The following is a 72089-nucleotide window of genomic DNA, read 5'->3' as shown; positions in this document are numbered from 1 at the left end:
CTTTGGAAATTCCGTAGCTTTGAAAGAGGTAGAGGCTATAGTGCCCCAAAATGGCCCCATCAAGATTTGCAGTGATAATTGTCCATAGACATATAGAGGATTTGTAATTTTCAGAAATATTTATATTTTTGCCGTGCGGTGCACGTGTTGCTATTATGACGTCATCAAACTTGCTATGTTGAATTAGTGGCGATTATAGACCTCTATAATATACACTGTGGTTTCCCCATACAAAATGTTAAATTCATTGTCTAAATTATACATGTACTTTATTGTGAACCTTTTTTCATAAAAAAGACGCTAATGTCTGATAATTTAATTCATGCACAGGTTGCATTGACGGCAAATATTTTTATAAAAACATTGCTTTAGGACCCTCTACGCACTGCAAATTATCCGTTTTTATGCAATTTAGATGGTCTAGCTGCCCTTAGATCTAAAGATTAATTGAAATGTACAGTGTATTAATAACTCAAATTGTAATCAACGCAACATTAACATTCTTTTTAGGCTTAGATATTGCAGTAAATTAATTTCATTTGCATTAATTTTCCATATTTAAGTTAACTATTGCAACAGTTATTTCTGTTTATCAATACTTTAATGTTTTCCTGCAAGTATAACTATACATACTTATTTTGAAACAAAAAAAATCTTTATCAAAATAAATTTTCTGAACGTTCAAAAAGTATTTTTTAGTGCATAGAAATTCCTTAAGAGTTGATACCAAGTATTCTGCATATACGCTTAAACGGAAAACACTTTCAGACAAGTTTCAAAATCAAGTAATTGTCATTCTTCAACACGGTCGTCATCTTCATCACTGCCATCACTATCGTCAATCTTCTCTGGTTCCGGAATATCTTTAGCGTCCTGCAAATACTCTGTCCAGTCATTTATGTGGCAGAATATATAATACACTGGTACCATAATTGTACAACTGCAGGAAGTACAACAATTCAAGGAAAGTTAATTTATTTCAGCAAGTTGTTATTGTAAATCTGAACAAACTGACAATATTTAAGGAGTTCAATACAACGACAGTTTAATTTTTATCATTTCCCTCAAACAAACTTATTGATATCTATTTGAAAATAAGCACTGATATAAATCTGAATATTGAATAAAATTTAAACTGTTTTGAAAAGTTAAAAACAGAACTGAAAGGATGGGCATATATCTGTAGGAAGATTTAAATACCGATTGTAGCTTTGTGCCTAAATATTGGTGTGACGTTTAATATGCAGTATTGGAATTAAATGAATTTTATTCATAAAGAGTTTTAGTGATAAAAAATTTATTTTGAAAGAAGATATTTCCGCATTCAATGTTTTCAATATCGTGTGTGGGGACATAAAAATAACAATTGTTTTGTATGTGAGCAGTAAACAAGTAAATATTTTTAAATGAGTCCTGTGGTTTATGTAACGTAAAAATATTTTAAAATGGGGGGGGGGGGCATAATTTATACATTTTTTCAGTGTCTCATATACCGTTGAGACAGGTTGCCAATATTTAATAAGCAATTGTAATTTTGTTCTTTTATTTGGCATGTGGGATTTTAATAAACAATACCGTACTTACTAGTACATAAATATATTATCAGACCTAGCCTTGAAGTGAAAATAGCATGCAAAATAATATTAAAAGGTTTGATAATTTAATTCAAATTTGTATTTGTACATCAGGTGATTCTAATTGATTAAAAAAAATCAAATTTACATCTCTTAAACGTGAAATCAAAATCTAAATTTGTGGATACGATCATAGGACAGTCACCTCACAATAAAGACCATACTTTGATGTCTTATTACTGAAGGAGATGGTCATTAGTTGTAAATTATTTTTTAATAGCATCTAAATTTGTCTCAAATCCTTTTTTCAATCTGAAAGAACGCTTAGTCTAGCAAAAATCTACTATAGTGAACTACAGATTATATAATATAATCATAATAATTTATTTATTTATAATTATCGAGGCCTCTGTTGTTCCCGCATGTACTACGTTTCCCCTCAAAACAATAATATCTGATATATATCTATTTTTATGCAGTTTTTGTTATGATACACACATCGATCTATTGTCGATCTGGCTTCCTTATCTGACCAACTCAACATCTCTCTCTCTCTCTCTCTCTCTCTCTCTCTCTCTCTCTACCGATTCCGTAAACTTCGACATTTGAAATTCACTGTTATTAAAAAAAAATAATGAGCTACATGAAATTGTACAAGAATTTATTATAGTTTTGCCCATATTATATATTTCCAGACTGAATATCACAGTGTTGCAGTACAGCCAAATGACTAAAGATTTCAACAAGAATCACTTATCTCAAAGTTTTTTTTTTTTCATTTAAAAAAAATAGAATATTTTAGTTTTGATAGTCATAAATAGAAGCATATCAAGATAAAATTGCAAAAAGGATATGTTCGATATTGTTTAAATATATATGTACATGAGATCTTTATCTTTGTGTGCACTTAAACATACAATCTATTAGATTATCTGATATTGTAATCGATCAGATCAAATATCTCGACTGCAACTAACATGAACTATGCATTATTAATTATCAGAGTATTGACTTCAATATAAAAATAATGTGGATATTTATGAATGGGAAATCTATTTCGGTAAATTGACGACATTGTGAATAAAACTACAACATCATTTTTTTGACTGGCTATTCGCAGTCTGCTTTTCTTTAACAATTGTATGTAAGGATAAATAAAGATCAAATAATGTGCAATTGTCATTTATTGAAAAATAAACCATGACCAAAACTAACTAAATTTACAAATTACATAAACTTACGTAACAACTTATTGGCTGGGCTCAAGGGAGCCGACTGGGGTTTTAGTGTGAGAAAACTACTTTAGAGAAACTCTTTAATTTTATACCATATGTATCATATGTACCTTACATTGACTTCAGTATACATGCCAAGTTTAGTGAAAATCTACCCTCTAGTTATTTTTAGGGACCATCTCAAAATACAGGTACATTTACTATAGGATTATATAGGAAAATACTATTTTTCCGCACTTCGGAGCAAATCATACAAATACTACTATAGACTTTTTGCTCAAATTATATTATTTGATGAGTAATACTATATTGTGCATTTTATGCAAGAAACACAAAATTCTACCGTCTGGTTTCGAGAGGGGGCATCTCAAAATGTCAAAATTCTTGATATTTTCCTGTTTTTATGGAGTACTACAAAACATGACAGATACCACAGATTTATATAAAAAATACTTGAAATGATTGTGAGATTCTCGATTTTCTATGTTTAAAATTTCAAGAGCATCTATTTTATACTTTTTATTTTATGACATAATTTATGACCCTTCTTAAAGAACTTCGGTTATTTATAACGTCAAAAACACATTATTACGACGTCTATCACCTATCATTTGAAAAATCGTTTAAAAAATCAGTTATTTAAGAACGTTATTAGATTTTTTAACATGAGATTTCCTATTTTTTTTTTTTAGATTTTTATAGATTATGTAGAAATAATTGCTTTAAAAGAGTAAATATGCTGTATTTTACTATGCTGCGCGAAGTATTGCGCAATGGAAACCCCAGTCGGTCCCCTTAAATCAGAAAAGGGCTTAAGGTAGTCCGATCCTCAGTTTCTGAAAATCAGCTTCTAAGTAATTGAAAATTCTCACAAAAATGTCTCTGATTTCACTTAGTAAAGTGAATTTACCCATGGAATTTCTTCAAAGTTCATCATTATAATTAATCATATTACATAGGAAAAATTATCAGATCTCAAATATATTTTCAGGAAATGCGAATAAAAACACCAGCTATGCATTTCCTAATTGAAAATTGATCAACAAATATAATTTAGGATAGAAAAATATAGGTATCCAGGCATTTGGAGAAAATTGCAACTTTTTTATGCTTGTACAGTATTTTAGTTCTTCTTTTTTACTTCAATTATCATATAATACATAATGTTAAAAGCTTGTGCTATCATTGCTAGACATCACATATCACATCTAATTTCATATCATGCTAATAAGCAGTTGTATCTAATGCTAGACTAAAGGAAATTCGATTTCTATAATAATGAATTCATTTTTTTTCTTTTATGGGGTACAAATGTCAACTTTTTACAAGACCGTTTCTAAGACTTCAAAGAACCTTGAATCATATTAAGATGCATAAAATGAAAATTGTTGCACGAAAAGATCTCAATTTCAAGCTTCATTTTGAGACTTTTTAAATAAAATAACAAATTTAAGAGTTATCCTTCCTGGCTGAGGATCGGATATCCTTAATTTCGACAAACTTTAGATATGTTTACCTTACTGCTTCGGATAATGTACAGCTACCCCATACGTAATTTTTTTTCGACACGGTAATGATTCTACAAAATCACAAATTAGCTGGTTTTAGTGGTTTTCTTGGATAACCATTTTATGTCTTAAATGCACTTTAAAAACGCTGTAATAAAATTCCGCAGAAAGTTTCTTACCGCATATATAGCGCAAATCTATCCCACGCGGGAAAATGTTTGTCTATAGTATTTATGTTTTCTTTCCGTTACATGCATGTATGCAAATTAATAATATTAATCTTAAAAAATGCATATATATATATATATATATATATATATATATATATATATATATATATATATATATATATGATTAAATTGTATTTGCTGAAAAAGCCATTGTATGGAACATAGAACTTGCGAACAATCTGATTAAAATCAGATCCTTTGATCAACTCACATAGATCGCTACACAAGGATGAAATATGTGGAGATAACGAACAGTATTCAAGCTCAAAAGTCCATTAAACTTTACAAAATAGGAGCAGAGCAAACACGGACCTCTAAGACATCAGAGATGGGATCAGGTGCCATGGAGGAGTGAGCATCCCCTCCGACCGGTCACTGAAGAAACCCTATTCAGGGTCATCTCCTGGTAAGAAAGTTCTCTCCACTCCCCCACGACAAAAATAATTTAAGAATATTGTTATAAAAAGTTGTGAGAGAAACCATGTGTATATTAACTTCAAGCTTACCAAAGAACGATGCATAAAGTATTTTCATTTTCTGTTTCCAAGTAGCAGGATCGGAGATCTCCTGGTTTATCATAAAGTTTAGTCGTTAGTTTGCTATCAACGTCATCAATGTCTTTCCCTAGTAAAACATCCGAATATGAAACAGATGAGTCCATTTCAAATATTTACACTGCATAATCCGATACAGTTATATAAAAATGTTAAATTAAATAGATTTTTCTGCTAGGAAATGGTAATGTTGACTTTTTTTTCAAATGGATAACTGTAAGAAAATTAGGTTAAAAGCATTTTGCATTTCTGCATTGACTCTTTTTTTCTGCATATGAAGAGAAAACCCTATCACTAAAAATACTAAAATAATAATTATAAAACTAACTAATAAAAAGTACTAAAAATGCATCATTTGTTAAGAAATTCCAATATATTGGTTTACCAAATACATATATTTAGAAAAATACTCCCTTGCGTATCAGACGCATTAATGCTTCACAAATACCTACTATATGGGGAATAAAACTGCGATGAAAAAGAAAATATCGGAAATGATTTCTACGACTACAGATACTATGTGTTGTAATATCGATGGTTATTTCACAAAAGAGGTAAATATTTAATAATTTTCAATAGTTCATTTAAAAAAAAAGTTCATGAAACAAAGTTAAATAAAAACCAGCTTTGTTGTGGTTTCAATTTACAGCTGATAATTATAATCAAGTGCCTTATAGACTACTACATACACCATAGAATATTAATCTTTTTACATTTAAAATTTGATACGAATTGTGCTTTTCGTCAGTCACACTCTATTTACGTCTTACTGATTCAACTGTGGAATAAGATATCTCAATTCTATTTGCTGGTTCACATGTTGTTATCCAATCAGATTGGGCATTCCTCTCAATAAGTTTAATTTTATAATGCACTACTGTTGCTAAATACTTTACTTTGTCATCGATCTCCACCTCCCATCCACGTATATTTAAGTATACTACATATTTTATCATTCAGGACTGTTTATCCATTAGTATTTTGATGAATAATTCTTTTCATTAGATTAAAAGGCTGTGAATTTTATTCACTTTATGTTCTAATAAATAATGTATCAGAAATTTATTTTTATGAGAAAATTCAGGAGTAACAACTCCCTTTACTGTTACCAAATAAACCTCAATGGTCAAAAGATGTTTTCAGGATTGACAATCCTTTGAAATTTTGAATTTGAAACATACATATATATTCAACCAATTCTAAAGGTTCATTAAATCTCCGATCCTGCTAATTGGATACAGAAAAGAAATGGCAATACTTTATGCATCGTTGTTTGGTAAGCTTATAGTTAATATGCACATGGTTTCTCTCACAATCTTTTATAGCAATATTCTTAAAAGATTTTTGTCGTGGGGAAGTGGAGAGCACTTTCTCAAAAAAAATATGTTATGGTCTTTTTGGTTGAGAGACCTGAGACATTAAATAGATAGGTAGTTGTATCAGTTGTATCAGCTGTGAATGCATGCTAACGTTTTATTCAGTCTTTTTCCTCAGCATTAATTAAAACAATTTTATAAAACAAGTTTTACCGTTTTTAAGAGCCATTCTCTGTAATGACTTGAATTTTTATATAGGAGCTGTGGCACGCATAGTCTCAGAATTTCTCCAAACTCTCTTTGATAAAAGTCTTTGATACCGTAAATTCATATCAGGCAAAAATTGGTTGCTACGTGTCATGGTTACCATAGCAACATGTCGTAAAGTTTAAAAAATGGCATTTTTCAACATGTTCAGAGTCCCACAGTTAACGTTTGCAGAAAAACAAACAAGTGGCAATGACTGTTTCTGAAAGTTGAAGGCCTGATGTCTTAAATGCATGATAAACATGTTTGGTAAATCAACTATATCATACGTTACTATGGAAACAAAGTATTCAAAAGTAATAATTTTGTTCATTTAATTTTATAAAGTCATACACTTAAGAATAAAAAACAATTATAGGTTGAAATGTAGGCAAATACTAGACAAGAGATCCTTGTAACATATACCAGGGACAAAATATGATATTTCTTATAGGTTGGCAATGGTTGCCATGGTTTTAATACCACGAAGGGATTTTAAATTTACTCTCTTAGTGTTTTAATCTTATCCTATCTTTTTAAAAAGCATATTTCTATATAACTGATGATCAACTTTTAAAGGCCTTGGTGTGACCCTAATTTTCACATTTCAAAAAATTCAATTTCAATTCTTTAAATAGTGCGTTGCTATGGAAATAAGGCGAAAAAATATGCATCAAATTCTGAAAAATACTCTGTTTCCTTGGATACGTACCCTTGTATGTAGATTCCCAAAACTTTTATGATTAATATATGTGAACAACTAACCTGACTTTCAATTTTGACTACCATCCAATCTCTTACTGGATGCAAAAAGCTGGCACATAGGGTCTAATATTGACATAAAATTAACAAAATCGAACATTTTCTCTTCTTGGTAACCATAGCAACAGTGTTGTACTTTTCAACAACCTTTATCAATATATGATATTCAACTTTAGTTCTACGAGATAAGTAATGTTCAAGGTGAGTCAAATAATATGTTTCTTGATTAAAAGGTAAGTAAATTCCTAAGGCAGCAAAAAAATATCACTTTAAACAACTAGTACGTTGTTTCCATGGTTACACTGCAAAGTAACAATTAATCCCAATTTTTCTTATGTTGTCGGTGTTGCAAGGTCCTAAGGATGTATATGTGCCAGTTATGAATTTTATTGTTTTTCCTCAAGATAGTAGCATTAACCCAATCATAGCAACAGATTTTGCATGGTTACACTGTGTTACCATGGCAACCATGGAAGATTTTTTTTTTAGAATAATATTGGCAATACCTAATTACATAAGATAAATATTTTTCATTGTTTTTCTTAGGTTTTTGATTGAGTTTGATCATGTAACATCTATCGATTGTGAATATTGAGCATTTTGCAGCATTTTTCAGCATCTAAAATGTATTCCAAATGTACCCATGGTTACCACTTACTTAGAGATAAATTCTAAATAGTTTCTTTATAGCATAAGTGGCAACAAGGTGTCATGTTTTTGGGAGAATGGTGTGTTTGTTTTTCTTAGTCTTTATTAAGGCTTAATAAAGATTTAAAATAGCTGAAAATCTCAATTTTTTCAACTTTTCTGGCTGTTACCATGGCAACCAAGACACATAGCAACGAAATTCTATTTGATATATGTTTCCGGTGTCAAGTTGTAATAATCGGCAAAGTTTCATCAAAATCGGTAAGCATGCGTGGCAAAGAAGTTTAAGTGGTTACAGAGAATCGCTATTAAAACTTAAGTTACATTATTGCTATAATGATTGAAATTCATTCATTTTTTATAAAGATAAAAAGAAAAAAAGTTTTATTTCCTCAATCAACTGTAAAGAGCCTTAATTTTGATCTATTTACATATGCTTCAATGTCAATAGTGTTAATACTTGTTTAACATGTGTTAATGTTTAATGCAGCTTCTTTGGGGTAGATTTTGAATTCATTATATAAGAATAAAAAAAACAGAAGAATTAAAAAAACAATTAGAAAATAAAAGGCAAACCAGTTCATTCTAATGAATACAAGTCTTACAGGACTTCTTTGTCTGGTTTCTTCAAATGTTGTTGACGCTGCCCCAACGTTTTTTCAAAAATGGAAATCACCCTGTGAAGCATTTTCCACAACAGTAACAGTTTCTCCAATGTTCATCAAAAAGACAATTATACTGGATGCCTTGAAAGAAAAGACTTCGAATTTTGCCAAATATCTAGCCGACTTAAAATCCAAATATGTAGGATATTTTTAAATTTAGAGAAATAGATTAATAAAAAAAAAATGAAATATATTTTTGCTTACACATAAAGATTCTTATAAATTATTCTTATATATATGACAATCATGTAATTTAAAAAAATCTTCTTTTCTTCAAAGATACCACCTCAAAGTTCGCGTGTGACTGAATCATTGTTTATTGGCTCAGTTGATTCTAACAGTATTCCTGGTTTAAATCTACATGTATCTACAGAATGGAGTGCAGATACAAACGTGAGTAGAAATGTTTAGTAACACATTATGACTTTCCTTATGTGGATTTATTTCTCAGTGAATCTCTAATGTTTGCTAATTTGATATGCTGAGTAAGAATAGCCTACAGGGGTTGTTCCGAAATTCCGTAGACAAGTATAGTTTTGTAGGAACCGATGTCATGAATTAATGCAACTTTGTACATAGATACAACCAACAATATCTAATACATTATGGACAAACATTGAGCAATTACACGTATGAACCCTATTTAAACACAATATTACATTGTCTGGTGTAAGAAGGCGAAGCAGTGCCAAAAATTACAAATGAAAACCAGTAAGTGATAATTGAAATCTTAGGAAAAAATAGTTACTACACAGAATTTTGGAAATAAAAATAATTTTTTTTAATGTCAGATGCATTGTTTACTAATTTTACATATATTTTGTTGATATGCTTTGATTGATACAACTCTTATAACGGATCGGTTTAAAATCTGGCTTGTTGAAAAATGGCGACACAATCAAATGTTCTGAACTTGAATTCACTAGTACAGAAACGCAGAAGTGTAATTCACTCCTACAGAAAGGCAGATGTCCTAAATGTCTGGTATATGTAGAAATGTATTTCGGTCCTTAGTTCATTAAAAATGATAGATACGGTTTTTCTAAGTATGTGAAAAAGAAACCGGCCGAAAAATCAGGGAAGAAATCGTTGCACTTCCATTTAAGAAGAAAGATAAAACAAATTATCTTGAGATGTGGTTTTTAAAATACTTATTATTGAGTACATATAAATACATGTACTTTTCTCTGGTATATTTAAAGTTAAATTTATAATAACTAAGATATTTTACATTCTTTTTATTACCTTTATGATGAATGAAAGAAATTTGATTATGGTTATTACTGTATCCCCCATTCTACCCCCAAAATTAAACCAGTGTATCTTTAATGACGATGAAGATTGCTTTAGTGTCAGTATACGGTAACACTGCAATTCTAATTACTCGAATTGTTTCAAGAAATAGTATTAAAACAGCAATCTTTATCCACGAAAATTTTATAAAGATACGTTAATTTTTGTTAAAGGTATGAGGTAAGTCTACGGAATTGTGAGGCAACCCTATACTTCAGAAAGGTGATCTTTTTTTTTTTACATTTGATTGAAATACTATAAATAAGGTGAAAATATCATGCACAGTTGAGTTACAGAGTATGAAGTAAGAATATCATGTTTTTTATTTCTTTTTTTATTCATAAGACATATTTTGTTTGTAGATTACAAGTGTATTTCTAGAGGCCTACAAAAGTATCTCCCGTTTTGCAGTTTTTCTAGAACAGATTATGAAAGACGAAGAAAAATTTGAGTATGGAGAGTTTATTGAATGGATGAAACCTGTTGAAAGTATCATGTATGACACTCTTTGTAACTTGCAAATTGCAATTGAAAGCATTGAAGATTTAGCCATTTCACAATACGTAGAGCGTGACGTCATGAGCAATGAATGGCGAAAATTGAAAAATAGGTCAAGCAGGCTTATACGAGATTATGTCATTTTTTACAAGGCCGAAGAATATTTAAAACTTTTAAAGAAAAAGTACGAAGAATTGTCTCGTGGGAATCTTCTATAGTGAAGCTGCCTTTATGTTTTCTACTGTTATGAAATTCAAGGGCGGGGGGGGGGGGGATCACACATGTTTTAAACAAGTGTTCATATTTAAATGTTAATTTGAAAAACTATTTTTTAATATGTTCCTCTGTCAAATTTTATCGTAAAATTATTTTCTAAAAGATATAACCTTGTTATTATAACCTACTAACAATACAGAAATATATTGTCTCTATGCTTATTTTATTAAATGGTGTAATATTGAAGGGTTTCAAAAGTGTCTGAATTATAGATTGGTACAGATAAACATATATCATACTATAAAACAAGATTTACATGTATAATATATTTGTACGCATAATTGATATATAAGCATTTTGTTTGTTTTTCTAAGCAATAAAATATTACTAAAAATATTCGATGACTTTATATATTTACTTAGATTAAACGCGGATAGCACTTGTTGAATTTTCTTTCAGAAATGGCTCAGGCCCTAGATGATGGACACAAATTAAAATTTGCAACAGTTATCAGCAAGCTGGTATATCACAAATCCTGTCTGACCTATCTTTTTTCACTTTTATGGACATTCTTAAACTTGAATATGTCGACTGAAGGCTTGTTAAAATATCTTGTCTCAGGTTCATTTCTTGGGTTTTTAACGGTCAAATATAATGTTAAAATTGGGTCCATACCTTTGAATTTTAATTAGTATTGTTCATCTATTGTTGATGATTATAATTGCTAAAGGCATGTCTTGAATCTGCATTGATATGCTGAAGACTTGTACCAGTCATTTAGTTAATATAATCAAACTTGTCTCGGTACAAGCCTTCACCATAGTTAAAATACATCCCATATATTGTAATGTAACACATTGGAGTGGATAAGCTCCGGAACGATTTCGAAGGATACAAATGGAGTTGCACTGAAAGTAATTGAACAAATTAATCATAAAAAAACCTTTTAAAATTTGCATAGGCAATTTACCCCAAAACATAAAACATATAAAGACTAAGATTCAACTCATTTTTCTCAACGTTTTTTCCCGCTTCGAATTTAACTCCATGTTGACATTCGGAACTCTCTGGATTATTCGTACTATTCGTGTAGATTAGATTGATTGATTGATTGTATGTTGTTTTAGTCCCATACGAGAATTTTTCACTCAAATAGAGACGTCACCATATACCGGTGAAGGGCTTCAAATTTTGACCTTTACTCGGCACTCAGGGCCATTGAGCAGTGAGGGATCTTTATCGTGCCAACGCCTGCCGTGACACGGGGCCTCGGTTTTTAAGGTCTCACCTGAAGGACCCACAACTTTCACTTCAAAGTGCCGAGCTCATGGCGAAGGAACAGTTGCTACCAATTTTTTATCGACTTAGGTCAGTCGCGGCCGAGATTCGAACTCACGACTTTCCAATCACGCGTGTAGATTAGAATTATATCCCCTTGTTTATTTTGCTACAATGCCAACACACGGAACGAATTCTATCATTAAACCGGGTTGATAAGACAATATCAATTCAACGATAGAACGTTATGTCTACCAGTCATTATGGTTGAATCCTTGGCCTGCATAAAACAATTGGATTGTTGTCAATATCTTAAAGGAATGACTTGATTTTGACTCAAGTTAACATATTTTATATCAAGTTCATTCTCATGTAATGAAAAAATAGCTTTAAAATTGTGGAGCATTTTTAAATAGAACTTAAGATATTAATTGAAAGTATTTGGCTATGTCCAAGATCGTTAGGCTAACCTAGCTAGTATGATTAAGATATCTTGCTATTTTGAATGCAATGCTCACCTAGTCGAAAGATGTCAGATTTTAAATACAAATATCTTATTTTTAATTTCTTTTTCTAACAAAGTAAGGCGAAGTCTAAAGATATAATTCGATTAAATTAGCCTTAATTCCAAAACTTATGAGAAAATAAGAAGTGACAGGAGTCGAGCAGTGTGTTCACAAAAGCTAAATAGCACTAAGCAGCTTAGTTAGCCTCTGCGATCTTAAGCGCAAATCAGAACATTTCATTTATATTTTACGAGTTCTGTAAAACAGTTGTAACCCTGGAATTTTTCAAGCTATGTTTATCTTTAATTACTTACATCGATTATTTATCATGTCTGCTTTCATTAAGGCAGTTGCTACACTCTTGAACTACCCCAGAAGATTTAATTCAAGTTAGATATGTATGATCTATACAATATAATAAACCGAATAGTTCCCGTCAATTTTGTAGAGCTAGGCTTTTGAATAATCGACAAGGAATGTTGGGATGGCAAAACAATCTCATGATCGTTTACCTAATACATCAGTAATGAAAAAGAGAGGATTTATGTTTTACAAACCTCAGAGGTTTTCATAATTTTCATTTTATCGGATATTTTTATCTCAGAATTTGATAAATTATAAGAATCATTTTGGTTCTTCTTTGTTGACGTTCCAACTCATGTTAATGGCTAAAAATTACTGTGTAAGCAGAAATTTTATTGAGAGGGTTCAATTTTTCGCATTTTCAGCGAGGGTGTTGAGATGGTTAAAATTGAATATTGAACGCTAACAATTCTTTCCTTAATGGATGTTACCTTTAACTTTCTAAGCATTACAAAATCGTTGAAAATACTTCTCGCTAAAATTAAATCCGATTCGCTTTAGGATCGCTAAATTTGCATCTCGCTAAAAAAACCACTTATATGGTATTTGCCGTGCACAGTTGCAGTTGAAATAAGTTCAAATTATAAATTACCAAGAAAATATGAAGATAACGAAAAGGTGATCATGCTCAATAGTCCATTTAAAGTATACAATTCAGATCAGAGCCAACACAGACCTCTCAAAACAGAGATGGGATTAGGTGTCAAGGAGGGGTAAGCTTTCCCTGTCGAACAGTCACACCCGCCGTGTGTCCCTTGTCATGATCCGGTAAACAGAAAAATTCGTTAAAAGAATCAGTGTGAAAATAACTGCTTAATTTGTATAAAAGATGTCAATCAACATTCGACCTAACGACAGATTGTATATGTACATGTAAGTAAGATCATTGTATCGACCCTAGAACTTGCAAAATGTTGACTTTAAACGAGATTGTTGATATCCTATGGAAAAAAAACTTTTAATACAATTTATGCAATTGTACTATTGATCGAACAGCAAAAAGGGTATAAAATTTTGTGTCGTATCTAATTCAGTAAACTGACTCATAATGATTTATGTCTTTTTTATTATAATTCAATTGTTTGAAATGAATCGCAATTCCAGAGAAGTATAAATTCTCCTTGATACATTTGCACAAACAATTTGAATTGAAATCAAAGGGATCTATTAATATTTAAATTTACTACGAACAATTATACTTATAAGGAACAAATCGCTTTTATCAGGAACCAAATACAACACCATTAAATATGATTCGTTGATTAAATCTTGATAAGATGCCTGTAAAATAAAATCAATTAAAATCATTATGAATGAAACATGCTTTAAATAATTAGAAAAGGGCTCACTTTTTCAAACTTCATTTCATAGGTACATATTAGAATAACTAGACTTGATAATTAATCGAGAGAGAATAATCATTAAGTGGTTCTCGGTGATTTGTACTTTGGAAACTGTAGAAAATATATGATAATGAAATAGTTTAAGATAACGGTGCTCGATCTCAAAAAACCTACAAACAATACAAATCTGTGAACAAGGCATAAAACGGACCCCTGTTAATTCAAGAGATGGCATCAGGTGCCTAGGAAGAGTAAGCATCCCCTTCTGACCAGTCACATCCGCCATGACCCCCTTGTATTGATCAGGTAGAAGGGATGATCGAGGCAGGCTACTGACAGATATGTTGATGCTTCAGGGATTTCAACAACCTCGTTAAGAGTGAGCATTTCTAGTCAGTAAATTCTATGGTCGTTTAAATGACTTTGACAGCAAATATAACCTATCCTTGGATCGTATTTTTCCTGATATTTGGCTACCAATGGTTAGCCTGTTGTGATTATATTTTATTTGACTACGGAATGGTCCGTCTAGCTGATCAATACATAGGGCTAACGGTGGGTGTGACCGGTCAACAGGGGATGCTTACTCCTCCTTGGCACCTGATGCCACCTCTAGAATTTCCGGGGAACCGTGTAGTATGCCCTCTTCACAAACTTGTATTATTTATAGTTTTATTTTTCTTTAGATCGATCACTGTTCGTTATCTTCACCTTTTTCATTCCATACCTGTTGTGACAAACATTCACAGCACACTTCTTATTTGCATAAAACTAAATTTTGTTGCAAAAAGTTTAGAGGGAAATGAGGCCAACATAATGCTTCCCTGAATTTGTTTCAGTGAATGAAGCTTTCCAGAATTATCTTCAGAATTCAATCAATGGAAATTTTTCAGAACAATATTTATTGGTTTAATTTCTGTTAACTTGAATTACAATAAAACTATTTTTAAAAATGACTGAACTCCATATCAAATAATCTTAAATATTGTTATCTGATGAATTAATTGTCTCCTTATTTTACTTTTTTTTATGAATAAGGTGTTTTATTTATGAACCCCTATAAATTATGGTTTGTTTAATATTTGGGATATTGGATATGTTTTTATATCAAAGTACACTTATTTCTAAAGGCCATGTCGTTGGTCTTATTACATATCTAATTCACACAATTGTTTAAATATTACAAGCATGATCTATTTCGAAAAATATTTATTGTAAGCTTTTTGTTGAAATTTATGAATTGTGTAGAGCGTCTTTTCTATTCACAGAAAATCGATGCACTGGTGCAAAAGGTGAAGAAAACGAACAGTGATCGATCTAAAAAATATCTACAAATAATATTAATCTGTGAAAAAGGACATAAAACACAGACCCACGGAAATTTCGACGTGGAAACAGGTGTAAAGGAGAAGTGAGTATCCCCTGTCGACCGGATACACCCGTTGTGAGCCCTAAGAATTGATAAGGTAGACGGAATAATCAGAAGTTAAATTTAGTATAAAATAAAGAGCATAAGAATTGGTATGAAAAATACGACACATGATATGTTATATTTGCTAACAAATTCATTATAAAGATCAGGGAATTAACGAAATTCTGACTTTAAACGAGCTTGGTGAAATTCCTGTAACATCAACTTGTCTGTGAGTAATATATCATATTTCCTGATATTTTAGTAGATCATACCTGTTGTAATCCTTCACGAATTTATTCTTGGCATGAACAAAAAAGTATAATTTCAATTAAAGATAAGACATGTTAAGGCAAATAATCATGGATTACCGTTCTTTCATCGTGTAAAAGCACCGGCAAATTAATTTGCTTTTGTATTATAGGTATATATTAGGGATGGCAACGAATATTCGAACATTCGAATATTCATTCGATGAGTTGATATTCGAATATGAAATTAACATTCGAATATTCGGTGTTTTTCAGATTTCATAAAAAAAAAGTGCTGTGATTAATAAATTTTGATGAGAACAGTGCTGGAATTATCCCTCTTTAATTATTAGCGATCAATTTCGATCGCCTGATTTCTTTCACTACTTTCTTATCTTATAGAATTACTCATTTACATGGATTTTGTTTTGAGTAAGGCGTTAAAGAATTGTACAATAATGCTTAATGTATAATACAAAACGTACTTTCATAGTTTTTATTAGTTAAATACGATCGGGTCTAGAATCGAGGACAACGAAATGAAAACCTTCTAAGAATGTCTAAAAGCCGTGAAGAGTATACTTATCAAAACAAATTTAATTGATTATTCAAATGAATGTCCAATAGAATTAGACTGTAATTAATTTTGTAAAGGACTCAAATTCAGAATAAATGATTATATCTTGGGTTGTACATAATCCTGAATTTTATATTCATTATCGGGAAATTAGTTAATTAACTAGGAAAACTGTCTATGGAAATATTTCTTTATATTTTAAAAACATTGTATCAAAGATTAATCATAACTCTTATTAGGCAGATAATTGTAATTTATTACACGTATTGAAATCTGAACAGTATACCGTTACGACTATATATCTTGCCTTGGCAAGACGACTGGTTCTTCAGTTGGAGCTATTATTAATACATATGTTTCATTTGTTAAAAGTATACTTTTCTACATTTAAATCAATTATAATTTATTTATTCCAAACATTGACAAATATCAAATGGAATTTCTCATTGTACAAGTACAAAAGTCTTCATACAATTTTACTTCCAATATAAGTATACCTATGCTAAACCTAAACCTTTCGTGAGAGTAGGATGATGCATATTTAAAATAAAACAGATTTTATTTATTTATCGAATATTCGAATATATTCGAATACTTCCATTGAATATTCGAATATGAATTATTGACAAAATTGACATCCCTAGTATATATGCACAATAAGTTAAAACAAGCATTCTTTCACTTTTTTCCATGGAGGATCAAATTTATATTGCGATGATATTTGAAATCGGTGGAAAATTTTGCTAACTTACAGCATAATGCAAATGAGTGGAATAGGTAACTATCACTTTTAAAGTACAATATAACTTTTCTTAAAAATAAAAGCTTTCGCATATATCGAAGGTGTCTTATTATTCTTGAGAAAGAATGCCACTGTTTCATCAGGAGTGATTTTGTCTGTTTTGACAGAATCAAATTGAATATCAGGTTGTTAAATACTTTTTTCTTAACATGTGTATTTTTATGCTTGTGATCCATAAATATATTTTATTAATGATAATTAGCAAACATTGGCTATTTTAATAATTTTTACTTGAATTAACTATAGAACACCCAGAGAGCGCACGTCATAGTGAATCTAAACAACACATAGGGCCTTTACTGAATCTGGAAGTAAATGATAATGTTCTTTTCTATGTAAATAAAACTGACTGTGAAACTTCTAAGGGAGTACAAGTAGGTAACTTTAAGTGACGAAAGTTTGACATACTGGAAGGGGGTTATTATATAAATCTCATTTGTGTGTAATCTTAATTTCTCTCGTTATACATGTATAAGACACTCAATGAAAGCTTGCTCATAAGCGTAATTAAGTAAAACTTTGGCCATGCAGTGAAGTTTTTCTTTTAGGATGTATTTACATTTAGTGCAATTTTCTTTATGAAAGCCATTGGAAATCTTCAACATTTAATTCCCTATAATACACAGATACCTTGTCAAGGTACGGTAGAATACACAATAGGAACTACATACACTTTCAACACACTAGGAACAACAAAATACTGTATAGGGGGAAAATAACTTTCGGTGTTAATATTCGCTATATTCACGGTGTTATTAAATCCGTGAATTCAAGAAACAATGAATAAGATTTAAATATTAAACCTCAATGTTTTACTTGAGAATAGACTATGATTGGTATATATATGTACCTGGTACAATACATGGTCTTCAGTAATTATGAGTAGTAGTTGTCAATTATCTTAATTATCACCCTTTACTTTAATTCAAATAAGCAACTATTAACTTGTGCTTATAATTAAAAAAAACTGTTTTAATAGATACTTGTTTCATCAATCAAAACACTTGGGTCATGAGTTTTGATTACCCGTGCGTAACGTTACCACACGTGTTTGTTACCTGCATTAGCATTATGCGTACAAGTTTTAATGGAAATTTTGGATTAAAAAAATATCATTCGAATAACTATCGAACTTGCTGAAGATATGGAAGGATATTATTACGTCTACCTACATTAATACATTTATTAGCGTCCAGTTTTTTTTCTCGCTGCGAGGCGTTATACATTCGGAAAGATGTGTACACATGACTCATCGTAATTTAAGCATATAGGAAAGTCTTTTGACGTTTATAGTAAAAAAAATTTAATAACGGCACTTGTTTTGATTAAGTATTAATTAATTAATTAACTACTAAATCTAATCACTTTATATAAACCTACCTTGTTGATCGTGAAGTGAATACATAACGCTGATAAAATGTCATTTCTAGCTATACCATGGATTACACGGATAAAGACGGGAGGTAACTTTTATTATATACCGATTCCGTGAATTCAACAAACCGCGATCGTGTCCGAGGAGAGAAAAACGTGAAAATTACAACCCGTGAAATTAATCCCCTGTACAGTATACATTGTTTTGGCTCAAATAAATTTAAAATAAATATCCCACAAAATTGTTGTAAAAATATAACAATCGTACATTTAGAATTAATCTGTCATTTTTCCTTGCAATATTCATTTACGTTATTTAACTTTCCACCTCTTAACGGCTTTTACGTCTATTAACCACACCAGTTCTGAAAGGCGCTAGATATATGATAAAGATGAATGAAATTAACATTTATGAAGAGAGAATATTTGAGAATGTAAATATACGCATTGAATTACGCGCGGCATTATGATTTGTTGGCACGGACAGGTGCTGTTATACGGCCGACGACAAGCAAAAATAAGAATGCAATGCTTAAATGTGTTTTCACTCAGTGCTTTGAAGTTTGAAACTAAACTATAACGTGTTGCCCTGAACTATTTCATATTACAGTCATCTTTCCGGAACTGATTATCTGTTTCATATTTGAATATTTTACTAGAGAAAGACATTAATGTTAACCTAACGACTAAACTCTATGATAAACATGATGACTTCAATTTCCTATCGTCAAAATCCCCTATTTATGTAGCATTATACCATTATCGCCTGCATATGGAATTCATGTCACCCAGTTGATTCGATCCACAAGAGCATGTTCTATGTATACCCTAAAACTTGGCAAGCTATTGACAAAGAAATTGATGATACAAGGATACTAATAGTCTCGTTTAAAGTCAACATTTCGCAAATTCTACAATGCCCTTTTTAGTAAGTACAATCTATCGTTAAGACGAATGTTGCCTAACATTTTTCATATAGATTGTTAGGCCATTGTTTTCAGTCTGAATCGGATTTTCCGTTTAAGTGTTAATTACAAGGAGCACACAGTGGTGTGACTGGTCGACAAGGGATTCTTACTATATTGCGTAATCATACTATGCCAAAATTTTTCTGTGGAAAGACAGCACCGATGGTGGGGGTCGATCTCACGACATACTGAATGTCAGTCGATAACAGTGCCAATTGAGCCAAAAACCCTTTACATCAGGTACGGAGATTTTAAAGTACAAAAACGAAGTTTCAAGCATTTGACTCAAAACAAGATATATACAAAAATAATTTCAAAAATTTGATTCATTGGTGACAAAGATATTAAACAAAAATCTAACAAATTTTCGCTGCAATTCAATAACACTTCGTCATCTGAACTGATTCTACATAGTCACGAAAACGCATTTTCATATTTAACGTTTTAACAAAGAATGTAACAAACATTATGAATGACATTCGTTGTCTGCAAACAAACGAGGGATGGAGATTTAACTATACAATAGGCAGCATAATAATAATAGTGTTGTGCTTTGCATGTACTATGCCTAAATAGCAGTCAGCCTCTAGCAAGTGCACTTTGCACAACTCAATTTTATGTGTGTAAATATGTATATATACAAACTTTTTTCACAAACCGGCAATATTTCTCATAGATATATGTTCCAATTGGTAACCTAAACAACGTTTGGCAGGTAGATTGTGAGAATTTTATAAACTTTGTAACAATGTTTCAAAATTGTTCAAACTTTTGTATAGAATTACAGAGAAAGTCACATATCTAAGTACAAAAGAAAACTTACGATTTTTTTTTTCATTTTAGGGATTTATTATTCATGTCATTTCTAATCAAAATCATTCAAATAATATATATCAATCCCTGAATTAAATTTTTGTTTGTGTTATGTATCCTAAAATAAAATTTACTTGCTGACTTACTGTCACGGGTGCAGGAGCAATAGTGGATTAAAACTTTGTGTATTAATGCGCAAAAATACTGTCAAGAATTCCTTTTGAATTTTTGTAGAAGTACAATGCTTCAATCAGTAAAGATTTTATAAGGTTTTAAAATTCTTACATGAAATGTATTGAGATAACGAACAGTATTCAAGTTCAAAGGTCCATTAAACAATACAAATTTTGGAGCAGAGAAAAAACAGACCTCTAAAACACCAGAGTTGGGATCAGGTGCCATGGAGGAGTGAGCTCCCCTGCCGACCGGTCACACCCGCCGTGTGCTCCTTGTCATGATCGGATAATAAGGGAAAATCTGTCGACAATTCAGTGTATAGATAATGTATAGATAATGAACTAACAATAAGTATAAAAAACGGTAGTCAGCATTTGACTTAATGATAAATTGTATTTGCTGATAGTGTCATTGTATCGACCATAGAACTTACAAAAAGACAACTTTAAACGAGATTGCTGATATTCTTGATTCATCAACTTGTTTGTCAATAACTTATTTCGTTTTAGAAATTATTCATACGTAGACTATGCTCTTGCGTATCGAATCAACTGAGAGATATAAACCCTTATAAGTAAGGGAAGTTGATGATTGAAAAATTAAATTCAGCACGTTTATCATAAAGCTTGGTTGTTTGTCTGTTTGTTTGTATGTTGTTTGACGTCTCTCTCGAGAATTTTTCACTCATATGGAGACGCCACCACATGCCGTTGGAGAGCTGCAAATTTTGTCCTTGTACTCGGCACTTACGGCCATTGAGCAGTGAGGGATCTTTTTCGTGCCAGCACCTACTGCGACACGGGACCTCGGTTTATACCGTCTCATCCGAAGGACCTTTCTCCACGTCCCACAGTGGGATTCGAACCCGCGACGTAAGGATCAACTCCTTACACCGTGACTCTTGAGCAGACGCTCTAACCACTGCGCCGCGCGGGCGACTAAAGCTTGGTTGTTAGATTACCATTAACGTCTTTTTCTAGTAAAATATCCAAATATGTAACAGATGTATCAGACTCTGTTGTATCTTGTATTTCAAGCTCACTGGGATATATCGTATCGACATACGGATGGAAATAACCATTGTTAATTGACAATACGTCGTCAATATATCTAAATGTCAAATTGAAGACCACAACAAGTGTTTTCTTCTTTTCGCGTACAAGATTTTGAACAAATTCTGCTTCATATGAATACAAAAATAGGTCTGCTAATAACGGGACGCAATTGGTATCCATGGGAATTCCGATCGTTAGAAGACCTGGTCTCCTAAAACCACATAGATATTGTCAATCAGAAACTCAAGTATCTTTTAATATCAACTTCAGAGTACTTGTCTGTACAATCAGAATGTTTTTCAACAAAATAATTTTTCAAATGACCAATGACAAGGTAAGTAAATTTAAGTTCCATTTTTATTGAAAAAGCAGCTGTCAATGATATCAAAAAGCTGGACTTTAATTCATCGTGGGGAATGGTTGTATATAAAGTTGAAAAGTCGTAAGTTTTTATGTTGTTGATTTTGGTAAAATTTTGTGATTTCACTTTTTTTAGAGTTCCTTGAATTTTTTTAAGTATCCACATTTGATTTAAACCACTTCTCGAATATATTGTTGCACAGTACTCCTGAAGTTTCTCCTTCTGTAGTCTTAATATTTCAGTGAGGAGTAAAGAAAGAGGCTTGCTAGAATATTTACTGGAACCCGCTATGTATTTTTGTTTGTAAGGATTTTTATGAAGTTTCGAAATCCAATATAGATATGGTAATTCAAATTCATATTGGTTGTTGGGAATATTAAAACTATTCAAAACTGACATTTGATTTTGAAGAATTTTCTCCTTAGAAAGGGAACTATGGGTATAAGTTGGATTACCACTTGTTGAGTTAAATCCCATTTCCTCTAAAATACAATTTAAATAATGAGCCTTACAAACAAAGACGATATTGTTTCCTGCTTTGTCAGCAGGGACCAGTACATACTGATCGTGTAATCTATTTAATTCTTTTTTCACTCCTGAATTATTGAACACAGAACGATAGTTGGTTTTCATTTTGCCCCTCAGTCGCTTAATGCGAGATTTTAACATGTACTTAACATGTATTTAACATGTAACATGTACTTCTTCAGATTCAAATCTTCTACATCTGTTTCATATGATGTTTTACTTCCTGTACACGATGATGGTCAACTAACAACTAAACTGTACGACAAGCGGGATGACTTCAGTTTTATTCCATCGTCAACTTCTTTTATTTATGTAGTTATATTCCAACATCGCCAGTTTGTGGCGTTGATTCGATACGACAGAGCATGTTCTAAGTACGTTGTACGTTTAAACCGAGGCAGACTACTGATAAATAGATTGATGTCACAATGATTTCAACAACTTCATTTAAAGTCCGCAATTCGCAAATTCTATTATATATAATGACCTTGTTTGCAAACACAACCTATCGTTAGGTCGTATTTTGTCCGAAATGTTTCATACCAATTGTTACGTCATTGTTTAATATAAGATTTGACTATTCATGATGAATACATGGGGATGTGACCGGTCGACAGGGGATGCTTACTCCTCCAAGGCACCTGATCTCACTCTCGGTGTTTTTAAGGGTAACAGGTTTTTGTCCTATTCATTATTGTATTCTTTAATGGATTTATGAGATTGAATACTGTTTGTTAACTTCACCTTTTACATTAATTTATTTTCCTCAAGCATCTCTCCATTCATTGATTAAATACACTTTATGTTTATTTATATGATGTTGTATTTCACTTGGATATAAAAATAGAATTATCAAATAAATAGATAAGGAATTACTTCCTGATTTGAATCGCCAGGGAGCAAATATGTCTGCAATATGCTGATACAATATCAACCGTGTAGTCTTTCACCGATTTCTTTAAAATATCTACAGATCCAATTGTGCGCAAATTTTGAAAACTAAAGGATTAATTTTACGTTATTACTAACGGAAGTGATATGAAACAAACTTTTATCAAATTTCCAGACTTTGTTATGAAAGGGTTTAGTTTTATTTGCACTCTTGGCATTAAATCATTTAATTAATCTACCCATTCATATCCCTGCCTTCTTTGTAATTTGCTCCATAGTTTGATTATTTTTTCTTTGCTTTGTATTTGTTCTACATTTCCTTGAGTATCGTTTCCGCATTCTTTGATGCGTGATTTTGACTGTAGAATTGCCGAGTAGTTATTTTCGGGTCGCGGTAGTATTTCACGAAGATAAAAGTTATCTCTTTACAACAAATTCTCAGCTAGGTTGTGATCAAGATCTTCCTTATTGGGTTCGCTACTGGTCGACGAATCAGACTCCTGCATTCTCTGATTGCTTCTTGTGTTTTTTGGGATTCAACTGTATTCTGTAACATTGTAATTTACGCTGCATTTTAATTTGTAGAGCCGTGAAGAGAATTTTTAAACTGTTAATATATTTCAGATACATTAGGAAAAAGTTACGCTCGAGATTAGTGCTTTGTTGAGTAGAGGACATCTTATGTACTTTGACGCAAGTTATCTGATTTTTTTTTAATTTTGTATACTCCAAATATATTAATGGATGGATTCTATTTAGGGAGTGGCATGAAATTAGTTCTGTTCTATGTATTACAGTTATGTTTGTGTAGAAAAATACAATTAGCACCCAAGGTGAGTGGTCAATTCATGGAAAATGCATACAGAGTTACATTCCAGAAGTATTCTACGTGACATTGTCAATTATATTAAATCTTTCTTCACCTAAATATCTATTTCTATTCAGTATGATATCTGATATCTGATCAATGTTTCCTCAGGAACCTCAGTAACGAGAAAAGAGTTGCAAAGCCAAACATGCAGAATTAACTTTTCAACATCCTGGAAATGTCAACTGGTAGGCGTACAATGATATGGACAGTATATCCAGACCTGTGCAGATATGAAATATTGGTATCAAGAAAATAATGAAAATAAAGACAGGTGAGGTTTGTTTTAATCAGCGGTCTAGGTATGTATATTGCAATCTGCAGTTACTCTTAATGGGAAAATATTTAATTGAAGGAAGATTATTTTGAATCGTCGAAAACATTTAATCAAATGCGTTGTTTCAATGGGTTTTTTTAAAGGAATAATATGTATAAATTTACAGTTTAATAATTATACAAATATTTATTATTGTTATGTCTCTAAATATTTATTTTAGATATAATATACGAGAATCCTAAATATATATATGTATATAAATCACACTCGCTTTATTAAAATGATAATTAACTAAATTCATTCTTTTTTGAAATCTGATCTTTCTTTTCAAAATAAATTTTATTTTATCTATTTTGTAATTTTTTTTCTGTGCTTAAGCCCAAGAAAATATTAAAAACAGTATTAAATAGGGAAGACGTGTGATATACGTATTAAGGAAATACATATGTGTGATAAGCGATTTCTTAGGTGATAATTTAGAATGATAACATTTTTATCTAGAATAATGTACTTGTTATTCTTCTAGTAGTCTCATATTTCATCAATGCATTTAATATCATTTGATGAAAGAAAAGAATTTTTGTTATATTGAATTTAGGAGAAAAGGCTTACATATAAAATTATAAGTAACAAATCTTTTGGTAAAGTCGTCATTTAAATTTTTAAAAATGTTTAAACTGAATGTTCACCTAACTATCATAAATTTTAAGAAAATTTTAAGAAAACTGAAATAGATCGGTACTGCAGCCAAAGTGGCTCTAACTTTACATTGTAAATCACCTTCATATTAATAAATAATTTTTGAAGAAACGCTGCCTTAAAATAAATATGTCATGAAAAGATTAGTAATCGTCATAAAATATTCCATTATATTTTTTTCGAACACTAAAAGTACATTTAAAGTGAGTGTATTATTTTGGCGAAATAGAAGAAAATTTCCATAAGAACAGTGTAAAAATATGATAAAAATACGACTCGGTATTTGAAACCAAGACACCAAAAGTATTAAAAAATTTTACAATAATTTACAAGAAATATCCTTTATTTCAAACAATAAAATAAGGTCAAAAAAGCAAATACGTAAGGGAAAAAAAAATCCTGACCCGAGTTTCTATTTTTAATCAATCCATTAAAGCTCAATTTTCTCAATAAAGTACCTAAATACAAGTAACTTGTAACAGAGTAAATTGTGACCTTTCATTCTCGTATTAATTATTAGATAACATTAAACAAACTTATTTGCACCAGTCAGTATTTGCGGATAAAGTTACTTTTCCTGTAAGTTACACAAGGTTCTGATTACGTTTCCTAGCAAGATACCATAACGGTTATACAAATGTAGTGTGTTCCAGTATGTATGAAATATATGTGGGCTATATATTTTATAAAATCGATATCTAAGAAACTTGATATAAATAGCGAGGAGGAAATGATCTTGAAATCATGCAGTGGAAGTACTAAGAAACATGCTAAAAATTGCCACCTCCTACAATGCTAAAAAACAATTCTTATCACATGGATGCAGAATAATTAAATTTTGAACCAAAAAAAACACAACTTCTCAATAGAGACAATTTCCTTTTTATGCCCCCGTAATCGAAGAATCGGGGTATATAGTTTTTGCATTGTCCGTCCTTCTGTCTGTTTGTCTGTTTGTTCTCAAAAACTTTAACATTGCCCATAACTTTTGATTAGTTGGAGCTATGGCTTCATGTTTCACATGTGTATTCCTTGTGACAAGACCTTCCCTTGGGTACCAGCATATTTGACCTCTTGACCTTGACCTTGGAGTTTGACCTACTTTTGCAAAACTTTTACCCAACTTTAACTTTGGTCATAACAGTTGGTGCTAGGGCTCTCTTACACTGTATTTCACATGTGTATTAAATTTATTGTGACAAGACCTTTCCATGGGTGTATATATTTTAACCTTTTGACATTGAACTTAGAGTTTGACCCACTTTTAAAAAAAAACCTTGGCCACACCTTTTGAACATTTAGTACTAGGATTTCAAATTTCACAGGTGGATTCCTTGTGACAAGAATTTCCTTGGGATACCAATAATTTAACCTTGACCTTGGAGTTTGGCCTTTTTTTGAAATACGTTAACCTTCGCCATAACTTTTGAACAGTTGGTGCTAGGGCATTTATGTTTTCCATGTATACATGTATTTTGTATGACAAGGTCTTAATTTTGACCCTTGACCTTGAAGTTTTATCCACTTTTAGAAAATATTAACCTTGACCATAACTTTTGAATGGTTGCTGCTTGGGCTTTCATATTTACCAGGTATATCAATTGACATCGGTCCTTTCTTTTAGTAATTTCATTTTTGATCTCTTGTCCTTGACCTTGGAGTTTGAATTGCATTTGAGAAACTTTAAACTTTGCCATAAGCTACCATACGGGCATCAGTGTTTTTGTTTGCTACCTTGTTCGATCAAATTTGTTTCTATTTAAATGAGCAGGACATTGGAGATATGGACATTTAATCTCTTTAAAGTCCTCTGATATTCAGGGAACTATCGTATATTAATTTCTACTTTTAATGGATGTAAGGATGGTGTCTGTGGTGGCTTGGTCATTAAATTTTATTTTTCTGACTTCACATCATTGCTTTTACTTTATACCTGGACATCTAAATTTTGTAGATCACAAAGGATTTTTCTTTCACAACACTGATTAAAAAATTTTACTACTCTCTTATATGATAACAATTTGTTTGACAGAATTTTTATTCACTTAGTAATTTTTTTCAAGTTAGCCGTTTTTTTTTTTTTTGTTTTTTTTTTTGTTTTTTTTTTTTTGACATGTTCAACAGACACAACGTTAACTGAAACTATTTGTAGTAAAAATGTTAAGTTTTGTTAAGCGTCTATAGTTAAAGAGGCCTGATTGATGTCACTAAAACCATTTTTCAAAAACCTTCTTCTTTACTTCTGGGCATCAAGCGCTAGAGCTATTGGCATGGTTACACAAATTCACGGATATAGCAATTGAAAGTTTTTCGGGGTCCCCGGCAAAATTCTTAACAATTCTTTGTAAAATATCACGGTTATAATGAACTCTAATATAGCGAATTTAGGGATATAGCTAATTGATTATGAGTCCTGTACAGGTTAAAAATAAATCTTTTATGACGAATTTTCATAGATCTCAGCATTTGATATATTGAACTGACTTTATTTTTGTTAAGTATTTGAATACAAATTTCAATTCATAATAAAACCTTAGTTATCCAAGGTATGTTTTGTAATAATTGCTTCCTTACCATATTAGGAAGTAATACTTGAAGGAAAACGTGTATATTTCGAATTCGCCATCTTTAGTTATACGAAATCGTTATATGGATGTATATCACGAATTACGGATATAGCGAATTAAATTCACAGGTCCCCAGGACTTCGCTATAACCGAGTTTTACTGTATAAGTAATGAACACATTACCGAAATTTTAAACTTATGACTCGTAAATTAAGAGTAAGGATTTTAGGGTGAAGCTTAGTTAATAATATTGAAACTAATTACATGTATATGTCTCAGGGAATTTCCCTTATTTTTGACATCAAGGAGGCAAAATATTTGCATGCTTATGATAATTTTTATGCAATGAGCATTTTACACAAACTGTGAAGTTCAAGCCCGTATCGGACTAAATAAGTCATATGTTGAAAGTTCATTTCTGTTTTGAAAAACTCTTTACTCCTAGATACCAAGGAGGCAATATATTTTGCATGATTGTAATAAGCACTAAACCCTCTCCCAGAACTGGGAAATTTGATTCCCCTTGATTCAGGCCCCATGGTGAAAAGAAGATGGTAATATATTAAAGATCATTGCATGCTTAAAAATCCTCCTTACTTTTGGATATATAGCATGCAAACTGTTAATAATGATAACATGATAATAATGAACATGCAAAGGGCTTTTGAAATATATGTAACAAGCAAATTCAAAGAATTGTGGTCTCCGCTTTCGGTATTGTAGTGGTATGGATGCAGTTATTTTTGGCATATTGTTGACTGTGTGTCCTGTCTTGTCTGTCCATCACACAAAAAGATATAAATTTTGAATAAGTAAAAGTTACCGCCAAGATTTAAGTTCTCAAAACTGCATCAAACTTCAAGATCAAGGTCTTCAGGTCAAATATCATAATACAACCCGAAAGGTGTTGTTATAGGTAATGTACAGTGTACGTATAAAATATGAAAGCCCTTTCTTCTCTGATTCAAAACTTATTACCAATGTAAAACAAAAAATGAAGAAGACTGTAAGTTAAACTTTAGGTCGAGGTCAAAAAGTACATTCAGAAAGTCTTGAAACAGGTAATGCAAATGTCAAAATATAAAAGATAATCTCTCATTCAAATGTTATCAGCAATATTAATTTTTTAATATTAGATCAAACGTCAAGGTCAAGGTCATAAGGCTAAAAATCATAAACATTTAAAAAGTTCTTGTCACAGGAAATGCACATGACAAATATAAATGTTCTTTCTACTCTCATTCAGAAGTTATTATCAATGTTGAAAATTAGGTCAAACTTCAAAGTAAAGGTTATGGGTTTAAACGTCTTGTCACATGACTGGGGTCATTTTTCTACGTAGAAATACGTAGAAATTTGACCATGTACATGTCAAATATGAAAGCCCTATCTTCTCTCCTTCGAAAGTTATCACAAATATTAATGTTTTTGAAAATTAGATCAAATTTTAAGGTCAAGGTCAGGGGGTCAAAAATCATAACATGTTCGGAAACATCTTGTCAGAGGTAATGCACAGGTCAAACATGAATGTCCTGTTTTCTCCCATTCAAAAGTTATAACCAACATTATTTTTTTTAAAGTTAGATCAAATGCAAGGGCAAAGTCACAGTTTCAAATGTCATTAAAATACTTGGATAGGTCTTGTTATAGGTAATGTACCTGTGAAATATGAAAGACATATCTTTTCTCATTAAAAATTGAAGACCAAGTTTAAAGTAATGTTAATATTTTTTTTAAATGAACGTCAAATTTCAAGGTCAGGGTCACGGGGTCAAAAATATTATAGTATATTTGAAAAAGGTTGTACATATGAAATCCCTAATTTTGAAATTTTTTGAAAAGTTATGACCAAGGTTAAAGTTTTGTTCTTGACATACAGACAGACTGATGACGAATGCAATTTAATGCCCCCTCCCTTTCGCGAAAGCGCGGGACAAGAAAAGGCGAAGATCAGTCTCGTAAATTCAGTAAACAATACGAATCGTGAAAAAAGACAAAAACACGGACCCCTAGATACACTAGAGGCGGGATCAGACTCCGGGGCCATAAAACCAAGACGAGTTTCACTTTTGATCTCAGTCTCACTTTCACATAATGAAGAAAAGTAAGACTGGAATGAAATGTGTCTATGGCCCCGGAACCAGGAGCTTAGAAGGAGTGAACATCCTTTGATGGCCGCTCAAATCCACCCTGTGCTCTTTTACGGGGTCATCCATAATCTAGATTATTACAAATTCAATAGCTTATTAATTTGTATGACACCTGTAAGTCAAAATACGATCCAAATATATGTTTTATTTCCAGACAAGGTTCTTATAACGACCAGAGAATTTGCGAAATGCAAAATTGTTGAAGGACATGAAACATCAACTTATTTGCTAGTAGCCAGCTGCCTAGTGAATCAGTTGGGAGACATAAATATCATATGCAGTGATAGTGCACCATTAATATTGAAAATAAACACAGGATGTTGACGATAGAAATGTTAAAGTCACCATATTTGTCATATGCAGTTGTAGTTCAGATGTTAGTTGTTCACTGACGTCAATAGTCAGTAAAACATCCGAACATAAAAAAGATGCATATGGGCAGTCTCTCTTGTATTTTTTTTTTTTTTTTGGGGGGGGGGGGTTAACTGGGATGTATCGAGTCGACATATGGATTGTTACAGCTATTGTTTATTAATAATAATCTCGAAATGTCAAATTAAAAGCCAGAGCAAGAGTTTTCTTCTTCTCATAAGAATTCTGTTTCATAAGAATATAAAAGCAGGTCAGTTATAATAAAGGTGCACAATTAGTACCCATCAAATTGTCTCCAAAAACTTTATAGATATTGTTAATGAGGAACTCCGTTGTCTTCTAAGTATCAACTTTAGAGTACTTGTAATGAGTCAGAATAATATTTAACAAAATAGTTCTGAAGATATTCAATCACACGATATGACAATTTTCCAGTTCCTTTGTATTGAAGAAGCGATAGTCAAAAAGCCTGATTCTTAATTATTTATCATGAGGAATGGTTGTACAACGCATTAAAAAGTCATACGTTTTGATGTTATTGATTTTGGGGGAGGGGAGATTTGACTTTAAATTCTTTTGAGTTTTGAGGAAACCACATTTGATTTATACCACTTCTGAGTTAAGGCCCCCTGGGTAAGGAGAAGTTGCTTATATGATATATTCTGCTTTTACATAATATATTTATTTAAATGCGCTTTATTTTAATAATATTCTTCCGTACTTCTAGTAATCTTGCAGATTTTTTTTTTTTTTTTTTTTTTTTTTTTTTTTTTTGGACGTTTAGCTGGCAACCTGCTTGTCTAAACATGATAAACGCCTAACATTTAACAAAAATGTTAAAGTCATTCCACGGTTCTACGTTCACCCCCCCCCCCCCCCCCGATTTGGGATACTCCGTTAAAATATCAAGAATGATTTTTTTTTCTGGACGTCTAGCATGCAAACTGTTTGCATGATTGAGTAGTTAGCCCGCTATCAATACTTGGAATGTATCTCTCCTCTTTCCAGAACTCCTCGGCAGGGGGCTTATTCTGTCACATATTTATAAATCACTGTAAAGTGTACCTTTGAATATTTTATTTTTCCTGAATATTTGAAAGCATATTATATGCAATTGACAGAAAGCTTATGTTTATTTTACAAACACGGCATGATTGTTATTTGTCTAAATGAATGAGCGACATCCAAGTAGATCGTTGTTATGTTTAAAACCCCTGGTTCAAAAAGAGTAGTCCTTTATAACTAATATCAATGCAGTATGTGTTAGATGTCCAGAAATGAAAGGACCTTAGTCTACTATAAATTGTCTAGAATTTTTAGTTGGTTAGTACATAGTTATTCAAGTAATATCAAGACCAACAAATTTGTTTGGTTTACGCTGTTGAGCAAAGTACATATACTTTCAGTTTGACTTGATACTTTTAAATCTCTTTTACGAGGTTTAAGAAAAAATCACTGGTTCGAGGGTATTTGATATTGTAGTTAACGGAGGACCCCTAAACTGTAAAATATGCAATTTTAACATTCCGTTGGGGATATGAATTCGTGGATTTCTTCATACCACGAAAACAACGAAAAATAAATATCCGTGAAAAATAGTGATTAACGGTTATAAATGTTGGTAATTTAGAAATATGTACGGGTTCCTCTGAAACCATTGAGAAAGTACCAAAATCCGATTATAAAACTAGATTCGATTTTAATATGCCATGAAATATTTTTAATTATCTTGTTTTTCATGACATTGCTTTTAAAAGTTTTAATATCGAATTAAAAAAATTAAGCTGAATAGAGCGGTAATGTACATGTATAGAAAGCATTCTCAAAGTGAAATCTAAACCTAAGGAAGATAACTCATAATTAGCATTATCTAAGAGAATGATTTCATGTTTATGTACATTGGTAAATACTATGCAGTAGAGCAGATACATGAATACTTTTTACAAGCAAAACAGCATACATGTATTAGGTAATAAAGAATGGGAATGTGATAGGATACAAATTAAAACGATAATGGGGAGTAATTCCATTACAAAAAATTAATTTGCAGAAGGTTCTCACAAATGAATACTACTTGGTATTCAGTCGGAAACAGAATTGACGTTTAATTTTAAAACAAAATAGTGGTAAGAATAATTACAAGCAGATGAAGCTGATATATAAACAGAGTGAACATCAAATAAAATTATTCATAGACTGGTTATGAACTTGTGTATAACTGAAAAAAAAAGTATAAAGGAAATAAAAGCGAGATCAAAGTGTAATGTGTTAAAGGTGCAGATATTCCAATAGAGAGTACAAATCGGGAACAGGACAAAGATAGGGAACACAGGAGGTGGGATCAGGTGCGTAGGAGTAGGCATCCCCTGTCGACCTGTCACTTGCTATGCTAATGTTTTATTTATTATTACCTCATCAAAATCCATTCCAACACATTATAAATTTTGATGTAGGAAATATTATTAGAATGCGGAAAGGAAATTTTTTTCCTGTTTTCTCGCCATTATCGTATAATGTTTACAATTATTCTCATCAGATGTATGATGTATATAGAGAAATATTATGTCCATTCATCTGTTTCCTTCTTATTACTTAATATTCGTCTAATATCGTTTTAAATAGGCCTTTGTTTTTTAACATAATTTGACTACGGATTAATCTGTAAATACCAGATCAATATATAGGGCTCATAGTGACCAGTCGATAGGGGATGCTTACTCCTCCTAGACACCTGATCCTACCTCTGGAATGTCCAGGTATCCGCATTGTATGTCCCGTTCACAGATTTGTATTGTTCGTAGTTTTTTTTAATATATCGATCACTGTTCGCTATCTTCTCCTATTTCATTACATACAAACTTAAGTTTCTCATTTCTGTATTATAATACAAAAATGTGATTCTTTAAAGTTTGATGTTCTAGCGTATTGATATCAGAAACTTTAGATATTTTTTTCCCAAAACATTCATCATTTAAGTTTAATTTTTATCTACAGAGTTGTATATTTAGTTATTAGTTTACGTAACGATCTAATCAATAACTGAGATTTAGATACGAATTGTGTACATTATTCCAACATGAACTTCTAACCCACTTTTAGCATTTCTGATTAAGAGCATATGTCAATAGCAATATTATATTTAAACACATATCAGACACGCTCTTTCGCGGAAAAATTTTTACATTATATATGTCTAAAGGACATAAAAAGACTGAGGGAATAACATGACTATTATTTTTCATCTTGATTACAATCAACGTAAAATTTCATATATCCATGTTATTCAAGCTAATACACCTGTACGTTAGAAAATTTAAGAAGCTAACAAAAAGTGTCAAAGGAGTTGAAAATTAAGTTTTACTTTTCTTAAATAAATATTGAATTTCCATACCTCTTTTCATCAATTTTTTCCTCATTAGAGGAAATTAGCATTATATACATGCTGGGTAGATCAAATATTGTGTTAAAATCATAAAGTTATTTGTATTATCACATGTTTTATATTATTATCAAGTTAACGTTGTTTTTTTTCAAGTCGCTTAGACTTTCAAACCATTAAAGGTTCATAATTCGTAAAACGAGTGGTCGCACTCACTTTTAAAAACAGAAACAAAACAAATGAGTTTTGATTTCCAGTTTTCCTACCTTTTTTTTCAAAACAGCATATATATCTTTATCAGTCTCCTTTGTAGTAACTAGAATTTAACATGAAACCATACTGTACGTAGGCCTATCAACAATGTACACAACACATCTAACATTTATCCCTTATAACCTGGACGTTTTAGGACGACATTACTTTCGGAATATATATCCCAATGTCGTTCTACTGAAAAGTAAGAGTTCTACATAAGTACAATATAATGTAAATGTCTCTTGGATGTTGTCAAATAGAGGGTTTTTTTCGGATATGACGTGTAAAACCCTTTATCACACATAATATATTCCTTGTAGATCAAATAGATCCCTATCCTGAAGAAAGGTGTCATAAGCATGTGCTTTCTTTTGATGACTACTAGAAAACTTTGTTTTCGGAAAAAAATTACTTATTTCCTCAGTTTTAACCCAGAGATTCTTTCGGTTTCTCAACTACCTACAATTATGCAATACTTAAATTACCTTTTTAAAAGTTATATATATATATATATATATATATATATATATATATATATATATATATATATATATATATATATATATATATATATATATAGATATATATATATATATATATATATATATATATATATATATATATAGATAGATAGATAGATAGATAGATAGATAGATATATGGGAAGCATTTTATAATTATTTGAAGAATTGCTCTTAAAAAATACAAAAAAAGAAAGAAAAACGCTTGATTGAATTTTTAGAAGAAATATCTTTGAAATTAGATTTACCATAACGTTTTTACAATACTCATTCTTCTAAGTTAATATTTCTTATTTTATTCATGATATTTGCATAAAGGTTTGTTAACCCGAAACGCTTCATTCTGACATATTTATTAGGTTAAATAAATGTAACTGACCAAAACCATATAAAAAAGAAAGGGGGGGGGGGAGAACAAGAAATGAAGTGAATAAATATTGATCCATGCATGGTTTCCGGTCGCTTTAATAGTTAATAAAGAAAATAAATGTATTTTCTTTTACTCTGATTTGTTTTTGATTAAAGAAAAACCTTAATTATGAAAATAGATAAGTTTGTAGGGTCAAATTTTCTTTTTCTTTTATTCATTTTTTAATTTTTTTTTCTTTAGGTATTTTTTGAAAATTCTAATTAGTATCAATTGTAAAACATGATTTTTATTTTAATAACTGGGTATAAGATAAAATTTACATAATTTTAAGTTAATAATTGAAAAATATTATACCAATTTCAAAGCCATTGGTCTCTATTAAGAAAAATGGGAAACTTTTCCACAGCGATCCTTGTAACTTTTTCCGATCTATCCAATAATTTTTTGGTAGTATTCCCTAATAGACAAAATCCTCTGAATATGTATTGAAAAACCTTATCACATATGATTTTTGATGATGACCAGAGTCCGCAAGGTTGAAAATTCTCATCCCCAAATTCACATCTCACTGCAACTCTTCTAAACGGGCTTTACCAGCATGTGACTCTCGCGGAAGTAATCGAGCGCCAATCCAATCAAAAAGACTTCCGCAACATCCTGCGTATATATAAGCCGTAATGATTGATAACGATCAATAATCGATTTAATACGATCAAGAAAATAATAACAATGGGTAAAGCAATATAGTTATGAATTAACATTTAATTTCATTCATTACATACCATAATCTGGTTTATTTATTTTTAACTTTAAAATTCAATAAATCAGCGTATAAACTCATTTTTACATATCGTGTTAAAGCAAATGATCCATGAAATAATAGTTATATAATTAATAAAAATGACTCATCTATGAACTGAGCAGTAAGATTATATTATATTTTCAAATTTTGACTCATTTTCTGCTTTTGTATCCAGGTATCTTGACTTTATCCGTGCTAGCAGTTATTCCATTACTTGTTTTTGGTAACCCCATTCGAACTTTAGCCTCAAGATTTGAGGACTGGAGAAGTCCTTGCGCAGGACCGGAAGCATCGCAGGTGGCACTGCCAGACTTCTTGCAGAGTATAACACCGACGGTACAACCCCTCCCACAGATCTTGAGGGAACTTGTAAATCAAATGAAAGAAACAAAAGAGAAAATAGAAGAACTGAAACATAACTACGTACGTTTCCTGATCATATCTAATCCTAAATCGTTGATTATTGACCCCTCTTAAAACCTTTCCATGCTTTTCAAGTATAGATATCTGGGTATACAATATCTATCTGTTCACGTTAGAAGATTCCTCATAATTTTTTTCACAAGGAAAGTATATAAATTTCACAATAATCTATTGGAAGTGTATCATTTGTCTCTGTCAAAATTAAATCCTGATGATAATACTTTAATACTTCAATATAATTATTACAGACTCAGGTGAGGATACATCAAGGTGACTGTGAGAACAATTTAGATGCAGCCTATCTCCGTTTGGACGGATTTCCAACCACGCCCTCCTTCAAAGGAGCTATGCGCATGTTTGAAGAAAGAAACGTAGGTTATCTCAATCAATGAACATAAACAATATAGATAATTTCAAAATATGTAAAGTCAAGATTCTCAATCCCAATCCAATTATAAAATTATACTTAAGTTTATGAATGTCGAAAAATGCTAAAAGGTAAACCTATTAAAAAATCTTTGTTTTGTTATTATTTACATCAGCAGTATGTAATCAGTGTATTTCACTATTATATATAAAACCTTGAGTGTAAGGAAAATAACTATAGAGACTTATCAATTGCTTTTTTTGACCCACTTTATTTAAAATATAAATAGAATATGCCCAATTTATTATAAAAGACGGAAATTGAGACTTTACTCCGGCGTTATATTATTTCTTTCTTCCGCGTTTTCCGATTTGGAGGGGCCATACTAAACGCACGTGGCAATTCAATACACTTCAATACACTTTCCGGTCGGGGGAGTCCTCTTTCCTTACCAGTGGAATTTTGAAGTTTAGTTTCTATGACTAAACAACAGGTGGAGAGAATAAAACTGTGATGTTTTAGAAAATTTGAAATTGTCATGAAATTAGTATCTACAGATATTCCTTGACAGTGGCAGTGGCAAAAAAAGTTTAAAAAGATGCCATAGACGAAAATCTTTTATTGACCTTTTTTTCGTAAACTCTCATCCTTATCTCTGTACTTTACCGAATTTTAAAATTTCCTCAAATAGAAGTAAATTATGAGGGCTGGATAGTCATGGTCATTTGTAGACTGAACCTTTTGGAAATGAAGAGCTATGCACGTATAGGGTATAGGAAATTGCAATAGATATCATAGCTGAAAAATATGGGTTGTTTTTCTATATACTAAATATCAGTTTATGGCTAGAAAAGTAATGTCATATTTTTAGACAGATCTGTTCGGTTCTTTATTGATCCCTTAGTCTTCTTGTAGACATTAGACATGTTAATTTTTAAATTGAATCCATGGGTCAATGTTAATCATTATGTTTATTTTTCTGCTTTTCATTTTAGTTGACTGATATCCTGCTCAAAGATTACCATAAATTATCCGTGGTTATGATCTTCCTCGAGCAGGTGCGTTGGGACGAGGATGTGTATGAAAACGACCAGTTTTTACCCATACTGAATAACATTTTCCGCAGTCTGAAATCCATTCTCTGTGTTTTGACCAACGCCCTAACGTCCCAGAGCGCCCAGGTCACAGAATTTGCCAACAGAACTCATTCCATGGGTCAGCGATACCGAACCATGTCAAGGGCTGAAAATCATGATCGAGATTACATTATCATGAGGCAGAGTTTGAAATTGTTTAGTAACATGATTTTGAAGTACGTTGCACTGAAGGACTTCTTGGAAGATCCAAACTCGGCTTTGTAAAGCTAAGGGATCGTTGTGTTGTGAAGTAATTTATAAAATGGTACATTTATGAATGGCTCATTCTGAACTATGTTAAGTGTACTAAAGATATTTTTAGATTTTTTATCAATTATAAACATTTTTAATTAAATTCCAATTTTTGTATAAATTATAATATTTCTTTGGTGACAATTATCCGCCCGTGTTTGTTGTTGTATTATTATAAACTTGTGCTCTAGAAACATATCATTTGAGTTCCAGATGTTATATCAATATCATTAGTTTTTGATTCGTGTTTAAGAATTTATGTTTATGTATTAATATTTTGATATATTGTTTATACTGCAAATGACTAATGTAATGAATATTTTATAGCTTAATAATTTATTTTTATTGCATCCATTTTTTTAATTGTAAAAGAAGCTCTATTCAAGACTCTCAATATCACTCTGTGCTACCTCTTGATGACAAAATGTATCAATGTTTATGAATTAATCATCAAAATGCTCAGGATATTCGTGATCTCATAAGTATTATCAAAGTATATCTGCCATTTTAATGCTTGAGTCAAATATTGCATATTTTAATGAAAATTGTTATTACATCATTTTTAAATGATGTTCTCAATCTTTTTTATGTATTGTTTACAATGTTGAACATTTTTTTCATCTTTAAGCTGTGATCAAAAATTCAGAGTAGTTATTTTGTTGTGTTTTATCACTTTAATGTATTTTTTATGTTCATGCATTTTCAATAAAGGTTTTTTGCTGAAAATATTACTTTTTTAGGGTTCATTTGTACAAATTTTCTAATTGAATGACACTGCATCAATGAGGATGTGTCAACAAAGCAAAATATGCTAAATTTCTGTCTTCTTTAGTTTTCTTCAACTTCATAATTTAGCTATTATTCCACTTCAAAGGGTTTGTTTATAAATTTGTTTTCACGTTAGAAGTACATGTAGTGAACATGTATATACATATGTTTCAATTTTATGTTACCAGGGGTATTTAAAAGAAATAATTGATTCATCTCAGTCTTTTTAAATGTGATCTTAAATAAATCCAGTTAATGTTTGAAAGATATATTTGTCAGAACTCATTGAACTAATCAAAGTTATAATTGTTTTTAATCCACCTAAGATAAACGAGAAATGTTGAACAAATTAAAATTATGGCATTCACTGTTTGGTCTTTGGCTATTTTATTATTGGTTCTTGCATTCAGATCGGTGTGTACTATCATCAAATGTCTGTATGAGGGTTTTTTTTTAAAGAATTTAGAGAACTAGAGAGATCCCCGATACTGTCCTCCAAAAAAATTATTTGCTTCCTGTTTCTACATTATATTTTTATAATAAAAATTAATTGATAAAAATTTATTAATAAAAATTATATACATCTATATAATATTAATGTTTAATAAGATGTAACAAATTAGAAAAACAGCGGGGAAGACCAAAAACCAGATACAGATTCTATTATTTCTCGTCTGACACAACAAAACTCAACCTAAACTGGGAGACCGAAAACTAGAAGTAGACTCAATAAGAGTTACTGAAATAATATTCACAGCATACACAAATACTTCCCGGAATTTTTTAATTGTAAAAAAAAAACAACAAACAAACAAAACACTAAAAATTTTAGATTTATTGAAGTTTTTGAAGTTTTGAAACTCCTTGGGTGAGGATTTCCATCAAAATTTGGAAACAGGTGGTCTTTTCCCCCAAAATGTTCACATTTCGACAGAAATATTTCTATTCTATCATTAGGTCCTTTTTCTAACTTGTCTCGACAGCTGTTCTTCTCTACAAGGCAAACTTTTGTATTTTTGATTGTCATACTAAGCTCGGGATATTCGTACTCTGATCTGTGGATACAAGTAATTCTATCTTTTGAAGACTATACTTCCAAAATTGTTTGAACTTTTCTAAATTCTTACTTAACGCTACTTACAATAAAATGTTATATATTTGTACAATGTGACAACACTACATTTGCGTATTTTGCTTGGCATAGGTATGCAATGTCATTTCAATTGAAGTCTCAGTTTTATTTGCAAAAGTGTAAAATTTTAGTGGGCACTACACGAACATAAATGCCTAAAGCTCCGCTCCTACATGAATTGTGGGTGCACTTCGCAAACTTAGCATTAAGTTCCTGTATTTTTAACAATTTTAAAACCTGTAAGTCAAATTTAAGATAATCTTTAAAAAACAACACGTTTTAAATGTAACAAGAGATACGAGACACTATATATTTTTGAAATGGCTTTTTAATAATAAATCAGCATGTCTTAACTGCTTAATAAAAACATGTGCTATTTTACAATTTGAGTCTTACATTCAATTTCCACAACTTTCACAATCTAAAACAATGTAAGGACCTGTCAGATGTCTAAAATTTTACTATGGTTTACTGTGTAATCATAGTAGGGCGGGTGGACTTTACTTGTAATATTATTTCATGTGTGTCAAAACGTTGTGCTAGAATTGGTCAGGAATGTTAATGTTCGCATTTATTTTTACATACTATGAATTAGTTACCCTTCATCTTAAATCTGCATGTATTTCTTGAGTTAACTGTCACTATTTTAGCAATTCTACATGTGTAGATTAACTGCAACACTTTAAATCATCTGCTGCCATGCAACTTGTTTACATCCTGTCTGCCATCTTTATCGGTGCATGTTAAGTAGATTAGTTTCGTATTTAACCTCATGTTATTCATGTTACATTACTGGCATAATTACTTGCTATTAATTATGTTAATTATTATTGTGATTTCTAATATTCATTTTAGTAATTGTTATTCCCGATTACATGTGTCTAAAACTTGTACTATATTTTTATCCATCCGCGATATCGTCTGCATACTCAGCAAGTTTACTTCTGTGAAATTTACAAGTTTCAGAGATAAATTGTTTACTTACTTATTATAGACACATCTTTTGTAATCCATATTTATTGATTATTTTGTCTTTTCACTTCTTAATTCTTGGGTTTGTTTATAATCCATATTGTACGACATCTTTGTTTGACAGTACGACACGATTTTTATTTTGTACGATGTCGTACATTGTCGTGATTGGTGGAACGTCGCCGTACAGCATTTGTATTGGTTGAAACTTGTCATGTGACCCTTTTCCGAAGGTTATATATAGGGGGCGATCGCATTATGTCATCAGATAATTTGCCGAGTTGTCAGGCGCGTAAATTCAAAGTAGAGATCCAAGATCCGCCCATATTTTCACCATAGCCATACTATTGTGATTCCAGGTGAGAAAATGTTCGACAATTATCTCCCAACACACTGGACACCTATTTTATTGTAATTAACTCTGGAGATCATCCTACTAAAGCCATTGTACACCCCCCCCTTTTTTTTATAATAGTAGCCTGTACGGTAGACGCCACCAATATGAATTGTACCTGTTCAGATGAAAACTATATTATGCATGATTAATAAATGTTATTGAGACCAAGATGAATCTTATGTTTTCCCTATTACCAAGTGACCAAGGATTTTAGTACAGGAGTACTGCCAGTTATTATTTTGTAGCGCCCCCAACTTAAGCTTGGCCATTCCCGGGGAGCTTACAACAATCTTTCATGTTGATAAACTCCATTTGGGATGGTCTCCACGTTCCACGGTGGGATTCGAACCCGCGACGTAAAGATCAACTCCTTACTCCGCGACTCTAGAGCAGACGCTCTACCACTGCGCCAGACTGGTTCCTTTTAGAGCTAAAGGTTCCTTTTAGAACTACAGCTATGTATATACTAGTACATAGCTGCCTATACTGTTTTTACCTCTCAACGTTTGTATTTTTAAGTCATTAAAAAACATGAATTTCATGCAACAAAATTTTGAAAAAAATATTAAGATTTTCTTTATAAGAAGTTACCTGAGTAACTCTTCATCAGCAGATTCCTTTTCCTACATATTCTTATGTAAAACTTTTATCATTTTCTATGGCCCCACCCTACCGCAGGAGGTCATAAATTGAACAAACTTCAATCTTTACTGCATGAGGATGCTTCCTTATAAATATAACTAATCATGAATTTGCTGTTGTTCAGAGGAAGACTTTTAAAGATTTTTCCTATGTATTCCCATGTAAAACTTTGATTGCCCATTGTGGCACCAGCCTGCTCCCGGACGCCCTGGGAGTCATGATTTGAACAATATACACTACCTGCAGATGCTTCCATCTAAATTTGATTAATCATGGCTTTGCTGTTCCTTGGAAAAAAAGATTTTTAAACACTTCTATATATTTCTATGTTAAACTTTGATCCCCCTTTTCTGCCCAACCCTACACCCAGGGCTCATGATTTGATTGATTGATTGAATGTATATTGTTTTATGTCCCGTTCGATAATTATTTTTTCACTCATATAGAGACGTCACCATACACCGGTGAATGGCTTCAAATTTAGACCTTTACTCAGCATTCAGGGCCATTGAGCAGTGAGGGTTCTTTATCGTGCCACGCCTACCGTGACACGGAGTCTCGGTTTTTAAGGTCTTATCCGAAGGATCCGCAACTTTCACTTCAAAGTGCCGAGCGCTTGGCGAAGGAACAGTTGATTTGAACAAATTTCAATATGCACTAAGGATGGTTCTATATACATGTAAACATGATTGATAATGGCTTTGCTGATCTTGAGAAGGAGATATTTAAAGGTGTTTCCAAGTTATTCCTATGTATAACTTTGATCCCTGTTTTGCTCCCAACCTACCCCCGAGGGTTATGATTTGCACAGTCTTAAAACTACACTACCTGAGGATGCTTCTACATTGATATGACTAATCATGGCTTTGCTGTTCTTTAGAAAGAGATTTTTTAACGATTTTTTTCCTACATATTCTTATATAAAAACTTTGATCCCCAGTTTTGACCCCACCCTACCCCGGGATCATGATATGAACAGATTTGAATTTACACTACCTGAGGATGCTTCTGTATTAATATGATAAATTATAGATTTACTGTTCTTGAGGAGAATATATTTTTGATATTTCCTTTACAAACTTTGACCCCCTGTTGCCACCTCGACCTACCCCCGGGGGACATGATATGAACAGACTTAAATTTACTTTATGTAATGAAGATTTCACACAAGTTTCTGGCCCAAAGGTTCTTGAGAAGAAGATATTTAAAAGATGTCACAAAATTTTCACTAATTCTTAATTACCTCCCCTTGAAAAAGGGTGTGGCACTTCCTGAAGAAGTCGAAAATGTGAAAAGTTTACAGACAACACAACAGACAGACAGACAGATCAAAAAAGCTCACTTGAGCCTTTGGCTCAGGTGAGCTAAAGAAAATGAAGATTTTAAAAAATAACGTTTGTTCATGTCAGTGCTGAGATTTGTTTGTAGGTGGGGTGGTGGAGGAGTGTATCAAAACCCTCTGCCATAAACCTGTTACACCACCAAACTGCATGCACTGCAGTCGAACTTTCTGTGACAAGAGGCTGTTTTGAACGCCCTTAAATATTTAAAAATGTTCCATAACATCATCGACATTACGAAATATATCATTCAACTCAGTCTTCATGGATTTTGTAATTACAACCAATAGATTTTTCTTAATATGTATAAGGCTCAGATCAATTCAGTTGTGTTTATGTATTAATTTACTTTATAGAATGGCTCAAAATAAATCTATTTTCTTGACTGTCACCTTGAAATCTTAGAACGCTCAATTTTTCCTTGTATAAATGTTTGAATAATTTTTCATTTAAGAATACCAATTTAAGTTTTAAAACATGCAATTGTGTGAATATAAAAACAGTACTTGCACTTTAAAAAAAAACTCTATTTTCAAAACCAAATATATACCTCCTTAAAATTTAATGGCTTTTAAAGCAATACAATGCACTTCATAGAACAGCAAAACAAAAATGAAACTAAATTTGGAGTCTGGCAACTAGAGGTACTCTCTTTCTTATTGTAGTACTATCCAGCATACTTCCCGTATTGTTGAAATTGCTGAAAAAATCCTTTTAAAAAAGTTTGAGTTTCAAATGAAAATTTGTAACTCATTCTAAAGGTGGGGGTTCCGATCAAAATTAGAAATCTTCAGGGGTTATTTCCCAAAGATTCACATTACAACAGAAATATTTCAATTCTAGTTCATAAATTTTCAAAACATTTCTACATCGATCATTTTCAACGCATGAATGTTTTTTTGTTTTGTCACTAACTCTATATATTCTCCCTCTGATCTGGTGGTACATTGATTTTTTTTGTTTTGTTTATTTCTTGTTGTTATTGTTGTTTGTATGTTGTTTTGTCTAACTTTTCAAACTTCTTACTCAAATATATACTTTACAGTAATGATTTTATACCATCAAATAATGTTTTTAAGATATTCAATTCGCAAATTTTGCTTGATGCTACATGTAGCTTTTCATTTCATTGTATAAAACTTTTTTTTTTATTAGAAAGGGCACTATTTTAGTGGGACCACACGAACACTTACGCCTAAAGCTTTACTCCCACTACATTGTACGAACTTTGGCTGCACAGAGACCTTTATCTCAATTAATAAATAAACCAAATTCAAGAGAATCTTTATCTTTGAAAACAGTAATATTAAAATGTAACAAAAGAGATGAAACATTTTGAATGTATATACGTTTATTATAGATTAGCATTTTATTCTTATTTGATAATTAAATAATGCTATTTTACAGCTGCAGTGAAAATTTCATTTAAATCTAAAACAAGCATTATTTATGATGACGTAAAATGAATGAGAGGGCTGGGCCTCTGAAAATAACTGTTCCTTAAATGATAATGTTTATCCTAGTTTTCAAAATTATCACTCCACTTGTAACTAATATAAGAACTTCATTAACTTTGACTTTTTCTGGAAGTGCGTGTGCTTTCATGGAATCAATACTAGTAAACGTGTTCCTCTTCCAGTTGAACTTTAACCCCTTTTTATTTAAAGTATTTTAGATCTTTAGGTCTATTTATTTTTGTGTTTCTAAGTTATTTTATGCAAGAAAGATTACAAGAGAATCAATCAATCAATTAATGATATTTAAAAAAAAAAATAATTTTTAAAATTAGAAATTGTAGTTTTTTCAGGGAAAATATTTGTAAATTTATACGTAGAGGCCAATCTCTACTCCTCTCTATCATAAAACTGTTATGGCAAACACTTAATGACATTTTCCTCTGTCTTGTTCCTCAATTATAATTCTATCGATTGTTTCCTCTTAACCAAAATTTTAATTTATAAATTAAAAACCTATATACTACTAACATTTTTATGTTCCAAGAATTTCTAGGTTAAAACAATTCATGTTACAGTTCATATTAACATCAACCTTCAACTTATATACTGATAATATTGAATTATTCGGAGTCAAATTGTACAATATGATGGAAGTTAATATTTGTCTCTTTTCTAATTTCGCAAACGTACATACTTGGAACACAAGTGCTTAGTTTTTCTTCATAACCATTATTATTCTAAAATTAGTTTTTAAAATGTAATCTCAGATTTCATGGAAAGAAGGAAAATCAAATTTACAAGGAGATCTCTTTTACTCTTTACAAACACGGAAGCAAAACAAAAGGGCCCCCAGTGCATGGGTCAAGGGCGAAGCGCTGGTGGGGATCATGGGCCAAAGCCCCCAGAGGCTCTTGTAATCTAGAGATTTTATTGGGCTTAACTGAAGTCTTTTAAGTTAACAATTTTACTTTTTTCTCGTCATCATTAATGCTGAGAATTAATAAAACTATGAATTGTTTAAGGTCTGTGTAAGCAAAGCCTATGAGTCAAGCCTCCAGAAATTCTATTTTTAGGGATATAGAAATAAGACATTTCATTCACACCCTTTTTGTTCATGTTGTTCAATAAATCATTTCTTTCTTCAGAAGGAACCATGGTTTACCGATATCTTGGATTTGACAATTTATGGGATATGACATACCCACCCTCTCGCCCCCTTTAATCCGCCACTGATCGATATACTTAATTATTCAGGAAATTGTTGCTGTTTAATTTACGTATCTCTACATACACATCAATATTTCCCGACAAATTACAGAATTTGATCCACATCGCTTTTTCTTACTTATATCACATCGCCTACAATACGGACTATATCACTGCAGATCTCCCCGATTTCTTTCATTGTCAAAGGAGAGCACTCTAGAAAACCAATGTTATTTGGCTTTACAAAGAAACCTGCACCGAATTTTATTATCTTCAGGAAAAGAGTTTAACGATCTCCGAGAAAAGCTCCTTCATATAACGTTGATGAATGTTATTGGGACAATAAATCAAAGAATGACAATATTTTTGTGTCAAAGCGTTCGATTTTGATTGACAGGATGTAAATTGAGAGAAGCAAATCCTCGGGACAATATCCCGGCCTCCTGGCCGGGCGCAAACCATTTGGATCCTACATTAAGATGTATGTCTCCAATCTTATCAATAATTAAAGTCCCATTTTAGAAGACAGTGACAAAGTCGCAGTTGTCTTTGACGGGAGAATTGTCTTTGATGCAGAGAGTGCGGGAAGTCGGACAAATTGTTAGCTAATTTGTCAAGAGCTGTAATTTAACAATGGAAATAGCTTCAGTTCTATTGCCGCTTACAGCAATAATAATTGGCCGCTTAAAACAATAATCGACAATTCCCTGTCAGCTACGTAAATATCTGTGAAAATAAGACGTTATTAACTAGGAACTTGAAGGACGCCTTTCAATAGGAATAACAATATTTTTTTAATCCCAAAGCATAATATGTATAAGCAATTTTGCCAAATATGTCTCTTGTTCAATTTCATTTCTTTCCTTTCTTAATTTACGTAAGATTTTTAAGTATTGTACCCAAACAATGAACATATTAAATACAGATTCATAACGATTTGATATAGAGTATATAAGTTATGCTAAATATGTATTATCATCTGGTTTACATTTAAATCTTGCAAAGTAATGAAGTATGTGAGAAAAATTAATAAAAGTCTAAATACAATACCGTAAACAGGATGCGTTAAGATAGAACACATCTCAAGAAGGAGCACATTTATCTCTTTAATACCAACTCCGTATTTTAAAGGAGATGACAAAAACTCAAAAACATACTGTATTAGAAGTATAGGAATATATTATACACGTATTTCCTGTGAATGACATGAATAGGTAACATCATCATTGCGGGTTATGTATTCTTATTTATTTTGTATAAATAAGTTCCATATTTCCTCGAGGACTGCCTCTTGCTAAAATACAATTAATGTAAACATTTAATGCAGAAATTCCAACCCACACTTACTTTATTGAAAAAGATGTCAAATATAAAGGAATCTTGGATTTACATATATGGATAAATATATAACAATCTATTTATTCACTGAAGATTTCCCGATATTCTATATGAAATTTGACGTCATGTGTAGAATGACGTAAACGAGAAACACTTAAGAAGAGTCTAAGGAATGTTTTCATACACCCAAATATATATAGGGCACATCACGATTATGACTGAGAATTTTCGTCCATCCAAGGTTGAAGATTTTGAAGGGCATGTAAAGATGAGTTGCTCATGCACAAAGGGTCTCTGACGTCATAAATAGTTTTGTTAGCCTCGTTTTGAAGACTAAGCATAAGGCGATTGGCTGCTTGTCGTTCAGCCTCGCGTTCTTCCGCCGTTTGTCGCCTGAAAAAGAGACAAAGCATAATTTGGAGTACATTAAAAGAAAATTTACTTAAACGTTATACATGGTGCTCTTAGGAACTGTTGAGCGAGTGTTTTTTATTGTACGTATGCAATGCATTTTGAAAGTATGATTTCAAATGCACTGAAACCTTGCACATCTTTTTAGTTTACATATCACATTGTGTTCTAATAGCTAAAATTCATTGAAAATAGAACAAAATACAAATTAAAAATATAACATACTAGTAACAGCTGCAAAACGTGTGCCCAAGTTAAATATATGCTCGAAGGGAGTACATGTATTTGAAGTATACATGTATTTATAAAAAATAGCAAACTCGAAAATCAATAATTTTGTCAATTTAGTCATGTTCAAGGCACATTTTTTCTTTTTAAAACTGAAAAAATACTAGGTTTCTATGTTGCATTTTTCTATTTCTGTAATTAACTCTATCATGTTCTTTAAATTTCATCAAAAATGCGACAGATTGGCTTTTAACCAGTTAAAAACTCTCTTAGTTACTGACCATGTGATGGAATGTACATGTATACTGATAACAAGTTCTCTTACTTAACGCTTTAATGAAAAACAACAGATGTTCTGTTTAACAGAAAACGTCATCACTTTTGAACGAACTATTTACTTGATCGGACTTGTAGTAAATATTATTGTAAAAAGCAAGCTTAAGCTTGCAGCTATGATTTAGAACTGTTTATATTAATAACTATGCATATTTATTTAAACACTCTCAGAATTCCGAAATGAAATATGAGAAATATCCAAAAAGTCATCTGGCATGGATTCAAAAACAATTAAAGTTTTACAAATATTATGGAAAATCGGCGGAAGTTTGCAAGATCTTCACAGGGAAGATATTAGATCATTTTTATGAATAACATCATATGGTTTACAGGAATATCAGTTATTTCTCTCAGTTATATCACAAAAGCTTATCTAGGTATAAATAGACCGCCTGGATATGTCTTATGTGTTAACAATGGTGTTCTTTTGTTTTTCTTTTTTGCTACTCTCTCTCTCTCTCTCTCTCTCTCTCTCTCTCTCTTTCTCTCTCAACAATATTACTCTCTGAATCTTCTCTTCACTTAATCACGTGTTACTAAAATAACTGCAATTTTATTACTTATAAATACGGAATTTCCAGACTAATTGTTAATTAAAATTGATAAACAGTTAATTCATATTTTATACACATAATATGACGTTTTCATTGAATCTACATGGACAAGATTTTAGCCAAAATGATATTTTTAATGAATTCATTAAATATCAAGCATACGGGAGTAACAGGTTTAGTAAGCTACTAAAATCAAAATGAAGAAGAACTGAAAAGCATGCTTATTTATCGTAGTAACATCTCATTGATTTAAAGAATTTCTCGTTCCATTTTTCGATATTTTGAATTATAATCATGTACATGCATGATTCATATTTTAAAAATAAAACTGTATGAGAATCAAACTTTCCCAACTATATTTTTAAATTTCAAAGTTACAACGAATATTCATAATTTACCTCCATTTTGTTCTGCGGTTCTGGAACCACGTTTTGACCTGTGCGTCAGTCATTTTCAGCGCCTTTGCTAGGGTGGATCTTTCGGCTGAAGCTAAGTATTTTTGGCGGTGAAATCTTTTCTCCAGTTCCATGATTTGCAGACGAGAAAAAGAGGTGCGCGGCTTCTTCCTTTTCGGGGGTGTTCTGTTTTGATATGGGTGTCCAATCCTGCGAGTAACTGAAAATTCAAGAATTTACAAAATTATAAATTACAATTACTTTCCTTCTAAACTTTAAAAATATTACAATAATCCTAGTTTAATAGAGTTTTAATATCCTTATGCAAAAAATAATAGACATCTTCAAATAAAAATAGAAAACAAACAATTGAAATACTATTCATGTATTTTGAAATGTCTACTAGGGTTACTGAAACATTTTTCTCAAATTTTGTTCAAATCTTTAACAGTATGTTCCTATGTTTAGCCTATTGGATTTATCAGAGAAAAAGTCATGTTTTATCGTAAATGCGAATACAATAGTTTTTTAAATGTTTATTTCACAGAAGGAAGTCCTTAATTAAAACTTACATGAAGTTGCAATTTATTACATAAGTATTACTTAAGTATAAATCAAAATTTAAGTAGGGTTGTAATAATTTGTAAACAAAACTTGTCAGGGTTTTCTGTTAAAAAGTACCTTTGAAAGTAAAAAAAAAAGTACCTATATACATTATGTTTTTAGTAAGATTCACTCTGCATTTTTTGAATTAGTGAAAAAGATAAAACTTGAAATACAAAAATGATCTCGAAACACCAACTAATATTCGTTAACGTGTTTTATCTAACGGATCAATAAGATTTTTCGTATCTTTGTTTTATTTTTTTTTTTTATTTATTTTTTTTTTTATTGTGCAGAAGAGTATAAAAGAGAAGAATCGTTAATCTTCCAAATCCATGAATAATAGTTTATTTAAATGTAAGTAAAAAATTGCATTCCGACATTCTCTTCATTTCAAATACGATTTTTTTTCATAAAGGTATACATGACAATTTCAAAGGAGATATCATGGATATATATATGCTCTTGTTTTTACATGAAGTAGTTGTCTTTTCATTTAAACATGTACATATGAACTGATTCATACATTGTATATTTAACTTCCCTGTCGTATATATATATACGTTTTACATGTACACCTCTCTCGTTAACAATTCTAAAACAATTGAGGTCAAACCAAATTAGTTATTTATTGATACAATTTTAAAAGTTAAGAGCTGGATCGTAATTTGTTTAAAACTACAAAACATCATGAAGTATGGTAGTGTTTACAGACTAATTTTATTTATTTTTCCTATCGGAGCACATATCAGGGACTTACATCCGGGTTAGTTCCCATACTTCCTGTTATTTCCATAATTTCAGTACCCTTAACTATACTGACCGTATTGTATATAGCGAATAAATTATAAGTACATTTAGAAGTCCAACAAAAGTCACTTGTCATTCATTCAATTTTAATTGGTAGACCAGTTTCCAACTGCCTCTCAATTACTAATTGAACGTCATTCACAAAGCACTTATGTTGTAACATCATATTCGATTGTTCAGCCAGTCAAACTCACATTTAGCGTCAGCTATACTTAGAAATACCGTTAATAGGTAACTTATAAGCTTTACAATGACTATGCTTGGCTTTCTTAAGGGTTTTCTCTTTAAACAAAAGAATATGTAACACATTTGTAATTTGTAAGGGTGTTACACAGTATACAATACTGATTTATAAAGCGCTTTATCTCTCTAAACATTCACTTTCATTATTTTTTTTAATTATTTTTTTTTAGATACGATGTCCCCATATATCGATAAAATATGATAAGAAGATAAATCAGTATACATATATCTTATTCTAATTTCTATATTGATTTAAATACATAACAGTTTTACATATATACATAATTAGATACATGTAATTAGGAATTAGTTTGGTTTTAATACACCCTAAGATAAGCTAAATGGCCTGGAATCCTTTTAAAATTTCCTGTTTTCCAATGATAACTACAAAGAATCAAATCGATATATATAGGCTAAATAATAGACAAATGTAGATCCCATTTTTTTCTTGGAAGAGAGGGGTGCTAAGTGTAATTACACAGTTTGTCTTGCTCAGTTAAATACAAAGGAAATCTGTACAATGAAGTACATTGATCATTCATGAAGTGAAAAGTCAAGAACATATTTTTCTGGATTATAAATATAGACCAAGACATTTAAAATTTCCAACAAGTATAAAGTATGCATGGTTATGTTTAAACGGAAGACCATGGTGACTAACTTTTTTTTTGTCCTTTGTATCCAAAGTGTGTAGACAACCACTACCTCCAAAACACATATCGCATTTGAAAAGATCACGAATTATGTGTCTTTTTGAGAATTTTATCAAATAAACGATATATTAATCATCATTAAAAACATTTCTCTTATAACTTTAACCAAGACATTTGATAAATTTTGGTATGGTAATATTTTTGAGACAAAAAACGCAAAGCAAAAGTAATGATAACAAATCTTTTAATTCATAGGACGTGTAACGAAGATAAGAATAAAAGAGAAACGTTGATTTCCCACCGATAACGACAAAAGAGGGACAACACTTGATTATAGTTTCCAATCACTCATCAGTCATTCCCTGAATTAAGCGACTGAAAAGTGGCATCTCGATCACGCTCGCTGCTAGAAAAACCTCAGCGCTTGTCGTTTGTTTACACGCGTCTCATAAAAAGTGTACAATGTTTACTTTTAAACACAGCTCTTTACAGAAAATAAAAATAAATAAAATGTTGTTATTTTCAAAATCGTTATTAATTCTTTCAACATCTTTGAAACGAAATCAATAAAGTTTTGAAGGCGATTAGTGCCAAAAAAGACCCAGTCTATTATTCAAATTGTTTTTTAACAAAATGAAATCCATTTTACATTATTAACTATTTTATGTATAAAAAGATCTTGGATTGTCTTCACAAGAGGACTTAGTTCACCGAGCAGGGGGAAATATGTCAATAAGTTTAAAGTAAACTTGCGTCAAATACAGTTATAATTCACAAATCTTTCAAAAAAAAATTTAAAAGGGTATTCTTCTGGATTTTAGAGAAAAAACTATCAAGCTTGTTTAAATTATTCTACATTAAATGACAGTGAGATCAAATTAAAAGCAAAAACTTAAAAAAGCAAATGTGACTTTTTTATTCTTATGAAAGTCATATTTTGCTTTTAATTATATACATGTGTCGTTTTCTGATTACTGGGTTCTGCTGGGATTTTTCTGTTAATGTAGATAAAACAAAAATCGTTATTTTAAGAAAGGGAGGTAAAATCAAGCCTACAGAAAAATGGAATATTAATGGGCATTCAATTGAAGTTGTCGATAATTACATATTTTACACAAAAGCAACTAACGTTCCAAGGAAGGAAAGCCGTGTTTGCATTAAAATCAAAAGTAAAAAGTATGTGTTTAAAATTTAAATACAGAAACCCTTTGTCACTTTTTGACACCTATGTAACAAGTATTTTAAACTGTGGTTGTGAAGTTTGGGGTAGTCACAATGCTAGTGACGTAGAAAAAGTACAGTTGGAGTTATAAAATCTGTTTTAGGCGTAAGGGAGAACACCAACTTTGCTTCAGTGTATTTAGAAACTGGAAGCTACCTATGAAAAATACTCGATTGTAAAGAATTTTCAAATTCTTGTTCAAGGTTTTATTTAGTAAAAATTGTATAATAAAAAATTGTTATATGACAACTGTGACAGAATGAAAAACAGTAAGAAAAATTGGGCCTTTTGTATAAAGAAAAATTGTAGGAAATAGGGTTAGAATATATGTGGTGTGGACAACAGATGGCAAGTTCTAGAATTTTTTCCCAATTATAAAACAAAGATTGATTGACATTTGTGTTCAAAATCTTATGGAAGAAATCAATTATTCATCAAAATGTAATATTTACAAACATATATTAGACAATTTTTCTTTATAATATTATAATCCTATACCTTCTTTGTACAAAAACGCAAATCAGTTTCATCTCATAATCTGGAAATTGAGACAGGACGACATAATAAAATACCTAGGGAGAGTAGAATGTGTAAAAGTGAAGTAGAAGATGAATACCATTTTAATTTGTTCGCATTTTAAAAAGATCCGTAAAAAATATATCAAGAAGTATTACTGGCAAAAGCCATCTGTTTTTAAATTTTTACAATTGTTAAGTGCTCATAACGTCCATGATCTCTGTAATTTAGGGAAATATATTCATTATGCTTTTGAGTTAGGAGAAAGTTTTCTCTCATATGGTAATTCTCCATGAATACATTATTATTATATTGTATTATATATGTGTAATCTATAAAAACCGACATACAATGTCATTATGTAATATTTTATATTACACGTATATGTATCGTTGAAATGCGATAAGATGTATGTCTAAAGCAACAAACAAATAATAATGAGAATATATAAAATTCATAAAAGAAGTAAGTGACAATTATGATTGTCGTGTACTTATCATATGAATTTCATATAATTCTATAATTAGTAAACATCATCTATTCAAACATTCAATTCAATGTAAGGAAGCTTTTAAAAAAAATTAGCACATTGTCGATAATTTGATCATACTAACCGCCAAATCTGTCTCTTCTCATGTCAAGCCACCCGGAAATTCCATATGACGTCAACATGGGAATTATGGGATGTGGTCTGTGAATTGAAATCTGGCCCGGATACCCACAGTATCCAACAGGGGGCGCTGATAAGGCACCCGGTAACAGAGGCGAGGGATAAAATGTAGAATGTCCAGGTTGCTTTTCGTTATTGCTTTCTACCCCTCTGGGATCCACTCCATCATTTGATTCAGAATCCGAATCAACATTCTCACTTTTCTCCTCAAAATTGCTCAGAATTCGACTTATTCCGAATGATAGTTTGGGTTTAGATTTAGAAGTTTCGCTATGGCTTGGAATGTCGTTTTTAGATTTTTCAGCCATTACTGGCGACGTACGGTTCTTTTCAGCGTCCATTCTGTTCTAATTGCAACATTAATTTAAGAAATTCGTGAGTGAGAGTAATAGGATCCCCACAATTAATAACAATTAAAAGAGGTGTCTCAGACCCAAGAAGCATTTCAATCATATTATCTTGAAAGCCGATATCTACTTTAAAACTTCATTAACAGTATTATTTTGTCGAAGTAGATTATCAGAATCAGTTACGAAGATTCTGATTGGACAAGACTCTAATACTCCGCCTTTAACACCGCCAAAGTAATTAGACGTGACGAGATAGGTCGGACCTTTGCGAATAAGGTGTCAACGAAATCGTTACACGTGTTTTCTAGCTATCAGGAATGGCATGTAGATATATAGCGCTTAATAAACAAGTAAAAAAAACCTCTTTACAGTGCACATTTGTCGCCAGAACATTTGTAGAATATTTTTGTGATACAGAATCTTTTTTTTAATTTGTTTGCCAAACTTTTTATCTATTTTGCCAAACTGTTTCCGCTTTCTCATTAAGATGAACCCAAAACTTATTTTACATAATAAATTATTTTCTTTCTGTTGCTATAGTTTAAATTTCATGTGGCAATTTTCAAAAGAGAAAAAGAAAACTTCATGCACGATTAATCTGTGCTATGTACGAGAATCTATGCTACACAACACATATGCTTTTACTCTTTATATCATTTTTATGTTTCTAACCCTAACCCTAACTCAAACCTTACACTGAGCCCTAGAAATCCATTCAGATTTTTTTAAATTTTTGATTGAAATAACATAATTTTCAAAAAGGAACATTTGGAAAAAGAGGTGGAATTTGATATACTTTTCCAACAGTAAACTTAATACATTGTGTTGTAACTCATCAGACAAAAAACGTACATGCAAGCAAATGGACTGAAAGGGTTTTTGAAATTATCTTAATATGTTAGCACCACAGAGGAATGCATCTCTGACGTTGAATTTGACATTTAACAGCGGATTATTGTTTAAAATTTTAAAGCAAACAATTTCGACTTTTCGTGTAATACTATTTCTAAAATCTTTTGCGTGCAAAAGGGGTAAAAATCACGTTATCTGTCACCTTGTAATCTCGGTAAATTACACGGTTTCCCTATTGAGACCAATTCCTATTTATAGTTCTATTTTCTTCGAGACCCCTCGGGTATTTTCAATGTCTTTGGAATAAGCGGTCATTCAAGGCAATGGATGGCAATTTTCTCTACAGCGGTCATTCATTACAATTTTCGACTGTGGCCAAAATATAACCAATTCGCTCACGCGATCCGTCCAGCGTTTCCTCAACTGACAATGGATTAGCATTATTGTTTTTCACTTTATGATTACATTTGTTCATTTTGTGAAAAAAGTCTCGATGGTAACCAGTAAGAAGCACTTTAACACCTCTGTGATGGTCTCATTTACACAGACGGAAAGCATTTGACGCCTTTTACAATTGACTTTGTACGGGGAGGCAAAAGGTTTAAGTCAAGATCTCATAAATAGACAAATGAGTTCACAATCCTAGCGCGGACCATCAGACGATCTATTATGTATTTATTTCATTTACACGCAAAAAAGGAGTTTTAACATAGTCTCCCGGGGAATTTTAAGGCAAATCTATAGTTCTTACTTCTGAGGGAAGAAAGCGTGTTATGGCTAAGTCTATAATCGTAGACAAATTGTCCTTCCTTCCCTTAGGGGTTCACCCATTTTCGATTAAATTGTTGCACGGGCGCTCTCGTGTATCTCTGTTTTTCTAATTGATACTAAACTTTTTTCTGCTTTCCTTAGACAATGAGATCGGTGTTAGGCTTTATTAAGAATTGTATGCGTCATTTGAAGACCCCATGGAAATTACAAACCAATGGCTGTTAATCATCATTACAATGTAAAAAGTTACTGCACTTTGTATAAATGGTCAAATATATTCGTTCTGATTAATATAAAATTGTTAAGGCCTACAGAAGGCGTCAATTACCTTGAACCTCGTTTAACAGATGTACATCACAACATGAACGAATAACAAAATAATAGTGTTTGTTTGACTAATTATGTAGTTTTGAACCGAATGACTGCTATTGAAGCAAGAGCTACCAAAACCATTGATTATGGGTTCTAGTGTGAAGTGTTAATTTTTTTTTTTTTTTAGGTTTCTACAACCTAATCTGCCACAATTTTAAATCAATCAAGTGATATATTCAATAATATTTTCAAGAGGCGTCAAGACACAGCATGTATGAACGTTTGATAAATATTAAATGTTAAAGTAAAATATTTTTAACTTTTTTAAAAGTACAAAGATTCACATGGCTCTAGATCTAATGAATTTGGGTCGATTTGGTAATCTTTGTTTAAAAAATTAAGAACAGCAGCAAAAATTCTGGTCATTAATAGTGTATCCTGCAGATCAAAGCGACACTTAGAGATCACTTTACCCTGTGTCTGTCTGTCTAGCTGTCTGTCTGTCTGTCACACCTTATATCTTGAAATCTGTAAGAGGTATGAATTTGATATTTTGTTCATATATTGCTTGGCACTATGGATTTCGTAAATTACCATGGTTACCGACCTTGAAACTCTTGAACTTGACCTTTGATCTACTTTTCAAAGAAGTTCTTAGTGCTGATATACAGCTTATTTTTGACATTTTAGAGGTAAGTTTATGTTTTTTATCATATGTAAAGTTTGTCATGAAATATTATTCAAAATACCTGCCTTACAGATCTTTGAACTACTTTGCAAAAATACTCTGGACGGTTGATTTCACCTATGAGTTTTGAATTTTTAGAGGCATGGTTTTGATAATTATCATTTATATCGCATGTTTATAAGCCTATGACACTGTACTTTAAAACTATATGATATACAGTTACCACACAAACTGAAATTTAAATATTTGAAAATAAATCGGGATCGGTATCCCTTTTTGTAGACTGACAATTGCAGTGAAAACAGACTGAAATCTCTTTTGGGGAATTGCTTGATTAGTTTACATAAAACAAAATGATAAATATTTATTTCTAATAGTTTTATTTTTTTATAATTTATAGTTTTGAGGGTGGGGGAATCGTATTTCTGATTCTATCACAGTCTAACTATGTGTTTTTTAAAGTTACATAATGAGTCAAAATCATGCGTTTCTTTTAAGATATCTGTATCATAAAGCGAAAGATTAATGAAAATTATGAGTATAGCCAAGATATGACCTGGAAAAACAAAGGTTGTATCTACCGTTTCGTTGTTATCGTGCATGTCAAAGTCACGCTACTTTTATTTTTAGCGTAAACTTGTAAACAACATTTAATCAGAGCATGCAAAGGTGAGAAATATGTTCTAATAATCTTTTTTGAAGATCATCATTGTATCAAAATTCTTGATCTACCGACATTCATTTTTTGATACGTGTACATGAGACCATGGTAACTTCTTCAACTTTTCTGCGCACGCGTACAATAAGGAGGAAAAGGTAAAGTTATATTTTCGTATTGGGCCATTCAGAAATTATATTTTTTCTCAATAAAAATAGATTTTTTAGGTTCCCAAACCTGTATTTTTCTGAAACCTAATACTTTCAGGAATTCAACAAAATTTACACGGGTCATGCAAAAATTTTATGTTTGTCAATTTTCCCGTTTGTGCGTCACAGTGTCGCCTTGAGGCAAATGGATGAACTATAATAAATGCTTGTAGCACTCATATTTATGATTTTATAAAGCAGGCAACGTAACACTCAAGCTCAATAAAATGGTGCAAATGATGTCGCTGGGGGTTAAGCGTAAAAAAATAACGAAATGTCAAAGAAAATACTTTTTGAATGAATGCATGAATATGTAACCTTTAAGGCAAAAATACAAAAATGAAGTGAACAAATCATATTGAGATATTTTATTTGGCATATAGTGATTTTTTGAAACGTACGTTACTGTCGCCAACATCGAATAATTACACTTAAATGGCTATTTTTTGTACAAATAACAGTTGAATCTTAAATTAGATAGCACATGTCTTCAAAACATTTATTTGTAAAATGCTATTAATAAATTATTGAGCATAATCACAAATATATTACCAAACTTTGATCTGATATCCCCATGTCGCCAGAAACAAAATAAAAACGGACTGTGACATTAAATATAGTATGAGTATTAGGTATTGTATGCCTGTAAGATTGGAATACGTTTTATTTTGAAGGAAACTTCTTGAAAATTAAAAAAAAAATGTTACAAAGCCTTGTATATGTTACCAATACTTTGAAATTACATTTTATCTTCATATTTTACATGCGTATGGATAGGCATGAAACATTCGTTGTATTAGTTTAATAGATGAAATAGAATGATATCATAGTTAAACATGTGATACTTTTTCTTCTATCCAACAACTGTATTACATGCTCCAACCATGATTTAACAATGTCTTATTGTTAGCTTACTATTTAAGAGAAAATGATTAAATGAAACAACCGTTACCGAAACATTCGTTACCAAACCTCTTAAAAAAGAATGATTTATGAGTTCAAACATCTTCTGCATATATACGTAGTCAAATATTTTGCGCCAGTATTCAAATTTTGACATCCGGAGTACGGTACTGCCTTTTTTATGATTTTTTTCTAAAGTCTAGACAGTGTTGGTGAGTTTGTTTTCTAGAATGCAATAACAATGAATCAAATGTAATGAATTAGTATGTAACTGTTAATATTTATATGACGACCGACAACAACTAAGCAACCAGTATCAATCTACACCTGAATGTCCTCTGTTAGTTTTGAAAGGTGTTGAAACGTTCGTTACCGAAGGTAACGAATGTTACAAAATTTTTAACAAATCATATATCAAAATAGCAACAATATTTACAGAATTTCTTTCATGACTAATTGTTCGAATGTAAACTTTATTGATTGATTTGTATCATTTTAAGCTTAAGTTGCATAAATTTTAATATAAACTGATTCTAGAGACGCATTATTGAACACACACGTTAATTCTGAAGAAAAACATTAATTGAAATTATTTTGAAAGACATTTTTAGATTGAATCATATGATATTGATTAAACTAAGGCTTGAGTTTTTATTCTGAATCTACATAAGGGTTTTTTGTTTCTCTCTTATAATTTTGATCCTGTTAAACTCGCATTTTATGTTAAGTAACGTACGTTTCAGCATTTTATTTTAGTTGAACTATGGCATTGACCCAAGCAGAAATAAGAAGGAAGTTTCCATTGATGGTTAAATGATTTCAAGCTAAAAGTCATAAGAAAAATTGTTATTTACATTATTTTAGGTTCTGTTAAAACGTCTATACAGACAATTTTACATATATCTCTTATCCGTTTGTACATATAGTACAGTTCAAGGAAAATATGACACGATGATGTAGATGATGCAGTTCAAATTATGATTTCTTTTGACATTTTCAATACCATGGCACAAGTAGAGCAGAAATAACATCTCATGAATTGGTCCATTTTGTTGGAATTAATCTTAAAAACAGTAAATATTACTTCTTATGAAACATTCGTTACATACGGACGTTGTTGCATTTGAAAGTGTAAATAAGAACAAGATCACAATTCATGAACAACATTTTATTTAACGTTTCTATAAATGGATCCTCTTTTCATTTAGAACCCCCATTTGCGCTGGGCAGTTTTGATTTTTCTTGAGGCATATTTGAAATATAAAATTTTAGAGATATGTCAATTTCATTTGAAGAAAAAATATAATACGACAATTTGACTGCATCAATTCATAAAATACATTATGACAGTTGACCTTTTTTGTCTTATCACGAAAGTAAGTAGACTGATTTGCTTTTGACATTGAGGATTTATTACAATCTATATTATTTCATCCTAAAATCTTAAAGGAAAACTATAATATGATACGTAACGCTTGTTTCTCAGCAAATAATGATCAACAATACACCTTTATTTCAAATTGACATAATTTCTTAACCAATGAACTTAACTTGAAAAATCTTTGGGAATACAAACTTGATATGTTGATCTATCCGAAAATGTTATTAGCAGATGGATAATCAAAAGTCGATTTTTGAAGAAAAAATATCTTGAATTGCACCAATTTATTGAGTTTGGGTGGTAAGCATTCCTTGGAACACTATAGTTATTGTAATAGCTGCTAGCACATGACACATGGCACTAAATGTTCACCTAATACTTAACACATAGACCTAAAACTATGATTTAAAAAAACGTGTTTCTTCTTCTCCCCTACTTATACGTACATGTACATGTACACTGTATATCCTTGACCTCCACAAGACCTTGACGACATGCATCACCCTGATCAATATAAAAACATACATATGTATGTAATGCATATTGAAAAGATTTTTGATAGATTCAGTATCATCACATTGACTTTGACCTTTGAATTTTGACCTTGGGTCAATGTCATGACACCTTTTGGCTATTATTAATAATGTACTGAAGTGTGAAGTCATTCAAATATGGTTCGAACAAGATTTAAATATTTTTTGCGACTTGACCTTGTGGAACTCGGAGACACCTGAAGTTCAACAACATACTTTAAACTTACTCAATCTGGCGGCAATGATATTTAGCGTTTAGCTTTATCTCTGCGGTTTCTTGTACGCTTATTAAGGAAAAATGTAATTGAAACAAGATGTGTTTGTGAAACACCGATGCCCCCGTATGGCAACTTATAGCAAAGGTTAAACTTTCTCAAATGCAAATCAAATGTGTTGATACCCAAAGTAAGGTCTTGTCTCGAGGAATAAACCTGTGAAAAATGAAAAGCCTAGCAACAACCATTGAAAAGATATGGGAAAGGTTAAAGTTTTTTCAAAAGTATGTCAAACATCAAGATCAAGGTCAAATGGTCAAAATTAATGGTGCCAAAGAAAAGGCCTTCTCCCAAGAAATACACAGGTTAAATACGAAAGCCGAAGCACCAATCGTTCAAAGGTTATGGCCAAGGTTAAAGTTTTCCAAAAGTAGGTCAAACTCCAAGGTCAAGGTCAAAGGGTCAAAGTTGTTGGTATCCAAGGAAGGTCTCGTCACAAGGATTACACATGTGAAGTATGAAAGCCCTAGCATCAACCGTTCAAAAGTTATGGCCAAGGTTAAAGTTGGGAAAAAGTTTGCAAAACTGGGTCAAACTCCAAGGTCAAGGTCAAATATGGTGGTACCCAAAGAAAGGTCTTGTCACAAGGAATATACACATGTGAAATATGAAAGCCATAGCTTTAACCAATCAAAAGTTATGGGCAATGTTAAAGTTTTTGCGGAAACAGACAGACGGACGGACAGGGCAAAAACTATATACCCCCGAATCTTCCATACGGGGGCATAACAAATACAAATGGAAACTTGGCCTTTAGTGCGCTAATTTCTGATCACTCTAATCAGATGTTGGGGAAAATGCTTATATACGCAGTGTACGTGCATCTATTCCAGTCAAGGTTTTTTGTCTAAGACCTGGACGCAGGTCTATGACAGACAGAAACTCATCCAGCCAGCCATTCCAAAACCATTATATATCCTCCCTTTAGGGTAAAGTAGATCGTCCGTCATTTTATGTAGTATTTGCTAGCAGAAAGATATCCATGCCTGATGTAGAAATTGAGTTCATTGTAAGCTGATATTCTTTGTCAATTTTTGTCCATTTTAGTATTCCTTGTGTGCAATTGTTTTAAAAATATTTTAATTTTTTTTTTTATTTTGAATTAATCTTAAACGAAAAATCAGTAGTAATGACTCTTAGAGTAAATTTACAACGACCAATAGTTTGAAAAAAAATAATTTTCAGAAACAAATGCTATTTACTTTTCTGATTTTTATAAGGTAAATGATGCAACTTCTTTAAGGATTTCTCCATTTAGTCTGCAAAGACGATCAAAATACTGCCTAGGTGAAATTTCGGACACTTCTTCTGCACTAAGGGATGGGCCGAGCGATAGTTGAAAGAATTTCTGCAACCCGCCCAGCACTTTTCTTATGTCCCACGTGGGTACTTTTACAAATTACCCACATTAAAAGTGACGATTAATTCCACTGAATCTAGGCTTATCGAATTAACTATCTACAGTTAAAGAAAGTTTGGTCTTTTAATCCTCTTTAAGGCAATTCATCCTTATAAAAGATGTGAATTTTTGAGTTCCTTTCACTTGCTAAGATGGAACAATTTCACACCTATAATTTCATTTCAGTTGATTCCAGTTTCCAGGGATTCATTAATTTGTGAACCTTTTAGCTACAATTAATGGCTAAACTTAAAGCCAGCTGATACTGCAGACAGGCAATACAGTTTTTTGTTTGTCTACGAAGTGTGATGTACTGATATTTTTCAAATGAATTAAATAAATGGGACATTTTATTTACAATTTTCATTACATGCATATTTACACTTCTTTCAGCGCAACATATAGGTTCAATACATATGAATATTACCAATCAATGTCACTCAAATCCCTGTTGTCATTAATTCGTCATTTTTTTAACAACATTACAAAATCCAAAGAAAATATCTCATGTTCAGTTGCGAACGTTTTATCTAATTCCAGTTTACCCCGACCCTCTCAATTTTTTTGTAAAATTACTTAAATGTAGATGAATGTACGAAAGAAATTAACAATTCATTGGGTTCGGTCTTCACTAAATTGACCTTCTTTGAAAAATAGTCTGGGCTCGGCCTACTCTAAATCAATTACGTGGACAATACATTGTCTGCAATCCAAATACTCTATATCTCTCCGCAGATTTCGCGCCATCGTCTCTCATCGAAATGTTTCAGCTTATCCAACATCTATACTCCACAAATGTTTAGTAAGACGGATTTACGTTTTCCCTGAGAGAGTTCAGAAATCAGATGTTATGGCAAATAAGTCCTGATACACTTTCGGACCTTTACGCAAATCTAATGGATGTCTTGAATATAGCAAATCGCTTTATATAAAATTAAATGGTGGTCTCCAAGGACCTTTTTCTCGACAATGTATACAACTAATTCAAATTGATCTTGACAAATGACTATAGATAGTGTTCGCCCGGCCGAGCCAATATTACCCTGCTTTGGGGAGAGACTGATTAATTTCTCGGGGTAACTTAATTTGCAGACATCGCCGATTCGGGATAGCGGAGAGACAGCACCCTGGGGGAGCGTTTAACACGGACCGAAGACAGCCCGATCAATTCCAGAGTAAGGAAAACAGTCGACTAGGGCGGGGACTCTGTCGCTATCACATATCACATAAAAATACTCTTTGTTAATTAATGTTTTCTGGTGCGATCCTTCATTTCAAATTAGGTTATCCAAAGTGAGTAGGGATAATTACTATTGAGTGGATTGTCTTTTATTGCAGTCGAGGAAATACACACGCAGTTTTATTTATTTTTTGTTAAAAAGTCGTTTCATTATGAATTCTTATGCGAATTCGAAAAAATTATTTAAGTTTGTCAGTATGAAATAAAAACAATGTATTTATTCTTCACATGTGGAATTTTGCGCTTTTAAGATAATTAAAGTAATCTATCATTATTTTATGTTTCGAGATACTTTCATAAAAGCATAATGAACGCGTACTTCGAAAGCCTTTTTCAGATTTTCTTTTTCAGCTACCTTTGCAGCAAAAATGAAAAGTAACATTTTTTTTACAATGAGTATATACAGCATTGACACAATGATAAATAAAACATGCACACCCCTAATTTGTTAAAAAACAACTATTACTGGAAGTATTTGTTATATGTTGTTTAATTATTATTATTTTATTTTACGGCTTTTTGTTCGTTACAGACAACGGAAATTTATACCATAACGAAAAATGCAAACAGATGAGACTTAGCGAATTCCAAACACAGCAAATGCAAAAATGTCAAGAATACAAGTTCTGTACAAATGTTGACCAGTAGCTTGATACCACTTTTAGATGTAGATTGTACATGAAACTTTTCCTCCACATACATAACGTTGGTGTAGAGTGTACGTGGAAATTTGCAATGACACTGTACAATTTTAGTTGAAGGTGTAACTTATCAGTGAGTTTTCACTGAAAATGTTGTACACGTTACACACATAAGTATAATTAAACTGACGGTCGCTATCAGCCATCGTAGGTTTGTAACCGCTAGCACATTTTCACAATTTTGATTACAATAGTTCTTTGTTTGAAAAAATTTACACAATATGATATACATGTACATGTGCATTTAAACATTACAAGAAATTCCATTTTTTTTTCTGATAAAGAGTACAAGATAGGCCTGAACATGGCAAAATACGGAATATATAATTATATGGACATCTTTTAAAATATACATATCTGCACATTGACAAAACTTTATTGCTTCAATATCACACTCTTAATGTAACAGTTACATTGCGTTTGGTTAATACTGATTGAAATCACATATACACTGTACATGTACTTACTTAAATTGTGCATTTTATAGGTGTATTATATAGGTGTAGATACGTAATGATATATACATGTATATCTATTTGGTCTTATAATTATGAATCAAAAGTGACATTGGTTGAAATATTTCTAAAATTTGTTTTAAATATATGTACATAAAGCAGAAGGACAATCAATGTATAATGTATGTATATTCCTTTTTTCATATCAAATCTTGGTAGTTCATTTTTCCCAATATTTCATGATCAGATTAAAGAATGCCTGTATGAAGTATGTCAAATATTCTGGTATGATGCCCTCGAAGCCATGTAATATATGTATAATGTACCATTTTGTTGAACACAACAGAAGTGTAATGAAATCTTCCGTTTCTATAAATTCAAGGCAAAGGGTCCTTTTCTTACCGATTTCCGGATAATACAAACGTCAATAGAAGACTATAGTACTCGAAGATTGCTGACAAGTCATCTTCAATGAAAAGGTAAAATGGCAATTTATTTCTTAAGTGTACTGTTAAGGCAGATCTGTTTAGCGTTTCTCAGAGAACATGAACGTCTTTGGGAGACTAAAGTTGTTCATTGTCGCCAGCATGCGACTAGCAGCTTGGCGCTCGATTTCTTTTTCTTCTGCCGCCTGTCTCCTATTTACCAAAAAAAAAAATATTGAAATTTATCATACCATATTCAGGAAATTCGTGAATTAAATAATTTTTGGAACTTTTTTTTTTAATAAAAAAGCCAGTGTTCTTATTGGGCGCTCCTTAATACTGGATATTATTTAACACTGAAAACAAACGCTGAACATTTAAAAGTATTTTCTGACGTACAATGATTACTATAAAAGCAAAACTCCGCCATTTAATTCTTTCTGCTCGTACAAAATAGTTTGAAAACATACCATGCAATTTTTTATGTGCTTATTATGTTTTTAAATAATAAATCTTCCTTCTACACTGGAAATATTAACAACTCACCGCCATTTTGTTCGACGGTTCTGAAACCACGTCTTCACCTGGGAATCCGAGATTTTAAGAGTTTTGGCGAGACTTGTCCTTTCGGAAGATGCCAAGTATTTTTGTCTATCAAAACGCTTTTCTAACTCTTTAATGGTCATCCGAGAAAATGATGTCCTTGGTTTCTTTCTCTTAGGTGGAGTCCTGTTTTGATAAGGGTGACCAACTCTTCTTGTTACTAGAACACGTTAAAATTTTGACTCATATTACTTCAAATGTTATTTCAGAAAATCATGTGCTCGTTATATATAAAAAGGACAGCAAAATATTATTTGTCCAAAAAAATGTGAAGTTATTTTAAAAACTCGTAATATCATTGAAAGCAATTTTAACATTCATACAAGAGTTAATGTATAATGCAGGTATCTGCATCTATTTTCAGCTATGTATTTAAAAGAAAAGATGTGAAAAAAATTATTTTTAGTTTAAATATTTTTATATAGGTTGCCTTACTGTTGTATTGAGATTTCTCGTTTCCAGAATCTTTACACGGAAAAACTAATTCTTGACAGTAGGGATAACATGTGCTGATGTTGCTTCTCTGCAGCGTAAACAGCTGATTGTAATATCCGGTCAACGAAGAAAGTCCAACAGTCACTGATTCTTTGATGTTCTCCTCTGTTTTTACAGTTTTACTTCCTTGTTGCAGAATGTTTTCTATTCCAAACCTCAATTGTTTAGCGGGTGCATTGTCCCCATTTATAACCTTATACTCCACATCCCTCTTGTCTGCGACATCCTGTTTGTCAGTACTGGAAACTTCCTGGTTGTCAATTTCAGACACTTCCTCTTCCAAAAGGTCTTGGACTTTGACTTCGGTCTTCATTGTGGTGGGTTCTCTGTGATTTTTATTTTTGCCAATGACAAGATCCATATTCTCTCACTATCCTGTGGTGTTTTGAGGGCAAAGTTTTCCGAGATTGCCAAATTGGTAGACACAATCAAATAACCCTATAAACTTCTTAGCGGACGAATAACGGACTCCGACAATTTCTATCATAATTGTCCAATAATAACTTCATTCAATGGCCCTTAAACGCGATCGAGGAGTGTGCCCAATTCAGATAGTCTGGGACAGGCCCCGCCTATACAAGATTACTCTCAATCGAAGCCGACTAATTGGACATCTGTTTGACTTGCAGCTTTAATGATCAATAAACCCTTGGACATTCAATCACGTTATCGTAAGCACTTGTAAATTTGCCATGAGTGCCGACTATTAAAACCCTTTAAATTATATTGAAAAGATACAGATCCTAGTTGTTTTCATCTGGGTTTTCTCCGCGGAAGTTGCAAATAGCCCCTGCATCAATCCATCCGATCCGTTATCGCCGAAAACTAAGGTCGCGCTCGGAACACCTCAGGCGCTGTCGGCCATAAACATCTCTTCAGATAATTCTTAATTGAAAATGAACAAAATCAATGTCGTTTATTTTTCTAGAAGTTAATTATGGTCTTCAAATGTGAATGCGAGCTACGCGTGTTCGTTTACATAAAATGAAATGACGGTTAATAACGTTTGCGTTGAATATAAATCTCGTCATTTCCGATTTTTATGGTTCAATTATAGATTATGGTTTCTGGCGTTTTAACAAAGTGTTTTCATTTCCAATTGTGTTTTCTCGTATTTTACTTGAAAGTTATTCATTTTTAATGATCAATTTCAAGAAATTACCAAGGAACGGTTTTTTTTTTCCATCAAATTCTCCCGCCGTATCTTGCATCTTCATGTAATCCTTTCTTCAAGTTAATAGTGAATATAATTATTTATTTATTTATTCATTTATTTTACTTTTTCATTTTGTTTGTCTTTTGTCCCTTACTCGGTTTCGTCGCTTGAGTTTGCCAAACCAAAGGATAAGATTTCCTACTACTTCCGTAAAAGACGTACGTATTCTTCTTCATATAACTAATAAGATTTGCAATGGTAGGAAAAATAATTATTTAAAAATAAATCCTGAAGCTTTTTTTTTTCAAGCTTACATTCAGCAACAGCTCGCACTTTATTTTTTATTGTCCTTCAGCATTTTGTTGTGTTTTATGGACTGTTTGTATTAAACGTATTAAACGTTTCCATGAATCTAAATTTACTCATAATTTGAACGTTTGATGGGCTATCTGTCTGAAACGTGCAAAAATAAGCAAATGTTCACTGTAAATTAAACATATAACTATTTTTTCTATTAAGTTAACATATTCAAGAAATATTGGAAGCTTTGAAAAATTGTCCACATTTTTGTAAAGATATTTGTGATTTGTTTATTGCAATTTATGAAAGAGCATTAGTATTTCTGATGCACATGTGATATTTTTACATTAATGCATTTGTTTCTTTAATTTTATATATTTTTGGAATAATCATGGATTTTCTTAAATGCTTAAATCCAGATGAAAAACATAATCTATAAAATCATTTACTGGTGAAAGAAAAGGGTTCATTACATAGTAATGCCTAAATGCATAATAGCACACGAATCTGAGTTTGTCAACATAAATGCACATTCTCAGATATTAAGGGTGCAACGATAAACCGTTTGACGGTATATCGCGGTATATTTTTCCACGGTTCAATTCACGATACGCTAAACTGATATCGCGGTTCGGTTCAATCGGTCCAGAATTATCCGAATCGTCCGTTTTGTTTCCTTTTTTGCAATTTCAAAATGGCTTCCGCGCAAAACGTGAGGTCGCCGATAACGCATTAACGGAAGATAAACTCATCTCCAGCATCTTACAGACCTCACATTTAACATTAATTATTATTAAAAATATGAACATTTTATATAACCCTGACAAGTTTTAAAAAATATGACAAACTTGAAAGACTTTTTAACCTTGTCATGTATCGTGATACGTATCGTATCGTGAACTGAATACCGTGATACGTATCGTATCGTGAGGTTCGTGTATCGTTGCACCCCTATCAGATATAAAATAATTAAAAATCTTATTATCAACATATAATCAGAAGAATTATCGTTATTATCAGAAAAAAGTACCTATCCCTATCTTGGTTTTGATATCTTTGCCATGTCTGGCTTATAATTCACATTAAAGATTGGCATTATTTTACTGGTCTTATTTCGGCTTTATAGTTGGTAAGACAAACTCTACAAAAGCGAAGTCATGCATTCTAATATTCGGCACTGAATGAAATTTTTTTTAAATGTTTTAATTAAAATATGAATATAATAACATCAATGAAAATAATTGATGTAAATGTTTTGAATTAAAAATAATAACAACATTAATCTTGTGCAAATTATCAAATTTAGAAGGAAAAAAAAATAAAATAAAATAATTTGTAAATTTCATTTTCATTATTTCAACAATATTTAAATAAACAAAGTGAATGCATATTCTTGTACCTCGAGATACCTTCAAAGAATGTAAAACGTTAAAAAAATTGCTTATGTAATATTCTTTTCTATGCTTTTTCTCCTGGAAATGTCCCCGCAAACAATTCATTTGACGAGCAATCTAACATCACAGTTAATTTTCGTCACTTTCATAGTTTGTTGAGTAACTTCTACGATACTCAATATTAATTAATGAATTACGAAGACATTTCAGTAATGAATCGATTAGGCAGCGAAGAACTGACGAATTGACGGGGGATCGCTTTGGAAACACTTGGTATAAATCTAGCCTTGTGTTTAAGTGTTGCAATTTATCAGTATTTCGTGTATCGAAATAAATTTAATGGGAGAAAGAAAGAAGATCTTTATTAACCCTCTACGGGGTATTACCAAATTATTTTTCCTAGGCTTATTCCCAGCTCGGAAAATGGCCTGCCGTCATCTCTAATTCGGACATTAAATTCGTCATGACGAAAATTGTCATTCCCCAAAATTGAATTTAGTATCTTCATAAAAGGGTCTTCACTCACCTGGTGAAAGAGATGAAGAATTGTAAGTTCTTTGTCTTAGTCATTATTGCAAAAGCCCAGGCGTATGTCTTTATTTGTTTTAACGGCTGCTGAGCCAAATTGTCACCTTGGGCCTTGGTGGAGAAAATGGCTAAGTGTTAAAAGGGAAAAGAAGTATAATTGATTCTTAACTCTCGCGTTCTCTTGTGTTTTGTTAGCGCAGAATAATGGGCGTCTTATTGGGTTAAATATTTAACGATTCTGATTATGATATCGCTAGCTCTTCTATTAATTTGATCAAGGAAAATGTTAAGAGAGTTCCGAGTAATTTAACGCCTTGGTCACGTGACCTCGTGTCCTGAATCTTCTGTCAGAGACATAGGCTTAATGGAAGTTTATAGATAGGGGACTGTCGGTATTTGGATATTATATGTACGTTATATTAACTGAAATAGTAGACTTTATTTAATTTAATCCGCGGAATAAGCAATTTATGATCAATAGAGTTCGTTACACAATCCTATAATTATCAATTTCTAAACATTATGTAGATCATCTGTATCCACTGTGTTTAAATTTTCCTGCAATTTTTGTATATTTTTGCAATACATGTATATGTTTATGCTTATTCGCCAATCAGGGCAAACAATCAAACAAAGGCCCTCAAGAAGTGTGTGTAACTTTGATAATAAATTATAAAATGATCAATTTCAATTTTCAATGTATTGAAACCCACGCGATTTAAAAGGTATTGATTCGCATTATCTATCCCAAAATTTAGAACAATTTGTCTCAACTAAAATTCAAAAGAGAACAGAACAAGATTTTATCTTGACATAATATTCTTTAAAAATATACCAAGATTTAATATATCACATTTTGGAGTGAACGCAGGCAATATGTGCGTCTTTTCTACAATAGTCAAAGGGTGTAATGGCACATCACTCAACAAAAATGATGTATATATTTAGATAGTCTCAGGCAATTTGTTTCCATGTTCATAAACTAGTTATTTATATTACAAATACCGCTGCTAGAAAGTTTATCAAATATTCATGTAGCGATAAATATGCTGCAAAATTTCAAATCAAACGGCCAACTTGCGGCAGATGATAGCAAAGGAAATCGGAAGCGGACGGACTGCTAAGTTCCACATTAATATTGATGGTTGTCATCAAAGAGCCATCAAACTCCGGAAAAGTTTACAAATAATACCAGCGAGATGTCCCGGCTGGTCATGTATGCTTCACTCTCACTAACCGCTCGGAAATGATCAGTCATTAAACACAAACTAAGAAGTAACGAGAAAATTTCCCGTCTTATCATTATTTCAATCAAGACATCATGTCAGCCAATTTGATCTATCCAAGTGTCAATATTTATAATTGAAATCATGGATATAAATTTGGTTTGATTCAACGCGCTGAACGAAGACAGCTGCCCATGGTTTTTTCTTGATCGGTGTTGTCGTTAAAGCCTGAGCGATAGCTCACAATCTCCTCTTCTTCATTGTTTTAGTCGCTTTAAACGAAAAACTGTTTAATAATTTAAGTTCATTGTCTCTTAAGCCTGGTCGATTGACGTTCTTTAAGCGCCTTTGGCACATTTCGTGGAATCAACCTTTATCTTTGTCTATGTGTATTGGAGGATTCTTCATTATGTTTAACGTATGAGCAATCAATTAAACTTCCCTTACCTTTTTTAGAAAATACGTGAAGTAAGATTAAGAAAATATTTGTCTATATATATATATATATATATATATATATATATATATATATATATATATATATATATATATATATATATATATATATATATATATATATATATATATAAATTTTTGGATTAAAATTTTATATGTATAATGTATTGATTAAAATTCATTTTCTTAAAAATTCAACAATTTGTAGTCATGAATGTTTATTTGTGGAAGAGACTTTGACAACTTTATTAGTAATGAATTGTCAAGTACACAATTTTTTTTTTGAATTTACGAATTCTATATTAGTATGGACAAAATAGGTTTTTCAAACACATCGTATCAAACAAATTCAAATGATACGTTTTCGCGTGTATACGTGTACGCAATTTCTCTGACCTTTGAACTACAGACGTCACACTGTCAGCAAAAATGATATCAATCTTCATCTCAGCAAATCACTAATAAGCAGTACATTTCATTGTATATAAAGCGTGCAAATTTTAAGAGCCTTGAATACATACATGTAAACATGTAAAATTCGAAGAAAGAATTTTATTCCCATTTCCTGATTTCCACCTACACCTTTTTTAAAAACATAATCTCGTGACAAAAATGGGGTTCCTGGATCTTAATCAAATCAAGCTGATTTGTTGAGAAACGATTTTGTTTCCATGAGAGTGTAGTGATCTTTATATCAATGATTATTATATTTACATCATATTTACATTTGCTGTGTTTTTCTACTCAACAATTGATTTGAATGTCATCCTGGATACCAAGTTTATCTTTTAAAAAGATAGGTGAGCCATAGCGCTAAAGCCATCATAAAACACAGAAGTAGATATCTGAACAACTGGTTTAATTTGCTGAATCGATTTATTATTCATAGGAAGGCCAGTGGTGCACCTGGATGATGTTGGGGGAAGGGGGTCTCTATTCAGACTGGTGAATCTAGAGTGGGCTTCAGATCGGCATAACTCATTAACATAAGAGATCATTAGAACCA

At 31.6% G+C, this 72089-nt stretch overlaps 3 protein-coding genes across 3 annotated transcripts; 1 reads left to right on the top strand and 2 right to left on the bottom strand.

The window, feature by feature from the left end:
• The first annotated feature begins 24195 nt into the window (after positions 1-24195).
• On the top strand, positions 24196-37929 carry LOC133181430 (uncharacterized). The gene is made up of 5 exons (XM_061315940.1): positions 24196-24276; positions 24423-24585; positions 35878-36125; positions 36374-36496; positions 37488-37929. Exons 2-5 carry the CDS (start codon positions 24570-24572, stop codon positions 37851-37853), a joined length of 753 nt encoding a protein of 250 aa, XP_061171924.1. The 5' UTR covers positions 24196-24276; positions 24423-24569; the 3' UTR covers positions 37854-37929.
• A 9297-nt stretch (positions 37930-47226) lies between these two features.
• Positions 47227-54221, bottom strand: LOC133181429 (T-cell leukemia homeobox protein 3-like). Its single transcript, XM_061315939.1, has 3 exons — positions 53718-54221; positions 49060-49276; positions 47227-47525 (listed from the first exon to the last, which is right to left on the bottom strand). Exons 1-3 carry the CDS (start codon positions 54112-54114, stop codon positions 47345-47347), a joined length of 795 nt encoding a protein of 264 aa, XP_061171923.1. The 5' UTR covers positions 54115-54221; the 3' UTR covers positions 47227-47344.
• A 10479-nt stretch (positions 54222-64700) lies between these two features.
• LOC133181428 (homeobox protein ceh-28-like) lies at positions 64701-67033 on the bottom strand. The gene is made up of 3 exons (XM_061315938.1): positions 65964-67033; positions 65472-65688; positions 64701-65138 (listed from the first exon to the last, which is right to left on the bottom strand). The coding sequence occupies exons 1-3, from the start codon at positions 66382-66384 to the stop codon at positions 65027-65029; spliced, it is 750 nt and encodes a 249-aa protein (XP_061171922.1). The 5' UTR covers positions 66385-67033; the 3' UTR covers positions 64701-65026.
• Between the last annotated feature and the right edge of the window lie 5056 nt (positions 67034-72089).

Source organism: Saccostrea echinata, unplaced genomic scaffold, assembly GCF_033153115.1.
Source record: "Saccostrea echinata isolate AGI-Se365-2 ecotype Australia unplaced genomic scaffold, CSIRO_AGI_Sech_v1 ptg000008l, whole genome shotgun sequence".
Classification (NCBI taxonomy): domain Eukaryota; kingdom Metazoa; phylum Mollusca; class Bivalvia; order Ostreida; family Ostreidae; genus Saccostrea; species Saccostrea echinata.
The sequence above is the reverse complement of the archived record's forward strand: the minus strand, read 5'-3'. Positions and strand labels throughout refer to the sequence as shown.

Coding starts and splice junctions, on each gene's coding strand:
- LOC133181430 (XM_061315940.1), top strand. Junction 36,126..36,373: donor AAGAACTGAAACATAACTAC/GTACGTTTCCTG, acceptor TAATTATTACAG/ACTCAGGTGAGGATACATCA. Junction 36,497..37,487: donor GCATGTTTGAAGAAAGAAAC/GTAGGTTATCTC, acceptor TTTTCATTTTAG/TTGACTGATATCCTGCTCAA.
- LOC133181428 (XM_061315938.1), bottom strand. CDS start 66,384: ATGGATCTTGTCATTGGCAAAAATAAAAATCACAGAGAACCCACCACA. Junction 65,689..65,963: donor CGAGAAATCTCAATACAACA/GTAAGGCAACCT, acceptor AACGTGTTCTAG/TAACAAGAAGAGTTGGTCAC. Junction 65,139..65,471: donor AACCGTCGAACAAAATGGCG/GTGAGTTGTTAA, acceptor TTTGGTAAATAG/GAGACAGGCGGCAGAAGAAA.
- LOC133181429 (XM_061315939.1), bottom strand. CDS start 54,114: ATGGACGCTGAAAAGAACCGTACGTCGCCAGTAATGGCTGAAAAATCT. Junction 49,277..53,717: donor GAGAAGAGACAGATTTGGCG/GTTAGTATGATC, acceptor TTGAATTTTCAG/TTACTCGCAGGATTGGACAC. Junction 47,526..49,059: donor AACCGCAGAACAAAATGGAG/GTAAATTATGAA, acceptor TCTCTTTTTCAG/GCGACAAACGGCGGAAGAAC.